This window comes from Melanaphis sacchari, unplaced genomic scaffold (assembly GCF_002803265.2).
Source record: "Melanaphis sacchari strain LSU unplaced genomic scaffold, SCAv2.0 Contig95_pilon_pilon, whole genome shotgun sequence".
NCBI lineage: Eukaryota > Metazoa > Arthropoda > Insecta > Hemiptera > Aphididae > Melanaphis > Melanaphis sacchari.
Window position 1 is genome coordinate 117,454 of NW_020271679.1, and position 72,089 is coordinate 189,542.

Here is a 72,089-nt window from a genome sequence, read left to right on the forward strand (position 1 = left end):
AAATTAGAAAGAAAAATTATTATTACTTTTTTTTTTAATTGAATATATGGAATGTCATGGGTTTTGATAAATGGGTACCAACAATTAAAAATGTAACAATACCTCTTTAAAAAGAATATTAAATTATTATTTTTAGATGAACTAAGTTATTTAATACAACTTTTGGAACTTTTATTCAAAAGCATATAGGTACCTTTCCAGTAATTACAAAAGTTACACTTGAATAAGTCTTGAAACTTGAGAAAATAATATTTTAACTAGCAACTCTTTTTATTCTTAATCTCAATTAATCGATACAAATATTGATTATTAAATTGTGTAAATTTGTTAATGATTACTAATAAATTTAAAAATAAAAATAAATATAATTAGATTATTTTAAATAAATTGTAAATAATTATAAATTTAATTTATCCTAATAAGAAAAATATCCATAAAACAATATTTTTGATTTGTTCTTTCTATTATGATTGAATTATGGATCTATTTGTGTATTTATAATCAATATTATTTTCAATATCTTATTAATAAACAGTTAATACTTTTATATAGAAATAAAAATGTTTGCTACAATTTTTAGATAACTCAATTATGCATTTAAACATCGGACATTTAACATAATTTATAGTACCTATTGTATAAACATACCTACTTTAAGGTAATGTTATACCATCATCTTTAAAATATGTTTGTTGAATATAAATAAACAATAGTACATTGATAAATAATAACATGATATGAATTATAATAAGTACCAGTACTAATACATTTTATGTTTCAAATAACATATTTTGTAATATTAATGTCTTTAGGTAATAAAATACTATAGTTAAAACTATAAACTTAAATACTTGAAGCTTTGATATTTATGTTATTAATTATTATTCATAGTTCATTGGTAGAACTGGTATACCTAAGTATAACTCAATCAAGTAAATTAATTTAATTTATCAATTATCACCAACAACTTTAATAAAGTTTAAAAGTGTTTACATGATTAACAGTGTTTAAATTATTAGAACTTCATATAGATATATTTTAAGAATATGAGTATAAGTACTTATACATACTGATACGTCATGGCATGTAAATATCGTTATAACTAGATATATAATCCTTTTCATCTAAAATATTAATTTTGTTTAATGTTTACAATTTGTAATATTTTTCTTGCTTATAAATTTTAAAACTCATAAAATATTAAATATTGGCAAAACTCCTAAATTAAAAATTATTATTGACTCATATACTAAGAAAAAGTATTATAAATTTAAAAATATAAAAAAGATAAATTTTTAAAATAAAATATTATATGTTTAGGTATAAATTATAGGCCATTTTACCTAATTTTGATACCTAAAATAATAAGAGAAAAATATAAGTACTTAATATTTCTATACTTTGAAAATGTAATTTATAGCCTATTTTTTTTCAATTAAAAAAACAAAATATATAAAATAAGTATATAGATAATTAAGTAAATGTAGCCTTATAACAGAGAGTGCATCTGATAGTAAGTATCAAACTAAGTAATAATTGAATTCACCAAAATAAAGAATTATAAATACAAACATAAACAATATCTAAAAGAGCTGTAAATTATGAATAAAATTTCTATGAATTCAGTTTTAAGTATTTAATTAATAAATATGAAAAAAAAAGATAATAACCCAATATAGGTAGATAACATCTTATGCCAAAAAAAATCAACTAGGTATATGCAAAAAAAAAAATGAATACATATATTCTTATAACATTAAATTTCAGATACCAACTATAGGTTATTACCAACAATTTTCCACTTTTCATTTGAAAATAACCTATCGTTAGTTTAATTATACTTTATATTTTAAGTTTATGAAAAATAGTTATTTCATGTAGCAGACAACCGCATAACACAAACATCTTTGTTACAGAATTAAGAATTATCAAAAAATTGATCTGAAATAAATTATTTTGATAACTATAATATTTGTATATCTAACTATAATATATACTAACTCTTTTTTGTTACAGGTGTTTGCTTATTTCATTATTCAAATAGTTATTGCTACAAAACCAAAATTATAACTTTAAAATGACAACCTCTATGAATGTATATTATATTAAAAATTAAAAAAAAACTTTTATTGATTTTATTAAATGTAAAAGGGTAACATTGAAACCAATTATGAGACATCCACCGCCTTTTTTATAAATAAATAATAGTTACAATAAGTAGTTATAATACATGTTGTTGATCAATAAATATTATGTTCTAATTACCTACCATTCATTTTCAAAACAACAGAGGTTATTAGATATTAAAATGTTAATTATTATTAATATAAGTTTAATTGATTATGTACTTATCTATATATTTTTTTGTATCACTGAATCACTTAAATTAATAGCAATATTAAATAAATTATAAAAAAAAAAAATAATGAAAATTTTAACTGTAAGTTATACCTAAATATTACACTAAATACCTATAAATGTGTTTTCAAATGTCTTTGAAGTATCGGTCTCTTTTTAAATGTATCCGATACATTCTTGACAAGTAAAAAAAAAGTTGGTAGATACATAACAAAAATTGCTCACCCAAAATTAATTTATTCAAGCAATGTAGTTTATTTTTAATATAACAATGAATCAGTTATATTGTTGAATAAAAATTATATTTGTGCTAAAAATATCTATATAATTATTACATAAGTTAACAGTATCAGAGACCAAGGTAATTAATATTAAGGTATTACACAATTTGAGAATAATACACATACAACCAATAAAATGATAAAAATTTCTACATTTATATTTTTTGAGTATTAAATTATATAACAGTTTAAATAAACTTATGTGGCATTTTAAAATCTTTTTTTTATACTCAACTAATTATAAGCTTTAAAGTTTTAACTTTAATTAGCAAGTACTACCTGTTATTATGATTCATTTAGATAATTTTCAAAAAATTTAATATCAGTATAAAAGTTGAAATACATATAATATTCATATTAGTATATTTATTTAGAGTTATTTTTTAAACCAAAAACAAAAACAAAAATAGACAGTAGAAGAGACTTTTTTTCATAAAGCTTTAGGTTAGGTAATATTAAAATTAATATTGACCTAAATGGTTTTCTTATAATACATTTTAGTAGTGTTTTAATTTGATATACTTCAATATCAAAACGCTAGATAAATTACAACAGTAATGAACATAATATTTATTCAAATCAAAATCTATATACCTACACATTATAAACATTAGGAAATTTATAGAAATCATACATGTGGCATTACTCATTCTATAATATTAGGTAATAAAGTAAGCAATGGCAATATTGTTTAAATTCTTGCAATGCATAAGCAACAATACTGATAGAAATCCAGTAAATAGTTAAATCTTTTAATATTTATTATTTATTATTTTATTATTAATGTATCTATTCTTTCACTTATCTTTAACTGTAGCAATTTAACTCGTACCTAACAAAAAAATATAATACCTATCTAATTGTAGAAATAAAAATATCTAATATTAAACCAAGTAGAAGTTATAATTGGATCTAACAATCAATTTATTTATATGAAATAGATATTAGGTATTTAAAAAAAATATATATTACCAAATTATAACACAATATAGAGTAAAATACATACCCAGAACTCTTGATCCTCTGAAATTTCACGTTGAATGAGTTCACTGAACGATAGCTTACAGTTGGCCACAAACAAGTCTTCAATAACAGCATCGTGGAACACTGTTAAGCCCAATCGGTGGGCATTGTGAACGTCTTGGGTGAAATACTCGTTCCAGACAGGATCATAGGTTTTGGGCACAGTGGATGACCGAAGCAGTATGTTATCGTCGACGTCAATACTGACGTATGCGTCCAGCAATGGATCTTCAGACTTCACAAAAGACATGTTCTTAAGACGGGTCTGCAGGTCAGTGGGCCGCAAGCCGGACGCCTCGCAGAGCTTGATGCGTATGGTTCCCGTAAATGTCTGGTCCATCGACACGGTAGAGCGGTCGCCATCATCTTTCTTCTCGACACCGATCATTGTGGCGGAAGTGTGGGTTCGGATTTCGGCAAGACAAATGGAGAGAAAAAAAATCTCAAAATCTCAACGACACCTTACCTCCTCAGGCGCAGCAGACCACGAACATATATTATACTTGAATATAATAATATTATAATATTGAATAATATTATTATTGCCGTGGAAATAAATGCATTGACGGGCAGCAAAATTTGGTAGGTATTACAACGCGAAGACGGTGTAAATTAATTCCAGTAATTTATTCATTTGTTTATTTATTAATTTTATGTTTCGTGTCTTCAGAACCGACCGATATATTAATTATAATTTATTACGACAGGACTGCAGTGGAAGGCGCGCGCTGTCCTTTTTTCGGCGGTAAACGACGCGAGAGAATAATTTAATATTTTTTTTAAAAAATATTATCGCGCGCGACATTCAACGGCGGCGGCGGCGGACGTAACGCACCATTGTATGCCGTCCGACTACTAACCGCGGCGGCCGCGTACGTAGACGTACGTCGACGGTCTCTCCGGAGCGGCGGCGGCGGCGGCGGCGGAGGTACAAAGAACGCGGCGACTGAATTGATAATAGCTCTGCTGCTGCTGCTCCGACCGTCCGACCGACATCAACCGCGGGCGCCCATTTTCGTAATGCTCCCGGTCACATCCTTTTTTTCCTTCTCACCGCACACACTCGCGCGTCACGGGCGCCGTCACCTATCGATGTTTGTAGCACTCCGTTTTCCGGTATTTCCCCGCCCGACCTCCACCGGATTACGTCGCGGTGCCGAGAGTGTAGTGCCCCGCCGACGCGACGGTCACAATCGACGGTTTCGATGCGTGTTCTCGATTTTCGACGACCTCCACCACCGCCGCCGCCGCCACCGCCATCACTCCCACCGCCTTCACGTACACTCCGCCCGCCGACGGGCAACGGCGGCGGCGGGGTCGCGCTATCGCCCGTCACGGCGGAACAATCGAAAATCGCGTACGGCGAGCTCGCGCGCGGTGGACGGGAGGGCGCCGAGACGTATTATCGGCGATAGTATCGATTCCGCGCGCTCACGCACGCACACGGCCGCAGCAGTAGTGACAACTGCCGTTCGGGGCGGCGCTCTAATTTGATAATGCGAACAGCTGAGTTTCGGCCGCGCCGCCGGTCCGACACCGCCGTCCACCGCCGTCGCCGCCGTACAAAGCACGGCACACGACGGTGCGGGCGTTCGGGCCGTCGTCGTCGTCGTCGTCTGTAACGGTGGCGGGCGCCACGCCGATTCGCGTCGCATGGCGCCAATTTCATTATGAACAGACGTTGCACAAAGACGCGTGTACCTATATTAATAATAATAGTAATAATAATAATGATGATGATGATGATGATAATAATAATAACAAAGTCGCCGCCTCGCACACGAGAGACGACACCCTTCGCGAAAAATTTGACGATCGGGTCTGTGCAAACAACTTAGCGGCGGCGACGGCGGCGACGACGACGACGACGACCGTGTTTGGATTGCGTAATATTTCTACGACCGTCCGAGATGACGCGGGCGTGTGTGTGTGTAGTGTGTACACAATAATGTGTATTGTGGGGGGTCGTCGCTACAATATTGTCATCTTAGCCTCGGAACTTGAAAAACAATTAGCGAAGACGCCGCGCTCGCAAAAGCCGAAAACATAACAGAAACCCGATCCCGCGACCGCCGATCTTCCGACCTTATGCGTATATATATATATATACACATTATATTAGATATATTAGATTTACGCTATACTTAGGTTAGACGGGCGAATGGCAATTTTATGCTACGCGGATCGTTAAAAATACAAATACTAACTATCTATATATAGTAAAACCCTTATATAAATATATATATATTATGGCGGTCGTCGGTCAGAACCTTATTATTATCATTATTATTATTATTATTATTATTATATTATATACTTAAGAACAAATTTCGGGGCTGTAGGAAATACGATCAAATGTGCAGTTCACTTAACTCAACCCGTTTCCTGTGTATATATAAATACTACATATATTATTATAAAATATATTTATGAAAGCATGCGATGTCATAAAACGATATATAAATATATTTTGTATACTTTAAAAATTACTTCTTCTATATTAAATACGTCTCATAATGTTATATTGTACGAGGAATTGGGGACGTGTGGTTTATATGTAGAGTCCAACGTCCGAAAATGCATTAAGGGCCCAACGTGGGTTTTAGAATATAAAACTCTACGAAGGAAAATGTTTCGTCCTCACACTCCCTCCGAATGTGATACGTACAATATTTTACTGCCACGATAGATTAAGGCCGAGTCAAACCTATGTTTAAGTTTGTGTTTCAATGGGCGCTAATGTAATATAATACTGGAAAATGAAACCGACGGGGACTTATGAGCTTTTCGAGTTTTTAAAAACTGTAGAAAGCTTACTACTTTTCTATACGACGTTTATATTGTAATCGAGTAGGAATACACAACATGAAACATCTCGTTATAAATTAATTACTAGATTATTAAATTAATACTTCAGTTCAACACTGCAAATTTATTAATCTAAGACTATACCTAATGACTGCACATAAATAATTAATATTAATTTATTTTTATATATCAAATATTTAGGTATACTCCAATAAATGTATAAAGTCTAGAAGCATACTTTCGAGAAGGAGGGCGAAGGTGTCATAACCCTTTCCTATTTTTTTGAATTATTCTTTTTCTATGGATTTCTTTTAATTTATTGTTAAAATATAAATTCATGATTTTAATACTTTTTTACACGGGATTTTTTTATTTCTTATAAAAGTAAAATTGATTGATACCGATAAAATATAAATATAATAAAGTATAATGAAAGCATATTTACTGCAATCACTGCGTGTTTTACTCAAAGATATTACTATAAGAAGTGCTAATACTATGGCTTTATAGGAATACCCTAAGAATTTCCTAAAAATAATGTTTTTATATCCTAAAAATTTAAAATAATGCATCTTAAATAGTTCATTTTTTTTTTATTTAAAAAACTATTTTTTATTAAATTTAAAAAAAGTTTTGCAGGACTGAACCATTTCAAGTCTTTTATGTAAACTTTTAATCTGTAAAAAGGAAATATTATTTTCATTTAATCTTTTGTCTTGTAATCGTCATGCGTTATAAAAAAGTACGATTAATAATATTCAATTAGAAAAAAACCTTTGTTAGCACGTTACAAATAAGTTAATTTTTTAATTAAAAATCTTAGAAAACGATTTAAAAAAAAAACAGATTTTAGTGTTAAATACATCTCAAAAACTTTAGAATGTTTTAAAAAATAAAAAATAACTTTAAACTTTAAAATAGACTAAAAATACAAAATAAAACTTTTTATTTTGATTCAAAAATACATAATACACGTACGTCGTACACGTTATAAGACAGCTAGCTTTAAAAAAAATTTCAAAGTTAGTTTATCGAAATCCCAGATCTAAAAATAATACATATAAATTCCTCTTAAACACGATTACTGACATATTTTGATTATAAACTTTTAATGTATAGTCTGAGAATAGTCAACAATTCATATTCTTAGCCACGACGCCATCATTATTCGAAAAATCCATTTTGATCCTTATTTTTCGTTTTTCATGTTTACAATATATTGCCGTGAATGGTTATAAACTTATTACTTAATTATAACTGTTATAGGTAATTGTATCATGAAAGTATTTTCATAACATTTTAGTATTTTAATATGCACGCTTCTTTTACACAGCATCAGAACATAGACGATAAATTCGTTTAATAAATTGGTAATTAATTTGACCAAGACAGTCAACTCTATTAAAGGTTAGCCTATGTATAGTATTCTCGTTTTCCGTTTATCGTCTAATGAGTAAAGAATAAAGACTGATATATTGCGTATATACGTATAGTCGAATTTGAGTAGCGGGCTTCTGTTGGCTGTGTCTCCAGGATATTTTTCACCCTTCAAATGGAATTGTACGTAGGTACATTCGTGGACTATGTAAATATAGTAATCGCCTGCAATTGGAGAGCAGGCCATTTTATTTTGAAAAATGTTAGCTCTCTCTGCACTTATACATATATATAAAAAAAAAAAAACATTCAATCAAATGTTCATTTATCTACCTAATATACTTTCGGAAATTGCAAAAATCATTTTGAAATAAAATCTCATTTTACTTGTAAAGTTGATTCTAAGACAGTATTAAATATCTATATGGATATTTTACTATTTTAGTTATAACGCACACATAGCTATATGAATATATCTATATTATACAAATTATTATGAATTATAATTTATTACACATCAATATTGGTTATCGAAGTAGCGCGTACCTATTTATAGATTATAGGTACCATCTTGCGCATATATAGTATTAATATAACTTACGACGTGAATATATTATTTTTTTTTTAAGTTCGTGTGGGTGGGTCGCCGCGCGCACGTTACCTAATTCACCTATTTATATTTGCGAGCAAACATAGATCACATTAGTATATACTCATGTATGTATATGTATAATGTATATATATATATATCGACGTCTTATTATATTGGCCCACCCGTGTCGTGCTCCAAATATTAGTATGTCACTGCAGCAGCTGCGTTGCGACAATATAATTGACCCAGCTTTACAGAATAACGCTATACCCTCGTCCATCACAACAGCAGGTCAATCAAGTTAATATAACGATTACCAAAATATGAATCACGTTTTTGCATATATATAAACTATAAATCGTATAATTATTATTGTAATTATAAGTACCTACTATAATATACACAGTATTAATGGGTATACGACGTACGTATAGGTAGGTATAAATTATAGCGTTGTACATGATAGTTGATAATGTTTTTTCGTACACACTGGTAATCGTAAAATTTTTAAATCATCTGTTTCGGTTTTAACTTTCAATCGATTAGGTACGCGTATTGGTAAAATGTGTACCTGCGTAAAAGTACTTACCTACACAGAAAATATAATATTTTGATAATTTGACGACCTGCGGTTTGCACATTACGGTCTACAGTCGTTTATACATTATAAATTATAATATATGAAGTGACTATTGCAGTTGGCAAATATTTTGACAGCGGAAACAACTGCCCGATAGACACTGAAGGGGGAAAGTAGATACTTAGTGCATAATCCAAATGATGGCACTGGTCTGGTATATAAATGATGATATATTTACAAAGGTGGACTTAGTTAATGGAAATATTAACCGAGTCAACGTTGAGAACGTTAAGTTATAAGTTAGTAATTACCAAATGATATAATGTTCGACTTTAAAACTTTAAAGTTATTATAGAAAAAAATATTAATTTAACTTATTTTAGAAAAAGGTTGCCACATTTATTTTTAATTACCGCCCACGGATTATACATCATTCAGTTAATTGTCTGTGTAACTTTCAATTTTCTTTAAAATAATTAACGATTTTGTTAAAAACTTAATTTTATTATTTTTATTTCTTGTTGCATACTTTAGAAGTGTAATGGTTTAATCAATTAATTTAAATTTTGACCGTCTACAAAATTATTGAATCAATAATTATTTTTTTGCTTATTTTTATTTATAATTATTGTCTATTATATTATTTAAGATTTTGTTTTTTATCGACTTTTAATTTTATAGCCATAGTAAGTGAAATTATAGATATGAATAAACATAGTTTTATCTAATAGAATACCTATTATTTTTAAAATTAATTGGAAAATTTTAGTTTATTAAAATGTATTATACTTATTTGATTAAGTTATTAGGTAAAGTAAGAAAATAACTGGTAAAGTTTATAAAATAATAATTTTTTATGTAGACTTATAAGCAGGGCTCAAAAGTTAAAGCATTAAAAAAGTTCATTTTTAGCGCTTTTATGTGCACTTAATAAAACATAAAAATAAGCATAAAAAATAGTACTAAAAATTGGTAAATATGCAAAATAAAATTGTAAACAACATTTTTTTAAAACTTTTTAATAATAGAAATTTTCATATTTTTTTTCATAGAATATAAATTAGAAATTATTGATTAGATCTGAAACTTACGTACGAAATTACACACGACAAATCCAATAATTGCAATACAATGTGTCTGACAAAATTTTTAAAAATAACCAAATTATTGGAAATAATAGAATAAATGATCTAATGTGATCGTTGATATTCGCATATTTGCATACTTTATTAAAGTTGTATCGTTTATTATATAGAAATATGTCTATAAAATAGCATAAGAAAATATAAATACTAAATATTCATTAATTAGCAAAATCAAATTTTTATATGACATTAGGAAAGTGTAAAACAAATTTGTACTTTACTTTCATTATTCGACGTGTATAACTAATAAAAAAATATATGCTCTACCTGCTTATAAGTACTTAATTATTATTATAAATAATACCTATAAACTTCAACAGAATAAAAAAAATTATGAAAATCAAAAATAATTCATCAAAGAAATATTACGTAATAATATTTAATTAATTCATATAAAAAAATAAATAAATAAATACAGAATTATTTACTAAATACTTTTAATGGTAGAAAATGATAACAATTAACAATAATATAGTCGTATATATAAATTAATAAATCACTTTTATTAGTAGATGTAACACAATTCAAATTATTTATATTTGTATGTACTTACACTTATAAAACTATAGTAATTCATGTTCTAATGTCTATTGTACTAATTTATATATCAAAATAAAATATTGTGTGCTGATTTATAAAATAAAATATAAGTTCTATAAAACACTTATCTATACACTTTATAGTATAAATTTTAAATTATAATATATATCAAGCTAAATGCGATGGGTATATTATAGTTACGTAACACAATTTAAATTTATAAGTACTCGTCAATAAACAAAAAAAAAAAAAATTGAAAATTAAAATAATTAATAGCCATCTTTATACTATAAAGCTATCATAATATGGTAATTTCTCAATATAAAACGACTTTTATATTATGTATATATACCTACACTTCATGTCTACAAAAGGAATAGCCCTGTCAAAGTTCACTTAATGCTTATTTTGTTACACCTCCACCTCGTACTCTTCTAATAACTTCCGTTTACCTACCAATACGGGGTAATTCGCCAAGCGTGTTACACACCCTTTATTCTTTAATAATATATTAATTACCTATTAAAATAATAATTTTTAAATACTTAAGTTTATTTTTTTATACCACTCAAATAGCGTCCTGTAGTTATATAAACTTTTTTTTTATTCAAATGAGCACCTTATACTTTTTTCTACCATAAATTGTTAATTAGATGATTTTATTGAAAATGTTGATGGGTTCTAAATTTATTTTTCGATACTAATGTCATGAATATAATTATGGTTTTATAAAAAATAATATAAAATAGATTCACAATTTAGTAAAATACCTATATACTTATTAAACTCAATTCATTTTTATAATTATACAATTTTAATCAATTTATCTTAAAAATGTACCTATACTATTAAAGTATTTACTATAATTAATAAAAATTTACTAGGTACTTAAGTCTACTAGTATCTACTATAGCTTAAAAATATTTATTATACAGCCAATATCCTTCATAATATATTCTAAACTTATTAGCTATTATCGATTAATAATAATAAATTAATTATCCTCAATAAGTACTTATATAAGATCCATAACTTTGAAACTATACTATTTTTAAAAATACATTTTCTTTGATGACTTACAAGGTAAACCATTTTTTTCGCATATAATAATAATAAAGTGTATAATACTATAAGATATACTTTTTAAGTTACCTAAGTATTACACCAAAAAATCTAAACTTAAATAAATATCACCAATAAAATTTAAAATGAAGATAAGCACGTTTGGTATATCACATTGTAGTATATACCTATAGTAATACTATATACTTACCTAGTTATCTAGCTATAAATCGAATAGTTGCATAATACGAAATAATCAATTCGTTATAAAGTTATGAGACTTCGAGTTCGAGACCTACATTCTAGTCGCATGTAAAGTATATACATATACAACGATATAATACGTTATAAATGGAGTATTCAGTACATACCTACAACGCAATTTACCAAAATATGTTTTAAATCTTAAATCCTAACGTGTTTATACAGCTAAAATATAACATTCCTAGTCTATAATTACATATAATGAGGTAGTTATAATATTTACAAAGCCCGTGGCAAAAAAAAACTATTAGACTATATGTTTTTTATGAATTCTTAAGATTAACCCTGTCTCCTTTAAAAATAATATTACATTTTTTTTTTCGTAACAGCAAAAAAATATTTTAAAATTAAATTAAAAATTAAAAAAGTGATTAAGGGAGTACCATCCTATGCTGTAAGTTTTAACTGGATCACTATATAGTGTAATTTTAATGGATGTGTTATATTTGAATTCAATGTTGTACCATTGTACAAGAAAAATGTTTCTGAAAAAAACGGTAAGTTAATCTATATCATTTTTCTCTAAATTTGTTTTATGAAATGTTTTTTGATATAGCTATTAAAGTTGTTTATTTTACAATTATTAGTATTACGGTAAGTTGATTTTATTTTTACCAAAAAATTGTATTTATTATATATTGTTAATAATTAATTATTATAATAATATATATTTAAGCCTATTAATTTTTAAGCCAATATCACCATACCATAAAATAGTGCGAATAAATTAATGATATCAAAAGGTATATGTAATTAATCTACATTTCTCAAAAATGTTGTTGCATAAAATAAAATTCATATTATACATATACGTAACACATACAAGTTTTGAGTTCCCTACAATAATGTTTTAGAATTACATAACAAAATAATTAACAACGTTATTCGTCGTTCAAATATGTAATTTCGTCCTAATTTGATCTTCAAAGAACTATAAAAATAATTATATTTGTATATTTTTTAGATTTTTTGTCATAACATTGATTATAGAAAGTTTATTCTATAATCAACGGTTATAGTATGAATTACTTATAAAGAGGAATCTTGTATTAAATTTCCAAACTTTAACTATAAAAATTGAATATTTTATAAATGTTTACTACAAATCTTTTTAGACATTTTTCAAGCGTTTTTATACCTACAGTAAGATATTTTATCAAAAATAGATAGGTGAAAAAAAATAATAATAAAATAAATTTAATATTTTCATACTTATAAATAGCTCAAAAAGTATTTTGAAAATTGTAGATAGTATAGTGATATAAATATTTGGAAAACAATTCAAGTATATTTAGTTATTTGTATTTTAATTTTACAAAACAAAACATGATTTTGTTGAAAACCATTTTTGCAGAAAATTCCTGTTTTCCTTAATTTGTTCATTTTTTCTTGATTATTTTGTAAAATACTGGAAATTTTTTATTTTAATCTCTCAAAGGCAGAAATTAAATTCAGTTTTCTATTATACATTATCTACAATTTTAGATATCGAAGGATTCATATACAAAAAAAAAAAAAAAATCATATCCTTGAATAATCAATAGTTAAATAAAAGCTCCGTTCGAATCCAAAACAATTAAAATTAAAACAATCAAAATAAATGAAATATTAACTATAATTTATAAGCATCATACACATTATATATTTGATATATTGTTATATCTATATATTATAAAGTGTCATTTCAAAAGTTACATTTTGAAATATTTTTAAAATTGCTTCTTTTTAACTTTTGTTTTCACAAATACATTTATTTTCTCAAAATCTATTTTCCAAGCTGTTTCTTGTTCAACCGAAAGGCGTAATAAAGCCACTAAGCCACTCATGCTCGTTAATCTCATTTTTTTCCTTTGGGTACCTTTATATATAATATTTATTGAATAATATAGATGAATATAGGCAGTGAAAACCTTAAATTCGAATAATTGTATTATAGTTTACTGTTTAGTAACATTAAATTACTTACTACGAGAAAATAATCGTAACAATTAAATGGATTAGTAATTGTTTTTTAAGAGTTTATTACTTAAATTACTTTGATTATATGTTCAATATGATGGACTTTGTAAATGAAGATACCAATGAGAGAATATTGTAAAATATATTATAATATTTTAATTCTTGCAAATTTAATCAATTATTGATAAAAAAAAAAAATAACAATAATTTTTTAAATAATATGATCGATGACTATAGTTATTTGTGTGTATACAGCCTATGGGGGGGGGGGATTTATCCACTTGATTACTCCCCGTAAATACGCCACTGATGGGCCCCTTGTCCAAGGACTTTTGTCCTTATCGTATCATTCGTATCGCCGCATTATGTTATGCGTCACTGTTAATACACATATATATTATTATATAGATAGTTTCAGTACAATATACGCACCTATACATCGAGGCCTATCGAGGCGGATAGTTTTTCCTGCCCTCAAATTATTTGAAGGGCGATGATGCACTATTTAGTTATATCGTGTATTATGTACTACTGCAGTGTGTACAATGTAATTATATAATTTATGAAGGGTTAACTAAGACGTCGCGCGCTGTCAAATTGCTTGCCAAAATACTCAGTGTTAATTGCTAAATAAATATTGTTTTTGTTTAAAGGGGAAAAAATATATTAGGCACTAATACAATAGCTGCATTATGTCTTACAAACATTTATTAAACACGATATCCTGTATATTATGTACATACAAAGTGACGTCATGTTTAAACGGTTTTAAAAGACTGTCAGATTTATAGCACTGCCGCGAAAATAAAAAGGATCTCGATAATATATAATATTACCGATGTTCACATCATATATTATTGCGGCGTGATCGATGATAAGTGCGGGTAACGCCAGAAATATAACTAAACATACAAAAGAATATAGTATAGCATCTTTAAGTGACCTACTGCACAATTTGCGAGTAAAAAAATGCACGGACGTTTGTTTTATACGTCTATGTTATTCAATTATTGTGACTTCATATTGTATAGGTCGCAATAATACAGTCACCGCTCTGCTTCAGTTAAATTATTATTTATTTGTGCATTGTACCTAAAAAAAAATCAAAAATTTCGTATTGCGCACTTATAGTATTTGCTAGGTATACTGCGGTTATATACAAATTGTGATTTTCCTCCTCAACATTACTTATTATTTCGTAACAATTTAATTAATCCGCATAAACATTGAACACAAATTTTGTCAAACTGTAGATTACTAAGGTCTTATCGAGAAAATTGATTACAATATTGTAGTCATAATTTTCATAAATCATACTGTAACAAGAATAATATTTTTTTTCTTTTTAAATCATTTAAAGAGCTGAGATTATCATTAAATTTTTATCAAAAAACACCACGAAACTATGTATTGGTTGGACAATTTTACCATGGTTTCTATTGTAGCGGTGTTTATAATAATTAAACCTGTGTATGACTGCGTTGGACGGATTAAATTCTGCAGATAGTAGTAGCATTGATTTTAAAAATTAATGTTTTTAATCTATGAAAGTAGATTTGTTTAATTTTACTAGAAGCAACGGCCGTCTAGATATTTTAAATGTGTAAAATAATTATTATTTAGGTTAATTGCATTTCGAAGAATAACGATACACCGGTATCTATAGTTTTACAGTCACACACTAAGTGAAAATATTCTATTTAATATTAACACGTAAGTACTAAGGCTACATTAAAAAGTTTTCACATTTCAATTTTTAATAGAAATTTTAATACGTTTGAGCAAAGTTTTTTCTCCGCAATTACAGAAATACCTGAGGCCTACCGATAGTTTGCATCTATATAATTCACTAACTTAAAGTATGGATATACCTACTACATCTATAGGTATAGGTATAATGTCACAAATATTATTGGTAAATTAAAAATTACTGCGCTACAAGGATTACAAAATATGTAAAAAAATAAATTGATAATATTTGTCAGTAGAACTTGGCGTTTTATCTAATATAATTTCTAAATCCTGTAAAAAGTGTTATTTTTAACAATGCTCTTTGGAAATTCGAATCACCTTCTGTACATGCATTTCGAACAGCAAATTTTGTACAGCTCTGCTCTAAAACACACTATTAAAAGGCACCGCTATCAGTTGTAAAACGATTATTCGGAAAGCAATTTAAATCGGAGTTTTCGCTTAGTAAGACGAATGCGTAGGTAGATATTTTTGGAACTTGTCGATTGGGACATCTGCGGGACATCGGTACACACATAATTTCAAACAAATAAGGAAAATCCAATAGAATAGTTATACGAATCATGTACCTACGTAGGTATGGTGTGTGGGGTACCCGCGTGACGTATGTGATCCCTGCTATTTTATTTATCCTATCCTACCCGCTCAATCATAAACGGATTAAAATAATTCGGAGCCCGGGTCATTCTAAATTATCCAATATAGACGCTAAACAAATTCTGTTACAGATAAGGTATTGCCATTTTATATTATGTACAAATAGTTTCATCCTGCATATTACCTTGTACTGGGACCTCCACCACGATAAACTGACTGTATTCGTAGCTATGTACATATTATATACACACGCACACGCACACACACACAAACACATTTATATATATATATTATAATAAACGTATTATAAAAAGGGTTTTATTTTTTTAGTCGTTCGTGTCTTATTACCTATACGATTTTTATTTGAATATATTATATTCTCAATTTGATTTCTATTCGGAAACTATAGAAAAGGTTGAATTCAGAGACTTCGGACCGGATATTGCGGATACTTTGTCATTTGCATAGTGTGTTTAAATAATATAAGGTATACACATTACATACCTTCGCACGAGAATAAAAGAATATCAAAGATTTTACGGTTTAGCCGTTTTAGTCATTCTCGTTTTTTGTTTTAAATAATCCTTTAATTTTATTTCCATACTAGAAATCATCGAGAAACGAGATTTAATGGCTATATTCAAAATGTATTACTTACTCACAAATATAAATACTGCAGTATTTAAGGTATTTAAAATTTTCAACCCGTGAACTACGGTGATCGTTCAAATATGTTTTCAATTTTTATAATAAATATCTTTATATAATACGATTATACATATTATACGAATACGTGGATTACTTTGGATAACTTTTTTGGTTTTTCGCTTATGACTTAAAAAACGATTCTCTGTAATACTCTTGTACACCTACCTACTTATTAAATATTATGTATTTTTTTATTTACATTCTCCTGACAATATCATCTGAACTTACTGTTAATTATATAATACAATGTTTTAATGACACGAATAAAATGTATTAAGTTGTATGTAAACTATATACAATAGGTATATTTCTACAATACAGTGGCGCAACAAGGCCAACTGAGGCCCTCTCTCCTAGTGTCATTTTTAATGAAGGGGCTTTGATTAAAGTTGTTTACGCCTATTCTTGTGAATAACATTTAAATAGGAAAAAATTAAGTTAAACCTTCTAATAAATTTCTATGTTTTTTTTTTAAAGTAAATTAGGAGAACTCAATGACTAATCATGACATTTCGCTTATTTTGCCTCACAAAGTTTCTTCTGCGGTGTTCATGTATTAAATTTTCATATAATATATAAAAACGTATTTGTTATAAAATGTTTGTGTGTTATCCTTATACGAGTATAGTGTATAGTGCATCAGAATTCAAACATTCAGAGTACCAAATTCAATACCAACCACCTAAATATAGTAGGTATAAATATTTTATTATAGCTTTTTTTCAGGCTTTATGATTCTTTTATTAATTAATTAATTATTATATAATATAATAATAAAATTGGGTCTTAGAATAATGATTAATGCTCGTCAATAAGTAGACGAAATCTTACCCGTTTAGACAATACCAAACCGTAATATTGGTATTACCTACAGCTTCAATTTAAAACAATGTGTTTATTTGTAACATACATTTTTCACATACTGTTTCTAATTAGCTTACTGAAATAGATCTGGAATATCAACATAGCTACTTACTCACAAAAACAAGTACAAATTATAACTTATGAAAACTACACTAATCATATACCTAGTTATATTTTATAAACGATATATTCAACATTTTATGTATTTATATTGTGCAATTATATATATAATATATTGTGAACTATATTTTTATTTTAGTAGTATTAAAAATTTTTCTTCACTTGAAAAAGTTTTTTTTTCTGGTTTTGGATTCGGTAAATATAGAAAACGTATACCTACCTGCTTTGTGAAATTGTATTCATAAGTACATCAAAATAGTATGATTTTGATGTTTGTTGGGAAATTTATCATCAAATACGGAAATAGACTATTTTAGTTGGCCCGGGGCCCCTGCAGTCTGTGGACCCAGGTGATCGACTGCACTCCCTCCCTCCAGTAGTTGCACCATTGCTTTAATTCTTTAATACATAAAATGATCTAACCAGATTTATGAGAAATTTATTATTATTTTTAAAATTTCGTGATATTTACTAATTATTAATATTTGTATTAAAGATGATGTTGGCGCACTTTTTGTTTTCTCTTTCTGGCCCACACGTAACATGGACAAAACGCATTTACACAGAATCATTTTTTTTTTGTTTTTGAGTAATCATAGAGTAAAAATATATTACAAAAATTGTAGAGCATAATATTATTGAGAGTTTAACATATCGGTTATATATTTTATTATTATTTGACTTTCAAAATAAAAAAAATATTATAAATTTAAATATTTAAAATTGTTTAAGACAATATTTATACAAATCAATTTGTCATACCTTCAGAAATATTTTTCTCTTTAATTTTTATTAAGGGCGATTTTACTCTAAAATGACTTAAAAAAATCAAAAAATGATTTTGAGAAAATGCGTTTTGTTTATAATATTAGGCGTGAGCCAGATAGAGAAAACAAATAGTGCGCTAACACCATCTTAACATCATTATTCAAAAATTTGTTGATGATATTTTTTTCAGTGACCTAAATCAATCATGCGAAAATGCTGTTCTATAGACAAATAAACGTATCAGTGACAAATAGAATACATTTAAACACATATTACAATTCCATTTGGTGTTTGATAATCGTTAGTCATTGGTCATCAATCATCATGAGTATTTTTAATAGGATAGGCAATATTGCAGTAGCTTAGGTCTCTAGGGCCACTCCTGAATTATTTTTTCTGTTTTCTCAAGGTAAGATAACGATTTTTGAAATTAATCCTCACAAAAATTAATGGATGAGGTCACATTAAACCATATTGGTTAGGTTATATTTGATATATATTTTATTTGAAACTGTTGTGCTGTTATTATTCTCACAGAATAAATTAGTAATTAGTGCTTACTACTGAGGATGTCTTATTATAAGAAAATATTAAATTATACTTAATAGAACAATATTATTTTACTAATTGTTTGCATGATGGGTATTGAAAATATTTTTAAAAAAATATTAAATAGTTTGATTTTAGACGCACGCTTATGTTAGTCATTATTGATTGTGGATGCTGATAATGTAATAATTTATCACAGACCTCTTATTATTTTTTGGGTTAATAGGTAGTCATTTTTTGTTCTATGTACTATATATTCTATTTAATAAAATATATATTTTTCTACATAAAATCAAAGTTAGACGCATCACTCTTTAAAAAAAAAAAAAAATAAATAATTATTCAAATTATATATTATGTTTAAATATTGGTAGACAATGGTAAAAAAATGTTGAAATTTATAATTCATAGAGGTTTAGACATCAATAACATAGTTTAATTTGTAAATCATAGTAAACATTGGCTATTTACCTCGAGTATTAAACAACAAAAATGTACAGAGCATAACAATATATTAATGTATACTAAATTGTCACAAGTGTCTCAGCTTAATAGAAATTTGATGTTCTAAGATTTAAATAAGTTAAAATCAGATAATATAGTTGAATGTTTATTCTTTCAGTTTGTTTTAGTTGACTTTTCATTTAAACCATAACTAATTGATATTCAGTAATGTAGTTATTAATATTTTTCCATGCATAATCAAATACAGTCATTTTAACTACAATAATAAGCTGACTTACATATTATACAGCAATTATTATTTGATTTGCATCAATTTTTATCGTTACACTGAAGTAAATAGCCGTAAGAAATAATAAACCAAAATTTAAAAAAAATCTATTCTATAAAACGAATAACAAAAACTGTATTACAAAATGAGTTTCTAAGTTTATATTATATAATATAAAGTATAGTTTCATAATGAATTAAGTCTCTATTTTTTATGATTGAATACAATTAAAATCAGAAGTTTTTATAAAATTAGATCAGAGAAGTCTTAAATCAGTAGTTTCAGATGATACACTAATACATCATAATATAGTATTTAAATCCTTATTATAATGTGAATAAAAAAAGTTTAATTTGACTGGAATTTGGCATTACAATAAAAAATGTATGTATAGTTAACAAAAATAATTTAAGTCTATTACATAGGTACTAAAGTTTACAAAATAAAGATATTATTCTGATTTGAGTACTAAAATTATCCTGTAGATATTCACTGGGTTTATTAATGTATTTAATTTTAACACGGAGCTTCATCTGAGCTTATACAAAATCAAGTAATAAACAGTTTAAAAATAATTGAGCATTACTATTTAAAAAGTTTGAACTTATTAAAACCCTTGTGGCAGCTTAGTAACTCCCAAAAAGGTATTGAAAGGTGAGCCCAAATATAATTTATCACCAATTATTTCAATATCACATATTCCAGTTACTTTTCCATCTAAAGAATGGTAACTTGATAATATTTCACCTTTTTCATTAACTTTTAAAATAGAAAGTCGATGTTTGCTCAGTGACTTAATGAATAATATGGATTCAAAATGGCCAACCTAAAAAAAAGTTAACATTCGTTTTTATCTTATGCATTTTTTTTTTTTTAACAATAAGGGTCTTAAAAAATACCATTCACATTGTATTGAATGTGATATATATACATATTTTTTTTATAAACATTGAAACAAATATTTAATGATGTAGATATTTTATTTAACTAACATTTTCATTTTCAATAATCAAAAGAACCACTGAATTAAATTAATTTATATTTAGATATATTGTTTGTTTCATATATAAATTATATTAGTTTGAATTTAACTAAATACCTAGGTAATTCAGTTATTTATTAACTTAGTTAAATAATTTGAAAGTATAAAATTATAAATTAAATATCAATAAATTTTTTATTTAAACCAAACAAAATTCGTCTGATTTAAGCTGAAACTGTGCATAAATATATTATTATGCATAATGTTTTATTTTATGTACTGATGATAAAACATATTTCAAAGCATTAATTTCATAAATATGAAACACGTATAAAGTACAAGATGTTATAAATTATAATAAATATATCTATTTAAATTATATTATATATTTACCCAATGCATAGCTTTTTTGCAATATAAATTAGGATAAAATGAATCGATCTTTAGCAATGTAAAATCAATTATTCCAAGAAATTTAGTAATCATCATTCTAATAGTTGGATATTCACCAATATTTTCGAGAATTGGAGTTCTTGTAAGAACTAATGGAATATAAAATGACCCTTTGCTATTTTTTTTAATATTATCTGGCATTCCTGACAAACCATCAATAAACACCTCACTTTTTCCTGCTTTAGGTCCTTTCAAATAATACCTAATAAACAAAATTAATTAATTTTTAAATAATATATGAGTATATAAAAAAATAATATTCACATACTTCAGAACACGATATCTTATACTTTCAGACACCAATATGAATGATTCATCATTTGATAATTCTATACCATTAGAAAATTGAAGATTTTTCATCAACACTGTATTTTTTTTAGTTTTTTGATCGTATTTCAATAATCTAAAAAAAAAAGATAGATATATTGTTTATTGCTTTATAAACATAATCATCTTTATGTAAAGTTTTTTTTTTAAATATCATTATTTATTTAGTAAGCAAATTATATTATCAACAAAATGGTATGTAATTTTGTACAGAAAAAATCAATGAATTTATAATATTTACATAGTTTGCAACACCAAGTTATTTTATAAATATCCAGCTACATAGTTAAGAAAAATATAATTTGCAAAACTGTTGCATAAGGCAATTTCAGAATTTCACAATACCTAATAATTTTAAGTTTATTGTTTCAACATTTTATTTAATTGTTTAATTTAACTAATAACTCAAATAAAATATAATGTGTTTGGTTATATTAATTAAGCTAGGTTTTTGTTAAAATACATGAAAAAAATTTTCACTAACCTTCCAGTTCCATCAACAAGCATTGTATAAACTCCATCATATAATTTATAGTTTATATCAGAATCTGTCCAGTATACAGTACCATCAGAAGCTACTACAACCGAATTTGGTAAATTAGGTCGTGCACCATCAATAACTTCATCCATTGAAACTAATTGCTCTTTTGCACCTATTATAAAAAAATAAAAACAAATATTGTATGTTTATTAATTATTTGGGTTTGAAACTTACTATATAATATGTTACACAGAAATAGTAATAAATAAAGTTAAAGAATTATTGCGTTAAAACTGTTAATAATATGTATCAAAAATAAGTGAAATATGCAATTAAAGTTTTTTGAAAAAGTATTTAAGTTACTATTATTTTTCATTTAGTATTCTCTAAACAAATATAATATTAATAAGAGGTAACAGTATTAATTTAGAAAATAGTAGTGATATATATAGAAATAATTAGATATTTTCCTAATTGTACCGTTCAGTTAATAATATTTTTATCTCATATTATGTGCTATGCAATGCCATAAAAACATAGCCTTGCTACAAATTTTACTATAGTTATATTAATTAACTCTTAATAATAATAATAAAAATAATAAAAAGTAAGCTATCAAAATGCCAAATGTATTTATTTAAATTAAAAAATTTAAATGTTTTGCTAAAAATAACAATTCAATTCCTAAATTTTTTAAAAAAATGTGTTTAGTAAAAGAAATGGCTAAATATGCAATATGTATTTTTGTATTTAAGTTTGTTGTCTCAAAAAAAAAAGTTTTTTTTTTTTTACTTTGAATATTCTATAAACATAATTAAAGAATATGCAGAGGCGATAAATCTTGAACCCTAATATACACAATCAATATACTTTTTATATAAGAGTATATAAAACTACGAGTTTTAAACATTTGTAAAATAATAATAACATATAGGATAGGTAGTTTAAGTATGGTTTGTCGTAAAAATTGGCATTAATTTTTCTGAAGTATTTATTTATCTTAATGAAATTTGTTCTTGGGGTTATAATTAATAAGTTAATGGGTTATGTCTAAAATCTTATTAATCATTAGCCATTAAACACCAAATAACTATGTCATAAATAAAAAGAAAATTAAGTAAAAGAGTACACTCATGAATAATATATAGGTATTGTTTATGAACTTTTGTACTATAAAAAGTTATGATCTAGTAATACAAAAATAGAAATTTATAAAATCAAATGTTATTTAGTATGAAAAATTTATTTAGGTTTTCATTCTTATTAAAATCACATATTTCTATATATTAAAATAATTTTTTTTGAAGAAGAAGAATAAAACAAAAATTATTTTTTCAGTAATTAACAGTAAAAAAAAAAAAAAAATAATAATAATATAAAACATACCGTATAGATTTGAATTTAAATTCACTTTAAAAATACCATAATAGGCATCAGCTACATATAAAAATCCTGATTTATCTATATTTAGGCCAAGTGGACGTCCACAGATATGTTCTTCGTGTAATCCATCTAATACAAATCAATAACATAATTAAATAGGCATTTATAGAATGATATAAGTTTAATATATACATTAGGTTTGTACAGAAATTATTATTAATATTTTAATATGATTTTGGTAAAAAAAATGTAATAATTTTATTTTCAATAAGTGATATTATCAGGCATTTATAAAAGAAGTTTACTCACCACATACTTTTCCAAATTTCACAACAGGAACTATTTCATCATTGACAATTTTAACAACATGGCCATAATGCAATGTTGTATACAAAGTATTGTTATAATACAATAGACCTTCAGGTCCTACGATTTGATCTTCAAAAAGTTTTGATATGCCTGATAACTTATCATTTAACGCTAACGGTCCTGTTAATGGTCTTTGTGGTGTGACACTATTAACAGTTTTAATAAATAACAATCATAAAAATAAATTAGTATGCCATGACATATTTTATCAATGTATTACAACTTGCCTATATTTTGTGAAAGTGACGTCCTGTGTCAAAGGCAGCAGGGTGAAGATGCCAATTAGTGTGGTTGAATAAAGACCTAATTTTAACATTAATTTTGCAAGTGTCTGGAAAACAAAATATATTTAAAATTTAAATAAAATAATAACTATTAATATTCACAAAATGAATGAACGACGACGGATAATGGTTGCACAGCTCATGGGTACCTTTGCAATACCGTTCAGTCGAACATAAGTGCCTACTTTGAAATTACCATATTTTGTTTCTTGTAGTGTCCTTGATAAAATGAAGTCGTTATTTGGAATTATTTTTGAGAAGTTTCCATCAAAGTAGCATCACCAACAGCGAAAATAGTGCAGTAGAAGTGGCGGTGTCTAATTAGATTATCGGACAAGATTTAAAAAAAAAAAAACCCTGATGTTTACGTTATATAATTCGTCAAAGTCGAACACAGGTCACAAAAGTTATGTATGATTAAAAATTATTAATTTCGGACTTTAGATTAGGTATTAGAATTGATTACACTCGATGGTACTAATCATCAAAGGCGCTCGGTAAACATTAAACGCGTCTCCGGTGCTCTGCTTCGTACTGTACGCTCGAACACTGTCTGACGGCAACTGTAGAATTTTGACGTTTGGACTATGTAATTAGGTACTAGCGATCGTAAAAAATAACACCAATATTAATAATAACCACTTCCACTTTCGTTTTCAAGCGTCTACCTACTCGAGGTGATGAAGTAAACCATTAACTATAGAAAACGTGTTCCGCCAGTCATTCATATATTACGTGGCATGGTCTAGCTAATGAAGTAATCGGTTTAAGATGATATCAGCCGGTTGAAATGATAGACATAGTCACACTTGGTGTACCTATACGACCGCGACATTGCGACAGCAAGTCGCCTTGTAGTTGTAGTTATAATATAGTTAACAATTGTCAATTATTATTACTTCTTTTTAAGCATTTGCCGCGAGAGAGCGAAAAAAGATAACTATTGCAGTAGATAACGACTGGTGATAGGAAAAAAAAAATCTGATAAGTGATAATAACCTGTTGAAATGGGTTTTAAAAAAAAATCTCCGTTTCTTAATCGACTGATGTGTTACCTACGTTTACGTAACAGCCGGAGGCAAAAAAAGTTGAAGTATAATGTGTGTATATATATAAATATAATCAATTATATTTCATAACGATTTAGGTACCTAGTTAAAACTTAAAACATATTACCTAAGAAGATACTAAACCGAATTATAAATCTACATTGCTAAAAATGACATATATATATATATATATACTACGATGATAAATAATATATAGAACCTGATAAATCAAATAAATTGTACTTAACGATTTTATAAGATGATTCCTAATGGATAAGCGATGAATGTTGTGTCTGTCATCACATTTTGGAACAGTAAAAATGCTTACATTTTCAATGTGAGGGTGGTTTCTAGTAGAAAATTGGATCTAATTGGTTTTGGTTCTTTAGACGGTCAAAAGTAAGAATTTTCAGTTGGTATTTCCTAAAATAACCATAGAATTGGTAATTTTATGACAAAACCTGTATTCCATAAAATCAGTTTTATTATTATTAGGTAGGTATTTTTTTTTGGTTTGTTTCATAAGCGAATAATCTAAGATTCTTTAAATTTTTACCAAATGAATAACAATATATATATATATATACAAATGCATCATTTTTTATAATTTATTATTGAAAAATGTTATTCATGTGACTTTATAACTTTTATTTACAATATGAATATTACTATACGCAATGGTATTTAAAAATATGTAGATAAATTTTATTTTAAATTATACTACATATTTATTCACTAAAAATTGATTTACATTGTTTTACTTTTAGTTGGTATTATTAATAACAATAATTGAATAATATAATATGGTATGAATATATTATATAATTAAAATAGTTAAATATTAATAATATAAAATATAAATGCAAAGTTAAAAAAAAAAAATTACTTCAATAGAAATATTAGAAGGAACTAATGGGTATCACTCAGCTGCAGAGCAGGTATCGAGTGGATCACTGTGATGGGTGTGTTAAATTTAAATTATTTGATAAAAAAGTAGATTGATAAAATTTTTTTCAAAAATAATTCATTTCTTTTATTATTAATATTTAATTATTATACTAATATATATTTATATCATATAATTTTAAATTTAATAACATTTTTTTTTTTGATAAAATATACTAAAAAAAAGATTTAAGGTATAAATTAATAATGTCATTGTAAATCATAAAAAATCCATAGCAAAATAGAGCATGTAAAAATATTGAGTTCTCACGTATATTTTTAAATTATAATTAAATAATTAACACTAATATTCATGGTTTAAATAAGTTATTTCGTCCAAACTTATAAAAATTATAAAAATTGATTGTTTTTATATAATTTTTTAGATTTTATGGTTTCAATATAAATTACTTACAACTTACAAGGAATTTGTATCAAATTTTCGAAATTTTGATATTGTAAAATAGTTTGCAATTGTTTGTGAATATCACAAATTTCGTCCAAATTCTAACTTTAAACGCACAAAAAATATTGAATTAATATATTTTTAATATTTTTAATTTTTATCAAGGTAAAAGAAAAAATTATGTTGAATGTTGTATTAAATTTTCAATAATTTTTATGAATTCAAACATGTTTTACTGAAAATTAAAAAAAAAAAAAACAAAAATCAAAATATTTCAAAAATTAAACCATTAATAGAAAATGAAAATATGAATACTTGGTGAAAATTTCAAGTTTCTGTTGTTATTAATTTTTAAATTATAACAAAATAAAGAAATTGATTTAGTGTAAAAATTTTAGTTTTTCCTAAATTTTTTTGTTTATTTTTTTCGTTTATAAAAAAGAAGTACTAAAAATGTCGATTCTTTAAAGTACAAATAAGATCCAATTCGCTATCCAAAACTACCCTCAACGTTAAAAATCGAAATTACCTGCAACTTATAGGGGGGTACTCATATAAAAAAATACAAAACATCATTGTAAAATCAATACGTTCATTATTCCGCTCAAAATCTAAAACATAATATGAAATATACTTATACAGTGATAAAAACTATTTAGTAATTAACGACAAAAGCTTTCAAAATTGTTTTTCTAAATTCAAAAGTTATAAGTACCTTATGAGTTATGACTAAAAAAGTATTAACGTTTGCGTGTATCCACAGTGGAACGGAGAAAAAAATAGGTTTTCAATTTATTTTATAAGAAATTATCAATTATTATTCGTCGACAGTTGACCGTATAGTAGCTGACAGCTCCGAGAAATATTAATAATGCCATCGTACGTGTAGTGTACCCATTACTCATGATATTATTATCATAAAGTCAAGTACCTACCAACGTGAAAAGGTAATAAAAAGGTCAATATGTAAAGTAGGTCTCGATTTTTCAGTCGATATACATTTGATATGTGGTTAATCTATATACTCTCATATTTCGGTATGATTTGGCTGAGTTTATAATGAAAAAAGTCAACCGTGGACCTTTTATCTCGCTTTCACACGCCAAAATCGTAAACAATATGTCCACTCGCAGTTATGTATAAGTACCTTTACTGTACATACATAATACATGTAATGTTTTAATTTTAAAGGTTCCTACGACAGATATTACACGGTATTGAGTTCAGGCGAAGTTCAAAGAACCGCTACAGAAATCATTGCGGTCTTAGTCTGGATTCAGATAATTATGCTGGCCTGACATTAATTGACTCGCAAAATAACCACCAGTGAATGCAGTTAATGGGCCTCTGGGTCGGGCTGTAAGCGCCTGTCGGTTCATATTTCGCTTATTTAAAAACAACTGTCAAAATATACTGATAAAGTAGACAACACAAATTTAAATGTTGAGATCCAAAACCTATCGTTGTGTTTGAGACATGGCCACATGGAAAACTATCAATAGAAATAATCGGGTAATACACTTGTTTTTTACGGTATTGTAGAAGACACCTACTATAATATTATGGCATGCTTCATTTTTATCGTGTACAATACACATTTATAGTGCAAGGCTTTTATTGTGTAGAATTGTAAAGAAAACATTATCAAATATTATGCAATTCAATAATTCGTTAAACAGATGTAATCCAATGATCTATTTATATTGTTATTGCGTGGGACAATAAATAAACCTAAGAAGTAAATATTTAATGTTTAATTATTATTAGATGTATAGGTCAATAAAATACATTGGTGTGCGCAGGAGCTCTGAATTTTTGAAAATTTCTTATTGATTATCCTACCTATAATTAACATTAACAATGATTAATACAGATAAGTACCTACCAATAATAGTTGGTTACTATACACACGTACTTGTAAGTACCTGTTTTTTATTCAGCTATCCATTCAGCAGTCTGATTTAAATATTAAAAATGAATTTGTATTCGCATTTGGTTCACCTTTTTACGAGGCCGTAGGGAAAAATAATCAGTGCTTTATGACTTCTTTTTTAATGTATTATTATCGATAAAAAAAGAATATTAAATATATTTTTTTAAATACATTTATTTTCAAGACATTTTATTTTTCCCAACAATCTTCACACATCCAGAGTGAATCAGATATTGCCGCTTTCATACGATTATATAATATTATTTATTTATGATATCACGTCGGACATCGTAATATTGTTTTTATTATTTTACCTCACGGGTCACAGTGATATAATCGAGGATAAAATTTGGAAGGGAGTTATAAATATGTATACATATTACATACCAAATAATAAAAAGACCTAATAAAAAATAATGGAAAATTAATAAAAGTAAGAGAGATTTTCATGTTTGTATAAACAGTAAAGTCGGATGTGTATAGCGTCCACTTGATGAAAATTATATGCACAATAAATCATTTAAGATTTACTCATGTTTGAACATTTCCAAAAATAATATTTAAAAAAAGTTATTATCTTTTAATTAATTTATTATAAAAAAATCGTAGAAAATGAACTATTTAAATTAAATAAATATATTTACCATTAAAATTTATTTTTATTTTCTTAGTACCTATAAATTTAAATAGAATAATAAAAAAAATAAAAATAAAAATATATTGATTAAAACCAGTTATTTCTGTTAAAACTGTATAATATGTTTAATCCTATTTAATTATACCTTGTATTAATATGTTCACTAAGAAACAGTGGTTCTTACACACATAGTGATAATTTTATTAAATAACATTGATTATTTCAAAATATAAAATCGTTTTTGAAAATATTTTCCATGCATATTTTCCAGTTGAAATAAAACAAAGCTTCAAAAAAAAAAAAATCATATATTTTATTTTTTTGATCGTTACAATTTTTTAAGTTTTTAAATGGCGTCATACATTTTTGATTTTATATTTCGAAATTAGTTATTTTTCGATCTATAAAAATACAATTTCAGACTATTAGTTTACTTTAGTTATAACTATTATAACTTATAAGTTATTTGTATATTTTAAAGTTTAGATGATACTTAGAATGGTACAACACTTTGCAGGGTAACCAAATAATTTCGCCATTCACGAGCCTGCATATCATTAAAATTAAATAAATATAATCAAAAATTTAACTCGATATAGTTGTTATCGTTTATTGTTCAATAATTATAGCTGGTAAACGCGTTAACATTATGTACTTTTTTATTAAACTTATTTTATAAAAGGCGGATTAACAATTTTTAAATGTTCACCTATATTAAAATGTGTACACAAGCATATAATTAAAAAAAAAAAAAACTAAAAAAAACATGGTAAATAATCGGTAATGTACTTTAGTAAATACCAATATATTGGTTTGTATGTTGGAATGTAAATTAATAATAATGAGTAAAATATATTCATAAAAACATGAAATAAATTATAGTAAATAAACTTTGAACATAATATTATAATATATATTTTTCACAAAATATAGCAGGTACATATTAGGTAAACAGGTGAAATCTCCTTTCGGTGATGTAAAATTAATTTATGGATATATATATATATATATAGTAGGTATAGTATGATTGTAATGTGATGACTTCTGACGATGTTAATATAATTATTGACATAGCTTTTGGTCAGATGTCTGGTAAATGATCGAAATGTTTTTGCGCCACTTTTAAAGGACGAGTCAAGTCAGGGCTTTGATTGTTGCTCGGTATCTGTGGAAATAGCGTTGAGGCGATGTTCACGTAATGTCCGTTCTGTGAAAATTCGAAGCGAAACAAACAATTAGGAAGTACCTATCAATATCCAACAGGCAATAGATTATAATAATAAAATATCCACTACTCGACTGTAGTAAATTTTATTACGATTTTCAGTTGAAAACGCTATTTTTTAAATGTATTGTTATTAAGTAGTAAAATTCAAAAAAGTAATAAGAATGTCAACATAATGTAATACATATTTATTGATAGAATTTGAGATACAAATTTTTGGCTCGTATCTATTTTTAATATAACTCGGCGGGACCGATGGGTAATATAATAGTAATAGTTTATTTTATTCATTGTTATTTGTTACGATAATTACTATTATAATTTACTTTATAATCGTTTCATCTTGTTTTTTTCCCATAATATAAACAAGAATACATTTTTGGTAAGATCAAAATATACTTATCAGTTACCTTTGATTTTTCTCGAAATGTTTTAAGTTTTTCAAACTCGTATAAATCTCCTTCCGGGTACTTGAACGAGAAATTATCGAAAAAAGGGTGCCGTAACAATTGATCACACGTCCATCGTCTTAATGGGTCTTTTTCTAAACACATCTAATTACAAAACAATATTAAAACACATTAAATGTATGATAAATTATTTATTTTTTCAATTTTTTTTTAGACAATTTATGTTAATGCAAGGGGAATTACATGACAATGGTTGATAATAATAAAAAACGACGATCGACGAATTTCATGAATAACAAAACGTTTTCACAAAATATGTTTAATAATTGTATAATTTTAATAATTTTAATTTAATAAGCTATGCCTTTAGAAATAATTTATTTTTATTTATATTCGTTAAAGTTCAGTGGCTCGGTTATATTAACTACGCTGACGCAGGGCCGGCACTACGAGTTGTGAATCTCGTATACGAATTATAACTGCGAGGTCCATTTTCCATATAATTGTTTGTGGGTTGTGGGCTGTGACCCATTTTTTCCACTTATCAGTTATCATTTTACATCCTTGTAAAATCTCATTTTAAATTATTTTGTGGTAAAACTTATTTTAAATAATAGGTGCTCTACTCTATTTAATGTTTTATAAAAATTGTTTTCATCAAATATTCATAAACATGCTATATATTATTAACAGTAAAATTAATTATATATATATAAATGCGATTATTATTTTTATCTATTACTTATAACTATAGTCTGAATTTGAATGTAAAATGCATTCGATTATTTTAGAGAATTCCTTAGAAATGCTTTTCAAGTACAAAATCAGTTACGTATATTATCATAGAATTGAAAACTTAAACTTTTATTTTGCATTCATAACAATTATTTTGATGTTTCAAAGTATCTTTTATCATTTTTAGTGCATACATCATATGAATTTTCAATTATAATTTAATTGGTAATTTAGAATGTTAACTCAAGACATTTTGTTCTGATAATTTATCTTTTTTTGATCGTTTTGTTTATGATTTTGTTATTGTTATATGGATATATAATGTCTCTATAATTATCTATAGTGCGAGAAACAGCTGTAGAGAGTGTATAATGTCATGTTACTCAAATAAACGTAGAGATGTTAAATTGAACATAATTACAGATTTTGGAATGTTAAAAATGAGTAATTAAGATTCAAAAGTGATGTTTTACGAATGGTCAACGCTTAAAATTATTGCTGAATTTTTTATTAACATTTTTCAGATTTTTTGTAATAAAATGAAAATTATTAATAAAAAAAAAAAAAACATATTTCTTGGTTTTTGAAAAATTGTTATATATTTTTATATGGAAAATTACAGCTAGTTCAATGTGTCTTTTTTAAATATTTGTATTTCTGAGGCGGTTTTTAATTATTTTGAGTTAATAAAAATGCCGAGTTTATTAATATTCTGCGTTAATACGATTTAAAGAGAAATTTCAGTGTTAGAAAATGCACTATAGCCTATAGGCTTTGGCTTAAAGAAAGTTAATGCTTGTATTATAATAGTATCTTTTTCAATTGCATTTAAAAATATTAACTGCTCTTCATATAATTCAGAAGTAACTATATTAAAAAAACAGTACCATCACCTAAATCGCTCTGGATTTTTTTTTTATCAGGCTTCTATTAGATATTGCTCAAAATTCACTAACGTTGTATAAAAAACCAAAATTCTAACCTCGTAACAAACTTTATTCTCGAAATTAGACTGATGTCCATTCAGATGGCTTGAGACTTAATTTAATAAGCACCATAAGGATATAAATTCACTCTGAAGTGCCTCCATTCACACAAGCTTTTTTAATGTCAATAAATAAATATAATCTATATACACTTATATTTATTGTAATACGCATATTTAGCATACATAGGTTGTAGAATTTTTGAAACAATAAAGAAAAAAAAGTTCTGTTTAATATATAGCAGTATGTTCTTAAATAATATTATTTGTTCGTATGTAATTTATAGTATAAATTTTAAATAAATGTCTGGTCTAAATATTCAAGACATGTTTACTATTTTGCGTTTCAAATATAAATTTTATCGAAATATTGTTATATTGAATATAGTTAATGTCTATTTTTGTTTTTGTGACCCACATTTACTTTGTCATATTTGAATATTTATGGACAAATTATCATACAAATGGTTGATGAATAAGGAAGGTTGTATAGAATCTTTTATGATAACAAACATAAAAGTGAAAACAGTCGATCAGTATTCAGTGGAAACCTAAAAATGCATCAATTTATGTGTCAATAATTCAATGTAGATACCACATTTTTTTTGTTTCATTTCTTAGTGAAAATGGTTTTATTGAATTTAAAAAAATATGTGGGTAAGTTTTTGACGACTAAATCTTTTAAATACAAATTTTCTACTAACTATTCATAATATAAATTATTATTATACGGATATTGCAGGAGTCAACAATTAATATTTTTAAAGAGCCACATAAAGAAACTAAAAATTTTTTGTGGGCCATCAACATTTTAAGTATATATATTTAGCATAATATTATAGGTATTATTTTAAAACTGAATGTAATGAGAAAATTACATAAACATTGATAAACATTAAGAACATAATTATAATTACAAATATTTGAAAAAAATAAAAATAAATTATAAATGCATTAAAAATAGAAAATTATTTAGTGATATTACAAATATTTTAAAAAATAATTCTTTGTCTGCGGGCCGCTATTTGGTGATCATTGGCATAGTGTATATAAAATATACATTTTGCATCGAATTTCACTAAATTATTTTAATAATTATTATATAAATTATATAAAATAGGACTTGGTTTTAGAATTAAACGTAGCACGAGTTACTAAAACTACTATAAGTACGTATCATAGAATTATAAACATCTATATAGTTATAATAATAGTATTTAAGTAAAAACATTAAAAATAAAATATTTTATAAGAAGTTATTATTAATTCAAATACTCATTAACATAGTTGTATTTGTCAGTGAATGTCTTAACTCATAACACATTTTCATTAACAGACGTTGTGAAGAAACACAAAACTTGGTTATATGGTGGGATTTTATACAAGTGTTACTTGGCTTAAATGTGATTGTTAAATCATTAAGTTATTTAAAAAAATATTGGTCATTTAAAATTTCTGATGTTAAAACTAAATTAAATTTTTAATGATCAAAAAAATTATTTCCATAAAAAATTAAAATTTTAATCATTATAATAATATATTATGTACTTAATATTATTATCTATTTGAGTTTGACTAAACGTCTTATAATATTTAATGTACTCGTAATTAAATATCGACATTGAATATTAAATTAATTTAAATATACTTACCTTTAAAAAGTCCAACAAATGTGGAATAGATAATGCTTGTTTAGGTAGTTTTTTTTCCAGTGGTTCAATAAGTTCTGGCTGTGGTAAACTCATACCTCGAAAAAATTCGTTCATTTTGAAAATGTGCATATGTCTTGCTATTAAGTCACCTAAAAATACAAATTAGATCTGTTAATTGGAAATTATAATTGTTATTATTTTATAGATATAAAAAAATATCTATGTTGGTTCGATTAATCTAAAAAGTTTGAGCCATTTTTCAAATGGCAATATAGTAACTCAAAATGATAAATTTTAACTAATGTTTAATAATATATTATACTAATTATAAAGAATATCGTATGATAAGTTTTGCGTTAAAAAAGAGTTTTTGAAAATTAAATTAAAATTTTTTTTATAAATTATCTTTTTGACATGAAATAGATTTACCTATATAAAATAAATTTCTTACTTTAGAAAATTTTCAAATATATATCTACTAGTCGACCCGTTACGGCTTCGCCCGTAATTGGTTGCTTATTTTGCTTTTGGACGATGATATGTAGAATTTTTATTCAAATTTAATTATTTAATGTAATCGACAAGTAAATATAAAAAACGGTTGATGAAAAGTATTAAAATGTTTCTAGCGGTATTAATGATAATTATATTTTTACTAAAAACAAATACAGATATAAAAGAAATGCTAATTAATCTGTTGATAAAGAATTTTATAAAACTTCTGAGTATATAACCTTTTTTGTTCTATCTCCTGCTAAAATCAAAATTGTAGATGATTCAGGTCCCCAACTACTATAATACAATACTTTTTCTCCCATCACTCTGATAAAAAAAAAAAAAAAAATAAAAAAAAATTAAAAATTGGGCGATGTGGTGACATTCAAGAAAGGATTTGGTACAAGTCTGTGAAAAAAAATTGTAAAAAAGTTCAATAGCGTCGTCAGAAAATTGGAGCATTTAAATACAATACACCCCTTTCAGACAAAGTAAATTAAAAATCAGGCTATACTAACACTTAAGAAGGTATTTGGAACAACTCTGTGAAAAAAAAAAAATGGAAAAAAGATAAATAGTGTTGTCACACAATGGGAACATAAAAAGGCTTGTTTTTGCAGACCTCGTAGAGAGGCTCCCAAAATTAACTTTGTTTTTTAATTTTTCAAGAACTTAATACTTATTTTTTATTAACAAAAGTAGTACTAAAACCTTCAGCAGACTGTTAGGTGTAACAGTAAAAATTGTCAACCAAATCGGTTCAGCAGTTTTCTCGGTTAGCGCGGTCGTAGAAAACCCCTTACAATTTTATATATTATAGAAGAGATAACGACTATAAAATTACATAAATTATAATTTACATTGATAATTTAAATTAAAAAAATCTTAGCTCAAAATAATTGATTAAAAACAATGACATTCATATTTAAATATGATATGAGTACAAAGTAATTGATAACACTAAGATCTATTTAAACTTGAAATAAATAAGAATTTAAAATTTTTAATAATTCTAAAAACTGCATCATAGAATTTTTCATAGAAATTTAATATTTGTTTTTAAATTTTTTAGATTAAGATTGGGAATGAACATACATATAAACATTTTATATTCAAATTTGGTTAATTGATGCAGTGACCTATAACATTTCCTTTTGTTTAAAATAATATAATGAATTATTGGTACTATTTAACTGGTGAACGATATTGAAAGGTTTGTACACACTACACACATTATCGACGTATAAACATCATAATATTATGGTCGCTAGTCATTAATATTCAAAGTTTGATGCAATAACAGGAATAAATATACATCATAATAGGATAGACTGGCTGCTTAATATAATTTTATTATTGTATAAATAATTTATCAAAAAAATGTAATAATATTATGTGACAGATTATGGTTATGCACTTTAAAATACTCATATACGTACACAAATAATATCAATATGCTAATGTCATTATGTACGATACACGATGCAATAGTAAAATAGGACGAAATATCTGTTTTGAATCATATAGTTAGATAAATTACATATTTATCGACGACTCACGTATCTCCTTCAAACAAAAACACCGTCATTGATAATGAAAATTAGCATTGTCGTTGCAATTTGTAATAATATATACATAACAGTAATAATAGTAACATACACCTAACTAAATACTTATCACTACCTTTCACGAAAATTAAGGGGAAATTGCTTATAGCGGAAATGTTTTCCGCGCCACTGACATGATAAATACATTACATTATTAAACTTTACAAACTATTAATACGAGATTGCGTTAGCTAGCAAATCTTTAAATCATAGATGTCTGAATAATTATATTCCATTAATAAATTCGATTAAAAAACCTATGATTGTTATGAGTTGTAATGATAAATGTTTTATGAAGATGATTTTGCAAAACAATAACCGTTACACTTATTAACAGATTTTAAATACATTGTTTAGTATGCTGTACGCAATTAGCCCTACAGCTATAGCCTATAAATGCTTATATTTAATAAAATGTTAGTTGGTACTTATTTATAGCAATTTTAATATTACCGAATTGTCAAGTATAATATGTAAATGAGTGAAGTTCTGTAGAAGTTTGGAATTAGTTTTTCTGTGTTTTCATGTGCAATTTTAATAACATGTATAATTTTACCATGACGTGGGATTTCAAAATAAATACACTCAAATGTTTCAAAAATTTAGTCGGTAGATCTAGATAAAAATATTTTTAAAATAAGTAATTTTAATAAATACTTCCATACTTATACAAAATAAGTATTCAATTATTCAAAACCATATAATGTCTTAGAAATTAGAATGCATAAAGCAAATCAATGTGCCTAATATAATTCGTAAAATATTTTGAATATTATGCTGCGGTATATCATAACACAACGCAAAGAATTAAATTAAACATTTACAGGAAAAAAGTTTCCACACATATAAATTTCAGCCATAAAATTTAATGCATCAATATTGAAAAGTTCTATGAATACTTAAAACTTCCATGCACAAGTTCTGTATTATGTATTATATATACGAGTATATAATATATACGTATAATAATATTATATGTATATTGTCCTATTTAAAAACATTCATTGATCTGGAAAATGATGAATTGAATTTGCAGTATTTTTTTTATAATTTTCATTAAAACACAAATTCAGGGGCTTATTAAAAGTTATCCTAGTGTTTACAATGAATATAATATATTTAAATATAAAGCTTTAACTATTATACTTAAAAAGCACACTAAACGAAAACTTTTTCCAATATTATTTTATTTTGTTTTTAATAAATAAATGGTAATTAAGTTATTTTACCTAAAGTAGATCTTATTAAGTACAGTTGGTCAACGTCAGATTTTCCTGGCCACAAAGCTTCTCCTCTTATAAGTTCCGCGCCAACGCAACCTGTAAAAAATTATTAAGTGCTCATACCTATTTTAAAAACCATCAATACTACGTTATACTAACTTTTATGAATATATTATATTATTTGAGGCACTTAGGACTAAAATTAAAGTTGTCTAAATTTAATTTGCATTTAATCAGTATTGACTTATTATGATATATTTTGTTGCAAATTATATAATAATATATTAAAAATCTTTAAAAAAAACCATAAATGTCTATACATAAATTAAATTTAAATATTCTTAAAGGTACATTAACAATTACCTTTTAATATTTTTCTTTCTGAAAAAAGGTTAGTAAAATAAATTTTTGTTTTCTATATTATACCTATTTAATATTGCTGCTATTGCAAGTTAAAATTACTTTTTCAAAAACATTGATCACATAAAATATTTGAATAATTAAATTTATTGATTATCTAATAATATAGAGTGTTAGTACACATTATTTCATTTAGTATTTACCAATTGCCCAAACATCAACTGAAGGACCATATAATGTATCACCTACTAATAATTCAGGAGATCTATACCATCTGGTAGCCACATAGTCAGTATAATTTTCTCCGGGATCTGTAAAACAATTTTTTTTTTAAATAATAAATGTAATAATTAATAACTGAGTTATAAGTATTAATTTAACGATAAATAATTCAATTACATATGTATCAGCATTTTTTTTTTTTTTTTTTAGAACTAATTTAAATAATTATAGAAAAATTTGTAAAAAAAAAAATAAAACCACAAAAATTATGTTTAATTGACATATTGTATTCAATTTATTAGGATCGATTTATTGAAATTAAATAAAAAGTATTTTACTAATAATAAATTTGTGAAAAAAAACCATTTATTTTAATTAGATACCTATGTCATCGAAGTTTTAAATAATAATTTACTACTAGGTATGTATAATTCGATTAAAACCTATCTATTTCAATCGTTTAAAACATATAATATGATATAATATAATAATATAATATTATACTGACTCATTAATCTTGCAAATCCAAAGTCACAAAGTTTCACCACCCCTTGGGAAGTGAGTAATATATTTTCCGGTTTTATATCTCTGTGTATACAATTGTGTCGATGGCAGTATGCAACGGCTTGTAACGTCTGCCAAATAATTTGTTTGGTAAATATTTCTGGACAGCCATACGGATGTCTTTCGAGCTCATGGAGTACTGTGTGCTCACAAAACTCAAATACCAAATGAAGTTTTCGTTTACGTCGGAATACTTCGAGCAAATTCACCAGATTTGGATGTTTTAATGTCTAAAATATTCATAGTTTTTTTATTTTTATCAATGTAATAAGCTTTAAAAAATAATAACTATTGGTTTCACGATGAAAAATATAATTATACTTGGTATATTAAAATTATAATATGATAATAATTCATTTTAATGTAAAATTATTAGATAAATTTATTACATTTTTTTTATGATAGAGAAGTATACAAATAATATTAATTTTTTATGTTACGTTAACTTAACCTTCGAAAAATAAGCATATCATCTAAACTTTAATAATAAAATATGTATAAATGATTATATTATTATTACTCATAAGTCATATTTTACCTATATTTACGGATAAAACGATATTTTCGAAATTACGTAGGCAATAAAACATTCTTTTAAAATTAAAAATCTGCGTTTATTTAAATTTTTTATATATAGATTGAAGAGCAAATCTATTACCATAATAATGACTCGATTAGGAAGTAGGGACTACCATTATGATTTAAATTCTGAAAATTATTGGTTATTTCTGAGGTTTGTTAAAAGAACAACAAACTCATTATACAAGTATATATGCAATACTTTTAATGTGTTTTATTTTAAATGACCTAAAAGAAATATTAGGTAAAATGAAGTAATTGATATCGAAACAAAATAAAACAAAAATAGAACTTAAATTGCTATGATAAAAACATATAATGTACCTATAGATGTAGATGTAGATTTGCGGTTATGTGCTTCATGTAATTTTAATTTTTTTTCTTAAAATTCCGGAATAAAATATTTTAAGACTTACCTTTAGCATGCGTATTTCACGTAGAGCAATTTTTCGAATTAATGGATCGTCCTCAGATTCAACAAATTTTTTTATTGCTACTATGTGACCATTTTCTCGATTCCGGCATTTAAAAACCATTCCGTAACTCCCTTCACCCAATTTGCCCAGACGCTCGTAGCGTTCCATCAATTTCAACTTGGAGCTGGATCCATGTCTGAAAAGTGAAAAATTTGTGTATTTAATTGAAAATTCTAGAAATAAATTTTAAAATACCAATTGAAAATGATTATTTATTTCATAATTAAAGTAATAAAACAATTTATTAAAAAACATTTTAAGCTAACTTTCTTAAATGTTTATTCATAATAAATACCAGTCATAATGAATGTCTACATAAATTAATATGTCTTTTATTATCTATTTTTTATGTCTGACATAAACACTGATTGAATAGCGGTGTAATTATTTTGTTTAAAATTATTCTATTGAATTCTTATATATAATTCATATTGATATAAATTAGGTATTATAAAATAAAATAATTAAAAAAATTTTAAAGCTTAAGGTACTACATTTTTTCCAAAATGTATATACTTTTAGTTTTAATTAAATTATTGATAATATTCCAAACATTTGCTAGACACATTAAAAAAAAAAAAAAAATGCATTTTACAGGTACTCATTACTTTTGAATTAAAATAATTACAAATTAAAAAGAAATATTTTATTAAAAATTAAAAGTTATGAAGGTAATGTAAATTTTCTGTGAAATATTAAATTTAAATAACTATATAGGTACGTTTTAACTAATAAAGTAATTTATAAATAATATTTTATTTTTGATAAGTTGTTTTGGTAAATTTTAATTAGTTTTAATATAAATCTCATGAATTATTTAATATCATATCATAATATAGATAAAGTATTTAGGTATATATTGTAGTAAATATTTTTAAAATTAAAAACCTATACAAAATAAATGTCCTCGACACAATTCGAGAAAATTTAAACTTAAATAGGTACCTATGTCTACAAATTTTTTATTTCTACAAATATCTTTAAAACAATTTATGTTTATTTATACCTTAATTAAAAATACTAAACATTATATAAAAATGAATTTTGTTATTTTTCAATGCATAATAATTATGAATGAAATATTCATAGATTTGATCAATTTAGTGTTAAAATATTTATGCTGTATGTGTGTGTTCTATAATACGAAATTTAAAACTGTTATTATCTATTGTATTTGTAAGTCTACCATACAGACACTATGTTACGTAAAATATTTATAATTACTTAACTAACATTACAATTTTGTACATTACCTATACATGGAAAATTTGATAATGTCCTCATTTATCTACTTTATTAGTAAAAGTATTGAAAAAAGATTTTTACCTTCGTGGAAGCAGCGGCAAATTATTACCATACAGCCACAGACTTTTATCGGGCAAACATTCGCCCATATATAAGTAAAAGTTACGACTCCAACAGCAACAGCAACTTCACAACAAAAGGCTGAATCAATATTATTGATTGTTAGGTCACTGTGGTTTGTTGTTATTTCGGTAAAGTAGTTGTTACGTTGAATAAATTATTAGTAGGTACACATAATCAATTACTAAAATTGTACTATATACAGTGCAGTCTTAACTTGCATTCATAATATAATCCTTTACAAATGATAATCTGATACATTTAAAATAATTTTGGTACATTCAATTTACACCTTTAAAAATATTTGAGTACTTTTACATCAATTTAATTAACTTTATTATATATTTTAATATTTATATAAGTAATATGTATATAATGTATATATCAATCAAACTGATAGATATCTTAATATTTAATAATAATTAATAAGTATTAGTAAAGAATAATTTAAACTAATTTATCATATTATTATAATAGATGATAAAATATTAATTATGCACAGACGCACGGTCTTATTACCCGTTTAATATGTTAAATATACGCGCATAATATTGTATACACAACATTATAATTTAAAATATAAGATATAAGCCGTAATTCATTAGTATATAGATTAATTTAGAGCCATTTCTTGACGCCCAAGACCAAAAAATCCAATTTAAAAATTAATTGTGAATCTCAGCAACATTTGAGAGCATTACCTAATTAGGTTATACATTTATTTGGAAAACAAAAATAAATATTAAATTCTTAGGTAATTTTTTTCTTTAAATGGATATCTTTAGACGAAAATGTTCGATCAAAAGAATATAACTATTATGAGTGCACGACCAAAAAATTACAACCATAATATTTTAGCTCAAATAATAAGTATCTGCAACTAAATCAATTATTTTTTTATACGTACCTACTTCAAAAATATTTTTTATTCTTGCAATGTTGTAAAATAGCAAAATGTGCTAGGAATACAAATATCTTAACACCCACACCTACCAAATACAAATTTAAAAATACGCTATAATAATAACTATATCATTATATATAAAACCTATATGTTGCCACCTATGGTCATGTGTGTAATTCGCACAATTTCTATGGAATGGGGGGGGGAGCAGTATTAAATTTCAATATAACCACTGACTACATAATATTCTAGCTAAATATAATATATAATATATATTATAAATTTATTAAATAATTAATAAAGATACTTATATGTAAATACTCAATTTCCTAATGATAAAATTTAATAAAGCATCTCCTATGAAAACATTCTACTTAGATATTACTTCATGTTTATAGGGTGGTTTACCAAATATGCTCAACCATATTTTTTATAAGTGTTAACATTTAAAAATTTGATGAGAATCGTATAATCAAATTGTATTTTAGTATTAAATTTATAAAATAATGTTTTTTTTTTTTTATATATTTAAGATTTCAAAATTAAATAAAAAACTCCTCAAAGTTTTTCTACCTATAATAATAAAAATTTTATCGGAAAATCAATTACATTTTCTAAGAGTATTTTAAATTAAAATTTTTATGACAATAATGCGTATTTACCCGCAAAATAACTTTTTTCCCTCAAATAATTTTTAATATTTTGTTGTAATTCAAAAACAAATAATTAAATCAACCAATCTACAATTGTTGAAATTTTCATTGAATGTTTATTTAATCATTTTTTATTTACGATAGTATTTTTAAAATATTTTGACTATTTTTAAGTTATTTATAGAAATTAAAAATGTTAAATTTTTATATCTTAAGCTTAGAAATGTAAAACAAAGTTGCTCATTAGTAATTTATACTGAAACTAAAAACCTCAAACAAATATATATGCATAATTATTTTATAGACGTTTAAATTTCAAAATTGGATGAAATTACATAGGAATTTAATCTTGAACATCAATATTAATTATTTTGTTATAATTTAAAAACTTTTTTCGTTGGTATATAGAAATTGTACGTGTATTATTATATTTCATACATATTATGACATTTTTCAATACAAGTTTTAAGCAAACATTAATTCAATTACCATATGTGTATATCACTAATAGTAAAATTGATTAACTTAATAGCAATTTTAAAAATCATTACATGAAATAAACTTAATGATATACTGATATATAATATTATATAGACCAATAGACTTTAAACGTATAAATTTCTCGTTTTTTATATATTATGATAAATCATTGAATTTAAAATTAACATAATAACACATCTATCACAGTGATACCTATTGTACAGCAGAGTGATACCCACTTACCAATTATTTTTTTTTATATTTATAATAATAAGATAAAATTACTGTTTATAAAAATTTCCGGTGAAACCGAAAAGCACAAATCGTCGATTTTTTTTCAATAGATTAAAAGCTCAAATTAATTTTGCGTTTTTGTACCTTAGTAGTAGAATAAAGACGCAAAAATAAATATTGAACCAGTTACACAATAAGTTTCATTTTTAAATTATTAATTTTAATTAAATTAATTATTATTAATAATAAATTATAATTCAAAAATATATCAACAGTGATTGAGTTCAGTTGAAGTTTAGTAAAATCGTATATTTTATCGTAACGAATTACGACAAAAATTGATAATTATTTAAGGTAACTATATACAATATATACAATATAAACTTATATTTAACTCATATAAAATACACTTTATTTTTATAAAATTTATTCGCGCTTATGGTTTGTTAAAAAGGTATTTTTATTTTTTTTGCTTATGGAATATTTACTTTTGCGCTTTTGGGTTGCGTTTGGGTCATATTTTGCGCTTATGGGTTACAGTCAACATTTTAATCACTTAATTATATATTTTAAAGGTTAATGATTCAAAATTATAACTTTTAATTGCTTTAAAAATTTTATAATTTATTTTAAATAATATATTCATGTTCATTTTTAAAGGTTTTATGTGAATATACTTTTAATCTTAATTCAAAAAAATATGGTTATAGTGTTATTATTTTGCTTAATCATTTTCATTGAATAGATTACCTATCCAAAAATATCATATTTTAGATAATCAGATGTAATAAACTGATCTAAATTATTTTTTAAGTCTTGATTTATTAAGTAATTTTATTTTTAATAATAAAAAATTAGTTTCCTCATACACGAAATGTTTATATTTTTTTGATTCACATTTATCACATAATAATAAACGCAATGTTAAATTTCAATTATCGATGTTTTGTAATTATTTCAGTAATTATATAACCCGCGACAATATTTTAATTATTAGTAAATTAATATTGTTTTTTAATCGTAAATTCTAAGAGCAGAAAGACGAAAATTTAGACACAGTACTTAATACATGACTCGATAATTTGACTTTTTTGTGGAAAAAAAAACGCAGGTAGGTACATTCTGATGACAAAAATGGTTTTTTCCTGAAAATACCCATTCTCACAGACTTAATTAAATAAATATAAAAGTAAGAAAAATAAATGAATATTAAAAGAAAAAAATGTTCAAGAAAGTCAATATATAACCCGATACAAATATTGATATACATGAAATCGCATGAACATCTTAAATAATCAATTCTTTACATTAGTAAAGAAGTCGCTCGACAAATTATTGAACGACAGAAACAAAATAATGATATAAACTTAAAACCAAAAAAAAAAAACAAACAAATAAAATTGATCTACCATTAAACATGTGCGTAATATTATCAGGTCATAAATTTTGTTGTTTATTATAAGTTATGACTAATGAAAATTGTATATTGTTACAATAATAATTGAACTATTAATTAGCAGATAAAACTTTTAAAATTTGTCCAAATATTTTTTATCGTTTAAACGTAATACATGGCTTTGTCTCAAGCTACGAAATATCAGTGTATATTATTATAATAAATATACTCATTGTACGTGCCAGTAATTAAAGTGCAACTGCATCATTGAAGTCGCCTTTTAGCGACAAAATATTATACTTGTACGTATCGGCAATTAGGAATGAAATGTATCTTGGAGGTCGTTATTCTACAATAACAAATATCAAAACAACTTCAAGGATACCTGAAAAATGTAAGGCCGTGGGCTATCTAACAAGGAACTGATTTCATTTATAAAGGAGCCTAGAGAGCACTGCAATGGCGGATGTACCATAGCCGTTAAAACCTGAGCATTTTCAGTCATTTAGCCACTATTTTACGCTTGTTTCGACATATACTTAATAAAATAACATATTGTTCATTGTTATATTTTCTACTACTTCATTATCTAAATTACTTAATATCTGATTGCAGAAAATACACACGCAATAGTTTATATAAATCAAAAAGTGAAACGATTTTTGTTCCACTTGTACGTTTTAATGAAATTAAAAATAGAAGAGCTTTACTTTAAAATATTTAAACTTTCAATCGAATTTTTTACTAAAAATAATAAAAAAAATTTATGAAAATCCAGATTTAGAAACCGTAACTGACTTTTAAAATGATGCAATTAATGCATTAAATAGTGTGTTTTGACTCGTAATACCTAAACTTTGGTTTTATCCATTTAAAACAAAATATTTGAAAAAAAATTTAGTCTTGGTCTCTTTTCAAGGTAATTTAATGATTAAGAATTTAATTTATTAGCGAAGCAACTACGTTCCTTGTCATTTTTATCAACTTGTATAATTCATATGCAATTATTTTTTTTTACGATTTAAAATTTAATTTAATAATAGTTTCTAAACGGAGTAACAATAATGTATTGATTTTACAATGATGATGTGTATTTTTTGTGTTAAACATTATTTTTGTTTAAATAATAAATACCCAATGTTGTCAACATTTGAATATCGATTGAGCCAAACGCTGAAAAATATGAATCTAACTTTTTATATACTAAACTTTTTTCTTTTTACTATAATAAAAACTCGTAGTAAGAAATCTCGTTCAAGTCTTTTATGAACTTTTCTAATAATATTTCAAATGTTCATAGTTTTAAAGGATTTTGTCAACATTTTTACTTCAAACACTTATAAATAGTTTTTTGTATGATTATGTACTTTTGAGTTAAAAACACAATAATTATAAATTTTAAAATAATATTTTTACTCACAAAAATGTTTTCAGGTATTAATGATATCATAAAATAAAAACGGAAAAGCAGATATTGTTTTATTTATTGTATATAAGTTTCGTTTCTCGAAAAAAAGAACTATTTGAGTCAGTGTTGTAATAAGCGGAGGGAGTTAGGAGGTTGTAACCCCGACCTTCAAAAATTGATCAATAATAAAAAATGGCAAGTATTTAATAGGTACTATTATTAATATCAAATGTGTAATAAAAGACATTAGGTAATTTAGAATACAAAAGTACTCACTTTTCTCCTCTTAAATAAAAACAGTAAACATTTTCGATTTTCTTGATTCGGGTTACAGACACACAAATAGTTAAAAGACAAATTTTAAACATAATATAGAATAAAATAATTTAAATATTTACTGCGTAGAAGCTTTTTTATTTTATAATAAATATTACTAACCAATATAAAAAATTTTCTAGTCATGAATGTACGTTCATGTGTTTAAAAATTAGACGTATTTTAATTTTAATTTTTTTTTTTCGTTTGTTACCGTATTTTATATTATAATTCAGTAATTACACAAAAATAATATTTATGGCATGGGACTTCAAAAATAGGACGTGTCATCCTGACTAACATCCTTTAAACCATATAGGCTCCAACTTCATTGGAGCGATGGAAGCAATCATCTCTTATTATTACATTATTAAAAATATATTCAGTTTATTGGTTTAAGTTTATTAGTTAACTAGTTATGTCCATGTTTGGTTGTTACCATACTTAGGTAGGTACTTACTTTAAAATATTAATTGTATCATATCTCATTACTCATTACCAGGTTGTGGATTTCTATGCAATCGCATATTTTTTTTCTTTTTCACTTTTTTTGATTTTTGTTAGCTATCTTTACGAATTATAATAATTTGAATCTAATGGTGAAATTTTGTGATTCTGATTGAGCCCACATTGAGAAAGCTCGAAAACGTTATCCATTCCCAATAAACTATTCTTGTGGGCTAAATTAAGAAGTTGAGCTGGAAAAAACAAGTTTAGGTACAGTTGATTAAATGAAACAAAATGATTTGGTACTTTGATTTTAATAGTCAGTTAAAAAAATAAATGAATATGGTAATGCATTTGTTTTTTGTGATGTAAAATGGCTCATAGATACAATACAAAATACCATTAAAAATAGAAGATAATTTTATTTACTTAATATGACTCGTAGAAGTATAAGAAGTTTTATATTACCTCGAGCATATAATATGTAAGACACTGAATAGGTTAAACCGTAAAAGTGGTTATAATAATATACATATTCGTACAAATGGACATAAATCAATTATAATTATATCTTAAATACTTATAATTTATAGGATACTTTATGCTTATAATTATTCAAATTTTAGATTATTAAATTAACTATTTGTAAAAAAAACAATCATTCACTTTTAATTTTAAATGGCTTAAAAATGTTTTTTTTCCCTGTAAATTCGTGTTAAAACGTTAAAAGACTTGAGCTCTTTTGCACTAACACCGTTCATATATTATATACTGGTTGGACTACTATAAATTACTAATATTATATTAGCCCCATAATAATAGTATAATTCTAGAGAAATAATATTCTTACCTTCAAATTTTATAATTGGTCAATTCGTTGTGACTTTAAAAGCAACACTAAAATCAGTAAGACGAATTATTCTGAACGAAAAATTTGCTTTTTTTTGTCACGGGAACAAGACAATACATTACAGTAGGTACCTACAGTGACGTTCTCCAATAATTACTTTATTCAATTAATTTTCTCCGATTAAAAATATAATAATTATATTAATCGTGACGTCCAAGATTTACCTTTAACACCTTTAGTACCTACCAAGGTACCTACCGTCAGACTTAGTCTAGTCAGAGCATAATATTCTGAGATATTGTGTAGGATTTCGCGGCGTTACGTGCGTTATCACTGATAACTTTTACCGAATCATTCTACGATATTAAAGTTTTACAAGAAAAGTCAAGACTCCGCGGACTCTCCGTGGTTAGGTCGAAATCACTGTAATCTGCTCGTACAGCATTAAAATCTTGACCGAAATCGAAATAATAATAAAATTATTATTATTATTATTATTATTGTGCATGGATTAATGATAAAATTACTATTATTATTGTGCACGGATAATAACATTACGAATTACGATCACAAAATAAATACTCGGAGTTGAGACATCTGCTCTATCTTCATGGTTACAATCGCGGTTACAGCATTATTGTTATTATCAGTTATCACTTAGTTATCAGTAAGTTTGTTAATATTATTATTATAATATTATGTTTTTTACACTGTAACGTTTTTTTTTTTATTAATTATTAATAATTACACAGTTTATTACTGAATCGTAAAAGCGTTTTAACTTTAAAATATCCAGACTCTATCGAGCAATCCTACAGTGAGCAGTAAATGAAATGAGATCACGTGTAATGTAGTCGTGTAACTGTTTGGCCTGACCACATCAAACGGCATTATATCGAATAATTGCGTTCACCTACCAGCCACTTTAGGTACTTACATCATTTAATATAATTAATTTATCAGTCGATAGGTATTCATTAAGTGTCGTGTATTTTACACATCATCAATTTTAGTATGTTACTACTGATTTTTCTAATTTACTGTTGTATTTCAATTATTTCAATCCATACATTTTGTTTAATAATTTACCTATAGAAGTGTCGATTGATTTTGTTATTTGCATTTTATTATTATTTTTGAAACAAAAGTCATACCTATTTGTGTTCCTTACCATATAATTTTAACCAGTTGTAAAAAGGTTTATTAATTATGTACTAATCCAGTGCTGTAAATGTCACTTCATTTGTGATGACGCAGAAGAACGCTTTCATAACATCCTTATTTTATTACAAGCAATAAACCTTTCAACTAATTTTCATAGAATAAGATAAACATTATTTAATATTTTTCTTAAAACTATTTTCATAATGCATTAGTCTTATGTTAATATTACAATATGTGAGTAAATTATATTGTATTTATGTAATTAATACTGCTTTTGACTATATTAAATCTTAACTTTTGGGTGTAGGGCATATTATTGTAGATGTTTTGGTAGTAAAGGATAATAATTATACTCCACAAGATGTCTAATGTAGTAGTGCACATGCAATTTTGCCTAAGAAAATGTATGCCACTCTATTTACTTACTGTTAAGTATATTATAAAAAAATATTTTCATACAAATTAATTAACTTATGAAAAATAATTTCCTAACTTAAATGTTAAGAATAGAAAAAATAAATATGTTAAATATTTATTTTCAATTTGAAATACCTATGTAGATACTATTCTATATACATTACATATATTTGTAGAGGCTGCCTATGACAAATAACTATTGTTATTGTTTTGATGATCAGTAATTTGTAGATGATTATTATTATATTTTGCACTGTTAATGATATAAATTAGTATCTTAACTCATAGTAATGTCATTTTTTAAGTATTAAACTAAAATATATAATTGTTTTATAGTCTGTTATTTTCAAAAAAATAATATTATGTTTTTAATACAATTTAAATGTATAGGAGAGTATGTTAATAAATATTAGGTAACTAAATAGATTAAAATTTAAAGTTTTATTTAAAAAAAATGTTATATACCTAATTTTACAATTGTATAATATGAAAAGTTTTTGAATTAATTTTATACTTTTAGTTTTAATAATAAAAAAAAATTGACCTATTATCAAATTTAAATCATAGAATATTACCTGTTTAAGATATGATTTAGCTTTATTGATATTTAAATTTTAAAGCGAGTAATATCTATTTAGAAGTCATACCTAAAATAATATGCTTATTTTTAAATTTGATTAAACATAGTTCAGTTTAATCTAATATTAAAGCTAATAGTATAAAATTAGTTTAAGTCTTAGTGAAAGAATGCAGATATGTCATTTAAATGAATAAAAGTGAATGTGTCAGGAATGAAAGTTTCTTTATCTTTAAATTTCTTGTGTATAAATAAATATTTATCAATTTTACAATTTTAGTTTAATAACTCATTTTCTAAATTCTTAAGTATCTACTGATTTAATCATACCATCTAATACATTATAACTTATAATTTATTAAGCAAGTATAATAATTTGTTAATGATTTCTTTATTTTTCAGACAAAATGGAGATCTGTGTTGATAGTGTGGAATCTGCTATTAATGCGTTTAATGGAGGAGCTCATAGATTAGAGTTATGCAGTGCATTGAGTGAAGGAGGATTAACACCATCGCTAGGACTTTTAAAAACCTTGAAAACCATTGTTTCAATTCCTATTTTTGTTATGCTTCGACCAAAGTGTGGTTATGATTTCCAATATTCAGATTTAGACATTAGAGTTATTCTTAAAGATTGTACTTTATTCAAAGAGGCTGGAGCTGATGGATTTGTATTTGGTGCTCTTACATCAACTGGCGATATTGATATTGCTACGTGTGCTTCAGTAATTTTAACAGCTCAGCCATTACCTGTTACATTTCATCGTGCATTTGACGTAGCTACGCAAAATCCAATAAAAATGGTACAAAAAATAGCTGATTTGGGTTTTAAACGTTTACTAACTAGTGGTAGAAGTCCTGTAGCATTTGATGGAAGATGCTTAATTAAAATTTTGATCGAAACAATGAAAGATCGTCTTATTATAATCCCTGGAGCTGGTATTCAAGTTGAAAATCTAAAAGAAATCTTGGTCACTACATTAGCACAAGAATTTCACGCATCAGCAAAGGTTTTGAAACCATATTCAAGTAGAAATAATACAAAATTGTATTCAATTTTTAAAGAAGACCCCATTTATATCACAGACTGTGATACTGTAAAAAAATTACTTAATATTTATAAAAATAATTTAAAATTAGAATGATAAACAAGATAAATGTACCATAAATAATTTTTTATCTAATTCATTTATTATATAATATACTTAGTACTTACTCTATAGTATACTAAATTTAAATATTTATTTTTAATGATGTTAAATTTCATATTTGTGCTAATTTTGAGATAATAATTATGAAATACAATTATGTTCAATGCTCAATCAAAATCATAATTTTTTCTATTTTTATTTTGTTAAACTATTATAAATTTAAAAAAATACTAATAAAAAATAGTAATTTCTATGGTTCGGATTTATATGCAATACAAATCTATAAAATATGCAGATTCATTTTATAAATATACAAAAGCAAAGTTATTTTTTCTACAAATTAATAAACTATACGATCATAAATGTTACACAACCTAAATACATGTATAAAAAAAGTACTTAATAAAAATATGCAAAATAAAATTACTTTTGTGAAATTGAGTTTAAAAGTATTATACTATTTATATTATATTATTATGTGATGAGTACCAGCATGAGATTATAAAAACCGATTTCAAGTTTTTGAATTGAAAACTTTTATGATAATCTTGAAGCATACTTTTGTAATTGGAAAAACTTCTTTCCATGTTACAAGATACAATTGGACATTGGTGAATATTTACAATTAAATAAATCTTTAACTGATAGTTCATCATTTTTGTCACATTTCATTACCTTGCCATCGATTATATTATCAATATTTTGATAAAACATTTGTAAGTTTAAATCTAGCAAAGTCTATTCCTAACACTCCTTCTTTGAACTTATTTTTATATTTTCTATGAGAAATAGGTTATCTCATAAAGTAACTTTTAATTTCTCTAATTTGTTATTGTATCTGCTTAACACTAAAAATATGTTATAATAAGATGAGCTCCTTTTTTAAACTTTTTGTCATTAAATAAAGTACATGCATTTTCAATACACATTGTTTTTTTTGGTCAAAAGCGTTAATAAGTAATAATACATTTTACTTTTTTAAAATATTTCCCATAATTATTCAAAATAGTACAAATAAAATAAGTTAAAAATGTTTAAAAAATTAAATAAAAAAATTGTATAAGTTTGTATAAAATAAATTTACTCTAAAACAGACATTTCATTTTCTCCAAGATGTTATTTTTTTTCAATTTTATAATTATCAGTATTTTAGTAGTAAAATCACACTACTACACTATTATCATATTATATATGGTTCATATAAATTAATACATGTTAATTGCATTTTTATGTAAATACCTTAGTAATTGTTGAGGACAATAAATTGATAAGATATTATCATATAACACTTTATTTAGATGTACTATTATTTGTCAACTGAAATTATGTAAAAATATATTACAATTGCCTATATTAGACTGTTTAACAGACATCACTCATCAGTCAAATTACATTTTAAGCTAAACATTGTTTTAAAATAAAGATTAAAACTATTGCTCTACATTTCACTAAAATACAAAACATGTATCAAAGTTCATAAACCTTTAAATTAACTATTTTTTCTATTTATGCTTAGAATGACTTACACAAATAATGTTGATACCAAACTTATCAATTATTTAATGATAAAAATATCAAACAATTACGTCTGATGTTAATTCTTTAACTTATAAAGATGTAAAGTTGATCAAAATAAATTTATTCAATGCTCAAGCATTTAGTTAGGGAACAAAACTCAGAAAATTACAAAATTACAAAATGTACGTATGAATTGCAAGCAAAAAAAAAAAATAATATTCTGTTAGACTATGTGCGGGAATTATCTTACAAATTTTACCAGTTTCTTAATTCACAATATTTTTAATTATACATTTTTAATCAAACACATTTTTGCAAAACAAATATTTTTAACTATACCAATATTAATACAATTAGGTATATTGCTAATCTTAAGTCTAAAAAACGGGAAGAAAAAATATTGGTTTTACAAAAAATTTCTTGGATGTACCTAATTTAAATATGAATAAAAAATATTTAAGCGTATCTATACGTATATGTGTACACAATATTACCCGGGCCTCAATTAATCTAAGGTATTTTTAGCTCAAAAGTTAATCACATTAATTAGTATGATACAAATATATTTTATTATATTAATTAAATGTTAATAATGTTTTCGGAAAAAAAAATAAATCAACTTCCCATAGTAATAAAAGTAAAATGTATAAATAACTTTAATAGCTTTACCAAAAAACATGAAACCTTATGAGATATACCAATACTTATAGAGTGTAGATGGACAAGCCGTCTCTGCTCAGAATCATTATTCGTTTATAATTAATACATTAATAATATACATTAATATTATACATATTATTCATTATTTACCACGATGTATCACTGAATTAAAATTTGACATCCCAATTACAGTGACCTTCGACATCTAAGACAAGTGTGTCTACCTTTTTTTTTTTTATTTATGTATATTTCTAAATAATTAAAGTGAATACACTGATTAATAATTGACTAGGTAACAAATAAACTATTTTTTATTTGTAAAGGTATATCTTGAGTCTTCAAATTCATCATTAACTAGCATGTAAACGTTACCTGTGTATACATAAACAATTATAATCAAAATAATAATATGTAAGTATGTTATTTACCGAAGGGCAAGGGTATATTTTTACTGCTCATTATATCATAAAAAATCCGCTTAATTTTAACTTTATTTTAGACAACATAAAACGCTGATATTAGATGAGATGATTATAACTTGAAATATTTACCACATTCATCTTTATAACTGTTATTAACATTTTCTATAAATATAATTGTAAATTTTAAATTAATTTTCAAGCATTTATAATTTTTTTAGGATAATTATTACTTATTTACCTACACACAAATATCTAAACGCACTGTAAAAAATCTAAAACATTTTAAATGTTACATTTTTTAAGTGATATTTTATTATTATTGTAATCATAGCTCATAGGTATTCGTTAAACGTATGCATAGGTGAAAAAAAAAGCAATGATATACTATTACCTGATTACTTGAAAAATTGTTTCATAAAAATAGGTATATAATTAGTACCTAAGGCCCGGAACTATTGATGCATTTGTATCTTTTTTTCTAATGCGTTTATACGAGGCTTGTGCTAACAGAAATGTGACTTGTGTTATAAAAAATCAATGAAACCATTTTTATTTTACATTTTTTTTGCATTTCTGGTAATGCTTGGTTATACGGTCATTTTTTACTAATTTTGATGCATTTTTGTAGATATATTTGCAATTTTTACATTTTTTTCTTCATATGATTATGACAAAACTAAATAGGTATTTGAAAAATCTAATGTATTGTGCAGCTCAATCCTTCAATTATTTTTCTAAAAATATCGACTTATTTTTTTATAATTATTTTGTATAACTGACACTATTTCTTATTCCCGTATTAAAATTTAATTTAGGTCCTGTAGTCTGTAAAAAAACATATTTTATGTATAAAAATATTAACATTGTTTAAATCTAGAGGAATAAAATTCAAAAAACGACGACTTATTATTAAAAAACGTAATTTTTAAAAATGTTATGTTATTTTTTTGATATTTTTAGTGTAATTTTATAAGTTATTTTTTGATGTTTATATGGTCATTTTAATTCTTTTTTTGAGTGCATTTTTTCAAAAATTTTTAGATTATCAAGTTCCGGTTCCTATTAATAATTAGTAACTAAAATTTTGCCATTAACAGCAAGTAGGTATACATTATATACATAATGAGTATTCCATAATTGAATAAGTATTACTGTAATGCACTAATGCCAAAAACGATGTGTCAATTTTGGATTTTATATAATATTTCATTATACTTGGAAAATGATTATTAGCTGCATATATTAATTATCACTCTAGTAATAAAATTAATATTAAAACGTTTAAAAGCTCAGTTTAATTATTTATACTTATAAAGTATAAATTATATATAGGTTACGATATAATATTATTTGAGCGAGTCAGATTTGACTGTAGAACAATCCGCTTACCTACATAATTTGGAATGGATATCCCATCAGTGCTTGTTTGGTGTTTTTTTTGTGAGATTTAAAAAGTTGAAAGTTGAGTCAGTCACCATTTTTAGAAAACTGAACTAAAATTAGGTATGTTACACGATGTAATTCGATTGAATTGTATTTCAGTCCATAGGAAAATCGGCAATAGAATTTAAATCAATATTCTATTTGGGTGTATTGGGCATGCTATAGAAGAATAAATTTATGCAATTAATGCACCGAATGAAAAATTAGTTGATAATGTCAATAAGTTGTATTAAATAATATAATTATATTATTAAATCAATCACATAAAAAACAGCAAAGCGATAAATTGCCTAGATTAAATATACCAGTATTTTTATATGTTTGTGATAAGTGTAGGTGCTGTATACATAATTCATACATATCATATCTAAATACATACTACATACGTATAAAATACATAACAAGTAATAACATACTATAACGATTTTTTGTACTTTATAGTTATCACTATTATAAAAATTATTTAGATAAAATAAAATGCCACATCTCATATATCAGTTAAATTGGACAAAAGAACTGAAAAAATCTATGTTTTAGATGGCTGATTCGGGGTTTGCTTTACTTACATCAAATTCTCAAATGGATTAGTGTATGACTTGAAACAGATAACAACCAAGTTTAAAGTCATCAAATAAGCTTATGTGCTAGTATTGTGGATTAAAGAAACTGTAAACTTGGCTATAATGTAGAACATAGATATCAGTAGGTACTTTGATAGATTGACTTTTTTTGTTAAATGTTTTTTAACTTGACTTGTTTTTTAACAGTTAGATTTTTGATGGCAATACTTATTACTTACATTATAATCATTAAATTTACATTTTACAATCATATTAAATATATGTAGCTTATTCTATACAGTTTATTTAAATGATCTTAAATTTTTATACATTTAATCAAAAGGGATGTATTTCCATAATATTTACGAGCATTATAAACAAAAAATTAGAAGTTATATATATTTTGTATAAAAAATGAAAACTTTCTATTGGGTATTAATACCAAATATTATCTAGACTAATATCAGTAATTTCAATTAGCCAAGCCATCAGGAATTTAAATTTCATGATTTATTATTTAATTCAAATTTAATATTTCAACTAACGAAACCTATTAATAACTGATAAGTAATAACGATTATGTAAACTCATGCCTTTACCAAACTGTAGGGCGTATTTTTAAATTTTTGTATGTAATTAAAAAAAAAATATTACGTAAATTATGTACTTTTATACTTTTGGGGTAGTAATTGATCACACAAAATGAAAGTGATTGATCCAACATCATTTAAATCATTGTGTCAGTCTCCTTATATGTGTTAAAATATCGTTAAATGGTTTTGTGGACTTATTCTAAAGTTATTACAGGTATGGACAAATATTTAATAAGAATTTTATTAATTATCATAGTATAGTTTACTTGATTAATTAAAGAAAGAAATATCTACCATTTTCTGCACTAGTTTCTAAAAACTTTAACACAATATTATGGATTAATATTTCATAATTATTTTAATTAAAACGTATTTTATAAGAGATAAACGAGGAACTAATATCTACCTGTTTTTGAATTATATAATAAAAATGTGTTACAATAATAAATTAATATTTTGTATGTAAAAATAGCACAGATAATAAAAATCATTTTAGAATTTTCGATTTTATTTCAATTTTTTATTGAGTAGAAGTAATTTATAAAGATGTTGCATTTTATAGTTTTTATTTTCGTAAAAAACTCTACTCAAGGTTAAATCATGTCTTAATTGTGTGTAAAAACATCACACTAATTATCACTTTATAAAATATATCAAAAAAATGGTCTTACACCAATGGATAAAATGGCTTATTAGTTATTAGCCAAATGTCTAATTATTTGTTTATAACGAACCATATCAAATTAAAAAAAATGTATTTATTTAATAAGCAATTTAATGAACATTTTACGTATTACATAACAGTCAAGAGTAATGAAACATTATACTTTAACATCATATTATATTGGATTTTTTATTGAAATATTATGGTTTTTTTTCTTTCAATAATTAGATTGAATTTAAATCTTTTTTATATATATATATATATTTTAAATCAAACAACTTTTTATTTGAAATGTTTATAATCGTAGTAGGTTACAAAATTATATTGATGTAAACAATTTTTAAATATTTTATCAATATTCAATTATTTTTTAATATAATATGTATTAATTTGTTTAATATAGTTATATATCATAATTTATAATGCCTTAACCGGCTTAACCTATCGTCTTAAAGGAACGTAGAATATTTAAAATATTAAACACTTTGAAAAATAAAAATATATTGACATTTTAGATTATTGTTTTGGACAGATAAAAAAACACAGTTGAAAAGTTTGGTAATTACAACTTGAAATATATATCGTAGGTATTTTAACTGATATTTTTCATCATCAGAATTACATTAAGTTCGATAATATACCTATAGCATATTATATTTAACGATCATTTATTTATTTATTAAAAGTACAGGCTGGTAGCCCAATATTTACATAACAACATATGTAAATAATTGCAATACGTATGTCATAAACAATTCTTTAGTAAACAATTATTATTATTGTCTTTTTTTAAACGTTTATAATATTTATTACATAACTATATGATAATATGATATGATTTAACACAAATTATTTAAATTAAACACCTTCATACCTATAAGACTATAAATAGGAGATTTGTCTACACTGTATTGTTGATAAATAAATGTCATGACGATAAGTAAAATTATGGCGTTAAACTTAAATGACATTGAAACCATTGTTTTCGTGAAAACTGTTGTGAACAACAGATATATTATCTATATAACTTCTCACGAACTTTTGGTGACTCAGTAGATAAAAATATAGAGTACGAAAACTACTGATTACTTTATGCCTTTTTGTTTGTTCAACTGTACTTTTAAACGAATGTATAGTTACCAGCAGTGATGAAACGCCTTTATCACAATTTTTTTTTCGATTTTATGAAGTGTAAATATCATATACACGCAATTTAAAGAAATAAGCTTTCATTTTTACGGTCCAGTAAGTCGATTTCAAAATTATATTAATTACCAATCAGCAAGACGAATCACTAAATTATTGGGCAATAAATCTTTTCGATGACTTATCGCTGTAATCAACACTGCCGACTCAATAGTTAATGCTTGTTCCAAGTTTTTGATACACACTGTAAATTGCATTCCTTCGGTGCTAGTATTGTTTTAGTAATAAATTAAGTAACTTAATTTAATATAATATCTATTATTGTTTTGGGGTGATAATAATGACCAAACTCAATAATATATAACGTGTTACCTACATTATGTAATTCTAAAAAAGTCTAAGAAAAACTTACATATTTCATAATTAATAAAATTCAATGAGAAGAAGTTTAGTGGGTCAGTTGTAGTTTTAATTACATCTTACGTTGGTTTTCTGCTTTGAGTAATCTATTATATATTGTGAATATATTACATGATTAAAAAAAAAAAAAAATTATATTATTAACTAAACTTAAGTACTGAAAGTTTATAATTTAAATACATTTAGGCAGTTAAGTAAAAAATATAGTTAATTATAAAATATCAAACTTTATCTAATAATGACAAAAAAAGGTTAGAATATATTATATGACGCAGAAGTGGGCAAGTTAATGAAAATATTTAACTCAAGTTAAGTTAAGTTAAAAGAGCATATAAAATCGATAAGTTAGAAGTTAACCGTTAATAAATTATAATTTTAACTCGATAAGTTAAAATTTAATATAGAAAAAAAACATTAACTTAACTCAGTTCAAAAAAAGTTAATTTATTTATTTTTTTTTAATTAGTATGTAAATCACATAAAGAATGACTATGTATAACTTCCTAAATTACAAAAAAAAAAACAATTTTATATTTAAATTTTATTTTAATTGTATATTGTAAAGTATAAATACACTTTTACGTTACATGATATTATATTGTTTACTAATTTAAACTATATACATCTCAAATTGATAATTCAACAAATATTATTTTTTATTTTACATAATATAGAAATTTATTGAAGGTCATAAACACATCAAAACAATACAATTTTTAATTCATAATTTTACTAAAAGTTTCTAATATCAACTCAAAAAGCTATGTTATTTCAATTGTCAATTAAACTCCTTAAGTTCATAAGTTAATTAGAAAATAAACTAACTAGTTAAGTTAATGCCCCCATCTTTGATACGATGTATAATAATAATACATATTGTATTGTGTATTTATGTGCAAATATGATGTAATTATTGTCTTAAAATAATCGATTATAATCTAAAACGGTGAATTATTTTTAACAGCCGACTCAACTAGCCAAGGTACACAAGTAAAGTTATATAATTACCGATGTTGCTTACTCTGTACAAAATGTTAACCAATAATTGTAATATATTAATTTTATAGTCAAATGATTTTAGCATACGAGGTGGATAATATTGGTTTTTCTAGAATTATTACGTGTTATGATAACTGAAATACATATCATATTAGGTATAATATATATAATATAAATAAATTCTCCGCATACAATGAAGTTCATATATCAAATTATTTATGGGAAAAATGAAAAAGTTTAAAGAAACTAACACGATACTTTCGTAATCAATACAATTATTTAACGAGTAGATATTATTTAGCAGGCGATCCTTAGCAGTTGGTGGGTCAGTAGAACGATAAAAGCATAACTGACATCGTCCCTGTTGGTTTGCGATTATTACAATATAATTTATTACGATGTATTATGAAACAAGATTTGAAAAACAATTTTTCAATTTATAAATTGAATCTTGTTTTGGAAACACAATTAGGCAGGGTTGATCTAAACAATAATAATAATAATAATAATAATAATAATAATAATAACAATGAATTATATATATTCATTATTATTTGGTAAAATAATAGATTTTTTTTGTAAATAAAATCTATAAATTGTACAGTGTATACGTTACAGTGAAAGTGTTAAATCAGTTAGTCTATGAAATAATTAGGTAATTTATAAAATAACTAAAGCTTGTAGGTAATGTATATAATTTATATTACTTGAACTAGTTATTTTATACATTCCCTGGCATCACTTCGCTAATGTATTAAATTGTAAATAACAAAAAAATCATGATAAATAAATATAGTTCTAACATTTTCAAAAATTTAATATAACATATTAAATCAGATAAGATTGACGTCCTTTTTGTCGGTGACCGCAATGTATGTTTGGAAAAACAGGCAAAAAGAATGAAAGATTATCAAATACTAAATTTGCGGTTGCTAATATTGGTTCTACGGTGCGTATCAAAATTTCCGATGTTGATAGAGGAAGTGGTGATCCTCGTTTAATTATTACAGTTGTTGTAAAATTAACTGACGATGGGTTTTATCAACTGGGATCCAATGATGGTAAAATAAATTCAAATAATACAAGTTATTTTTTATTTATTTGATACCTACCTACACATTATAATTACAGGATTGATAAACAAATATATACTTTCGATCCCAGTTCACAGTATGTTCAGAAAATTTGTGAGACAATTGAAAATTGAAAATTTTAATGTATTTTATACTTTAACAGATATCAAACTGAAATTGTATAGAATAACTAGATATTCTATGAAATAACTAGTTAAAGTACAATTTTCATGTATTATTTCATACTTTAGTTAACATTCGTAGGTAATTCATGAACTGCCTAGTTATTTCATAAAATAACGGAATTCAACACTTTAGCTGTCACATATACATTGTGGCTAAAAAAAATTGATATACTCCGCTGGAAACAAATTTTTTCTATCGTTCGAAAATTAGAAATAACAATATTATATTCGTGGCAACAATATGGACTCTATATCATACAATTACGAAAATTATAATTTATTTTAAGACTAGGGCATAAAATCGTTTGTATCACGTTTGGTGTATTTAATGCCTATTTATTTAATCATAATTTACATAATATATACATACAATCACGATAGCTACAGCCTACAAGATAAAATATTGAAATTATTTTATTTTTTTTTTATAGGTAACACGTCTCATTAATCGAATGGTACCGACAAAACTTCATCAACTTCGTATGCTAAAAAATAATAATAATAATATCAAGCTAGATGACTGGCTGATATTCAAAATAAATAGGCACCTGGTCAATTTAATCAAGTCTTGAATATAGTTATAAATATTTCAAGTTATAAACTTTAAAAGTGTTTCGAATAAGTTTATCGTACAACGCGTGTTAACCAATTTAATTAAATTTATTATTTTATACTCGTATCTGTGATTTATGTCTTATTTTTCTTTTACCCAAAGTAACACTTTTAAAATCAATAAATAAATATCATTTTGAATTGTACGCAAAGATATTTTAAATACCTAAATTTATAACTAATAATTATGTACGATTTAATATATTTATTCATTTTACATTAGAAATTCACCCTACAATGTGACTATTTCTAAATAATATAAATCAAGATATTACATTAAATTGATAGGAGTTGATGAACCTTAGATCTTTTTTGTTTTATTGGTTGATTATTACCTATTATTATTAATATTTTTAATGTATTTACTTCTTATAGTAATAGTATCTGCCATCTGAATCAATATTAATTGATCTAAACAGATATCATAAACAAAAGATAAAAAGTCATAACTTTTTTGATCAAGAAAATATATTTTTAATACAATACACTATACATTTTTGAGAATTTAACTGTAAAAATTGAATTTTAAACCAGTAATTACGTACCTAGTCATATGTAATTATTTTCTTAGCGTGTCCACTATGAGTGTTTGGAAAACTTAACCGATAAATGGCTGCGTTGTATTTCGTACTTAACGTTCAAAAAGTTTCTTTTTACGTTGCTTAATCGGTTTTTGTTTCTTTAGAACACTGTTTATCGGCAGTTCCTTTTGACGATTTTACTAAGTGCTGTACTATGTTGTTATTGTCATTGGCTTATAGGTATTCGATTTAATTAGTTTATTCGATTGATTTCTACTATGTATCTATTGCGGCAAACCCAAGTATTTTTATCGACCTTCTGTAAATATTGAAATTCAAATTTAATTACGTAACGTATTAAAAATATACTATTCTAATAATGTGCAAATAAAAGAATAAGAAGTATGTAAGTATTACGGCTGTAGCCTATAATTATGTAGGTATAATTAATATGTTTTTGAATTATAAAAATACTACATATATTTAATTAAAATGAATAATTTAACTTATAATTAATAATAATTAATAATTTAAAAATGAAATTTATAGCGTAAAGGGTACAGGATTTATTTTTGCAAAATGAATTTGTGCTTTTGGTTTATCGAAAAAAAATCAACGACTTACGCTTTTGGGTTTCACCGAGTATTACTGCTAAACAGAGGCTAGGATTTGATTAATTAGACCTAGGTCTGGAGGATTCTACCCTACATTGGCTGGTGGGTGGTGTAATAACGAGAAAAGAGAAGGAAATAAAATATAAGAATATAAGTTTAAATTATAGTATAAAGACAGATACAAGGGACACACGCCTTGGATGTAAGTCTGGGTCACTGGATCTGTGGGACATCTCTCTGGACTTATAAGTGCTGGAGAATATATTTATCTATCAGATATTAATATCAAATTTATGTGTTTTCGCGTTATTACTTTCCACCTGTTCTTCAGAGGGTTCTCGAGGTCATGTATTATAGAATATAGTCAAGTAAATCGGGATACAAAAATTGATGTGCAAAATATTATAATAATAATAATGTTTAGTAGGTATATTATAATCAAGGTTCGGGACTTATAGCACTTAAAATCATTAAGCTATTAAAATAAGCGCTTAAAAACATCATTATAAGCACTTAAATAAGTATTTAAAAAACATAAATTTCACCAAAAATATTAAATAACAAAAAAACTTTCTTTTTACATGATAAAGTAGGTACTAGACATATTCATAACTGTGCTAAAAATAATTTAATTAAAGATTATAAAAAATATCAAGAAAAAAAATGATTAGGACAACTTTCTAACTAAAATATCGAAAAAATAAATAAATCTTTTTACTATAAAAAAAATCAAACTTAACTTTTGAGACATTTTGTTTTATTATTATTTATTCTATCATAAACAAAATTGCAGTAAAAAATCATAAAAAGCAAAAAAAAAAACTGGTCAAAAAATCAAAAATAATTAGAAAAACTGGAAATAATCAAATTTTTAAAAAATCGTTAGTAAAAAAGCACTTTTAAATTTCATAATTGAACGTATTGTAACATGATATACATTTTAAGTTAATCCATAAAAACAAGCAAATGCTTTAAGCCCCGAGATTTGATTATAATCATACATATCTTACCTGACTCGCAGCAATGAATGCGATGTGCTAGTTAGGAATTAAGGTAACACCAATAGTAACAATTCAACACTTGAATCAGAATAAAAACAACACTGGTTTAGCCTTTGAAAAAAAGAGAAGTCCAGTTTTCGTTCGCAGAGTTTGGTGTTGGGATGTTGCTAATGTGATTGGTGTGCCTGCACTTAACGGTTTGGATGGTGTTCATGCACTGGATAGTTTGACTGGTGCTCGTGCACTGATGAGAGAAGACGACCTGGTCAAGCCAGTCAGAGTCGCAGGTGGATCCATCAAAGGTTTCCGCGTTTTCTAAAGAAATTGGTTTTCTCCTAGGCGACAGAGACCCTCAGTGGGTCATCCCTTGTCTCTGGCGGCACATGAAATAGATCACACGTTTTGCGGCACATTGTCACAAACTACGTGTGAGTTCCTACGTCACCATAATATAATATAAGTCGTTTCTTTCATCAGTGGTGAAAGATGTTTATGGGGTTTTAGCGGTTATCTGCGTGCAACAACTTGACCGTTATTATATTTATTTGAGTTTTATGGCTATATGATATACAATGATGTGTGAGCCTATCATTACAGTGAATACAATAATCGCCTTCGATTTACGAGTATTGCATTATTTTAAAACAATCGATTTGATGAGGAGGAGGCCAAATACTACTTGTAAATGTATGAGTACTCCTCAGTCGGTAGGTATATCAGAAAATATAGACGTTCAGTTTTTTATCAATAATTATAGCCAGCAAAACAATACCAATAAATATTTTCCAATGCGTTTTTGTTTTAAAACTTTTAAAAAATATTACGATTTCGTCTTAATATTGTACAATAAAATTATAATAGTTTTTATTTATTATAAGAACCAAGTTCAGAGTAAATTTCGAGGTATAGCGGTTTATGTTCAATATCAAGCTATGAATACTAGAGGGCGTGAGCTTATTTATAGCGTAGATAAACATTATAATCTTAAAAAATAAGATTCCGCCTGTGCGGCCATACATAATAATTAAATTTGTGTAACAGACGAGTTATTTTCGTTTATCCGACGATAATAATTAGTAGTTACTTATTCCAGAACTATTTGTTGTTTTTTTTTTGTTTTGATAAATCATAATACTCATGGTGGAGTAGAACAGGAGTCGCGTCTCCTTTACACGCAATCTGCGGTTTTTCGAAATACCTATGTATCAATATCGAGAGTTGAGATTCGTAAAGTATAAATTACTCGACGCTAATTAAATAGATAAGATTTTTTACTTTTGCGTGTTATTATTGTATCTATTTAAATAATATGCCATTGTAACGTAGTGGTCGGGGGAACATATTGTTACGATATTATAGTTATCCAGAGAAAGTTTTCTATCACTTATGGATACATTTTTTGTAGTTGGAGTTAGAGCACTGTATACGAAGTTTTTATCAATAATAAGACGCGTTTGGTCAATAAATCTATAGTAATTAATTAATTTTAAATAATACTTTCCTGGAAGTTGGCTGTTAATAAGTAAACCAGTCGAACTGACTCCGAGTGTCATTTTCGGACGACTTGTCAAAAAGTGTTTAATTTGTATATTAAATATTTTGTATTGATCAATCATATAGTGTTTTCGTTGTTTAATAGGTTATTCGCTATATATATATATAGCGAATAACGAATGTTACATTATATTTGTATTAAAAATAACAACATTTAATGGAATGCATAATTATAATAATATAATATGTATGAATAAAATAAAATCTAAATTCAAGACTTAATTTTTGATGAAATTGTTTAGTGAAATTATGTCATTTTGTTGATTATGGCACATTTATTTATTTTTTTTTTTATGTATATAAATTATATTTATCAAAAAAACAATTTTCATGAATTTCTAGCAACTCAATAATTTAAAAATTGTCGAGATTTTACGAATTGTTTCAAAATTTTAAATTTAAACGCTTTTAAAAAAAGGTCGTGACTATAGATATTCGATATTTTTTTTATTGGTATTCCTATGAATAATCTATAAATAGCGGAAAAGAGTCAATAAATATTTTTTAAATTATACTACGTGTAGAAAATGCTAATATAAACATTCCGTGTGAATGTCAACACCATTTAAGATGATTTGTTTTTGTGTTATATTTAAAGGTATTTATTATGTAATAAATATAATTTATAAACTACCGCGGAATATGTCACATAAAATAAATAGAAATCGTTATAAGCAATTTAACCGATTAATTGGTCAAGTACATCTATAATGATCAACAAGTCAACAAAATTAAACTGCAAAAGTTCTCTCTCGTTCCACACAAGTCTTGGTCGACCGCAGAACAAGAGATGGCAATTTCACATTAATAAATGTTTCGGTAAATTGTATCTACATTTACGTAATTTATTCTTTTTATAGCTAATTGTATATAATGTTTTTTGCTTAATAAATTTATTATGAACTCAATATTTTTGTATTTAATAAGCTTACCATCGTGCCACGCCTTCTCTTAAGTACCTATTTGGTATGTTAAAACATGTACGAGTATGATTTATATTGCATTACATGAACTTGACATTATTTGAGCTCCTTTGTATTCTATTAAGTAGAAAAATAAAATATGTCAATGTACACATTTGCATCGACTTTAAGCAGACAGACAATATAATTACATAATAGTAGACAGAACAATAATATTCCGACTTGGTGGGATAGACTAGTACGGCTGAAAGAATTAATGCGTTAGTGACGCCGGTTCAAAGAAGTGTGATTGTTGTTGATTTGATTACTATTGTTAATTATTTATTATTATACCATCATGATAATCTGGCAATTAAACAAATAAAATAATATAATATTGATTATAACTAAGGACCGTATTTATATGCACAAAAATCCTCAAAATATGCTTTTAAAAATGCTATAATATTCTACAAAATATGCATTGTTTATTATTAAATACGCGTTAAAAATGAATCGAAAATATTTTATTTAAAACTATGTAAAAAAGAAGAAATGATTAATTAAGTATTAAAAAAAAGTGTAAAAATGTTTTAAAAATATAAAAAAGTATTTAGTCATCTTCGCCATTAAACATTCTTTATCTTCAATCTATAAAATATAAGCCCACATTAATAAAAACTTTAAACAAAAATCGACCTATATTGATGTATTATAATATATTGTTGGATTATGAGTATGTCATCTTATTTCTTATTTTTGGCAATAACGACCGGTCATGATTTTATTGATATTATGTGGCTGTGAATGTGAAAATAAGACGAAAAGCAAATATTATATGCGCTATAAATAATAATGTGCACTATAAAACTATTTATATGCATTAAGTATGCATTTAACCGGTAAAACCGTTGAAATATGTAAAATATTCAAAATACAATTAATGTTATTTTAATAAAAATCATCTAAATCGGGAAAAATTTTCATTAGATGTTAAAAATCTTATTCTAATACATATAATATTCGGTGTACACGAATTGCGTCCTGAAATCCATTTTCCACATTATTTGTGTCCTGATAACATTTACCTATCGAGTACACGAATTGCGTCCCAGTGATATTTATCGACTACACGAATTGCGTCCCAACACGATATTTATCGAGTACACGAGTTGCGTTCCAACGTAAAAACATAGTTTTTCTGCAGACTTAAGACAGTCAAAAGCGCATTATAAATATCGGCAGGTTAAAAATATGGTTTTTTGTCGTTTTTTTTCGCAATTAGAAGTAGGTATGTAAATTAAATTAGTGTTAAAAATTAAATTAATATTTAAGAAATTATAAAACGCAAAAACATAATTTTCTTTCCCGTATACAAACTAAAAGTATAATCTGCTTAAAAGTTACCTAACCATTTGAAATAGAACTGGAAAAAAAATATAATTATAAAATAGTCGTATGATGGATAAAGTCGGACGCAACTCGTGTAGTTATTAAGATAAAACCGGATGCAATTCGTGTACATTCTTATCGATTATAATATTATGTATTTGCATATAAATACGGTCCCCAAATGTATAACTCTAATATTGTTCATCGATCGCCGTGGGACGAATCGATAGATTTAAATTCAAAATCGTATTGTTTAATGTTTATAACATTGATACATGTCATGGTTAATTCAGCTGTACACATGCACAATATCGCGCATTGATATGGATTTGTATTGAACGTCGCGGGTAATGCACAATATGATGTTATGTGCTGTAGTGCTTCACGAAATGCGGCCTGTTAAAATGATGAAAATCATAATTTTATTCATAATAGTATACTATTAAGTATTAGGTATACCTGCTCACCAGTGACGCCACAACTAGGGGGATGCAAAAGGGTCTTTAGCATCCTCTGGTTCAAATTAAGCACCCTTCATTTTTCTTTAACATCTAACTGTTATTGTTTTAGTGAAATACAATGGATCTGTGAGGCATTGACAGTTTTAGCACCCCACGTTTTAGAGGTGTAGTTGCGCCTATGCTGCACGCACATTTTCTCAACGCGCTTTGATCGACCAATTCCAACAAACATATTGCATTATAACGTCATTTATTAATATCCAGAAAATTATTAGCTACCGATATAATATATAAGAGCTAATACTTAGGTATAGGTATAATATATTGCGTACACAGATAAAGCCCTATTAGTATTACAAAGATTATGTTCCGTAATTTCACAAGCATCTATAGATGAATACAATAAAATAATAATAATAAAAAAAAAAAATACAAATCACAAAGTCTTACAACAATTTACAATAAACATCATTTTTCACTTCCACAAACACCACAATACATTATAATATTATAAAATAATACAATTTTTTCCAACTTAAAAAACATACATATTTACGTATAGGAATAGGTATACCCTCCTCAGCGTATTATTAAAACAATAAAATACAACAATAGTGTATAATAACGTTTTTACAATCACAGAAAAATTAATTGTCATGATTTGAACTTACTTAAGTATAATATTTTTTATTTGAGTGGTTATCGGTATCATAATAAATCATGGATCGAATAATAATAATAATAATATAGTATGTAAGCTATAAATAATTAAAATATGTATTACATAATGATTCAACCTACATATTATTATGTCATACTATAGATTCAATTAAATTCAAATCAAATATTTTTAAAAGTCGTGTCAATTACATATTATAAATAATAATAATATTTTAGAATATACCTAGTAATGTTTGTATTTATACATTTATAGAAAATATATTTATTACGTTTAAAGACGAAAAGGACAATTGTATTTAAGGCTATAATAATTATTTTATTTGTTATCTATATCAATACGTATATAATATTTTTAATTTTTAAATATAATAATATATTATCACGAGGAATGGTAAAATTCAAATGTGTGTTTTTCAATTGAAGTGATTTTAAGTTTTATCAAGAGCAGTATCTGATTTACGTATATACTATTTACGTAATTGAACAATTATTATTATTTTTTTTCAAACTATAGTGGTAGGTATTGTATGTAGCAATTGTTTTATTTAATTTCTTGCATGATTTTTTTTTTTATTTACGAAATAAAATATAATTTTAAAATATTTTATCACTTAAAACACTACTAAAACGACGAAAAAGGCTTTTCCCTGCTAGTGATTAGGACCCTTTCTAATTAAAAATAATATTGTTTTTGTAGTAAAACTGTATTCCATACTCGACAGCTTTGTAAACATTGTTAAACCTAATAACTGTTAGGAATTTTATAACTCAAATAAACGTTTAACCTTTAAATTCAGTGCTCGAGTTAAGGACGTAGGTGGAAAAAAGTCTTTTACTATTGTATGTTTTATATAATTTGATACTATGCCTATTAATCATATCTGTGTTAAAATTACTTAAATTGCTGCAATGATACTATGTTATTTTTTTAACATAAATTATTTTTGCTATTGTTATTCCCCAAATAAGATATTTAAATTCAATTTGACGAATTAAACGACTATTACTGTTATTAAGGTACAGCTATGGAATATAATACTACAATGAGTAGTTAACTATTTAATTAATTACAATTGTAATTATTTTTTTAAAGATTGATGATTGTTGGTATGAGTGGTAGGACTGTGCTAAGTTAGGTTGAGCTCCATCATTCACAGAGACGTTAATTTTTACAAGTTTAGAGAATACTGAAGTACCTCTTTTTATATTTCCAATTCGAGCACTGCCTTTAATTAAAATATCCATTATGTTGCATGCTAATTTCTCAATTAACTATAAATCTACTTTGTTATAATACTTTAGTTAGTGATCGAAATCGAAGTTAAGATAAATTGTTAAGATATTTGAATGGATATGTTGAATGATATGATAAAACAGTGGTAGGTACGTAAATAATATGTATAGTTTATTGGGTTTAGTAATTGTAATATTATGAATACAATTTTCAGCGAATATAATTACTTTCAATAAATGGGAAGTTCATAAATACGTGTCAATGGTTTAAAATACACAAAATCGATTTTTAGAGGTAGGGAATTCTCAACAGATTTTTAAATTTAAATTTTGATTTCAATGACGTATTGTTATCATAATTTATTTTAATTGACAAAGTTAATTATTGGATGATAATAAGCTTACGTAAAGGTAAAAATGATATGTCAAATAATAACACAAGTTTAAAGTAATATTAATAGTTTTATTTTAAGTTTAAGGTGTGTAATTTGTTTTAATAATTTTAATTTCGTAAAGGTATAAAGTGTATCACATTTTAGAAAATTAAACGAAGAAAAAATTTGTTTTTATTTAATAAAATTTTTATATCTTTCTTATTTCCAAACCTAAAAGTATTATTTTTTTTAGTTATGGTAGAAACCTTTAATAATGACACCGGTTACAATGACAAATCGAGCGAAATGACTTTAATTTGAAGGTTTCGGGAATAACTCCTATATTATATGTACCTACTAATTTGTATCGATTATTATGACGTCTGTATTATGACTGTATAGATGTTATGCCAGTTATTGTTGGTTAAATCGGAGAAATATTTTATCTTTAATATTTGTATTATATTTATCGAAGGTAATAAAACAACCGATAATACTAATTATATCGAAGAAGAATAAGAATAAATATGTTTGTCAAATATAGATGATTATGTTAAAAATTGATAATGATGTGCTAAATACAGAGTCATTAAGTAATCAAGAGATTTAATTTAATTCAATATACTAAAAAAAAAAAAAAAATGTGAGTGAAAATGGCAAAAAAATTCGTTACTTTTAAATTTAAATTAATATATCAATTTTATTTACGAATCATAGGTACATAATTTATATATACCTATAATATTTTCATAAAATCGTCGGTCATAACGAAAAATACTAAAAATTGAATGCATTTAGTAAATTATTATTGAAACATTTAAAGCGTTAATTTTTAGGAAAAAACTTCGTAAAGTATTATTTTCTTTTAAACAATTTGGTTTAGAACTTCGTACATTTAAATACCTAATGAAGTAAAAACAACTTTTAGAGATTAATGCATTATTATTATTATGAAATGTTTAGTAATATTTTGTTCTTTCAAAGCAACTTAGAGTTTAAAAATAACATTGAAGCGAAATAATTGAAATGAATTGAGTAAAATGAATATATTATAATAATATTAAAAATTATCTGCTCGGAATAACTACCACGTTATTGAATAACTTTTGAATTGAAATATATATATATATATATTAATAATTATTTTGTGATATTATAAATAGAGTTATTTTAAGTATATTATACTAAAAGTTTAGCTAGAAATTACGACTCTTAAATTATTAGAAACTAACAAACTGGTATTTTCTTCTTGTGTTAAGAAATTTTATGCGTTTCAAGTATACTTTAAGTATTACACGTTTTAAAAGCTCAGTGATGTTGAATAGTAAAGGTTAAAATTAAAGTATTTTTGAAGTTCATTAATATTTAATAAGCTTTTTATAAAGGAATATTCTAAAAAGTTTTAAAATAATGTAAAGAATATTTTATAATATATATATAAGCAAATTAACTTAAACCATAATATAGTATTTAAGTAGACCAACATAATAAAATTTATATTTATGATAAAAGAACAAATATTATTTAGAACATCAATAACCAATGTCTACTTATGTAGCACACTTATTTAGCATTTATATTATTATGTAATGTATAATAATGTAAAATATAACTACATATTTTTTTGAATCAATATTTTAGGAAGTTTCATAATATTATTGTCTCGGTTTCCAATATTAGGAATATTAAATTGTCTAATGTTTTTTTACACGTATATTTTTAGTTATTGTCCATTTCTGTGTACATAATAATGCTTAATGCTAAAAAACAATGATAAAATTAACAATAAAATAAAACATAATCTTGTCCTCATAATATGTCGTACAAAACAATTTTCA

General features: G+C 25.1%; 3 protein-coding genes across 8 annotated transcripts; 1 reads left to right on the forward strand and 2 right to left on the reverse strand.

The window, feature by feature from the left end:
- Positions 1–20,464: 20,464 nt before the first annotated feature.
- LOC112603104 (adipocyte plasma membrane-associated protein-like) lies at positions 20,465–25,254 on the reverse strand. 2 transcript variants are annotated; one of them, XM_025351526.1, is made up of 9 exons: positions 25,032–25,254; positions 24,556–24,959; positions 24,303–24,406; positions 24,016–24,221; positions 23,710–23,835; positions 22,327–22,495; positions 21,784–21,918; positions 21,456–21,717; positions 20,465–20,906 (listed from the first exon to the last, which is right to left on the reverse strand). In XM_025351526.1, the coding sequence occupies exons 2-9, from the start codon at positions 24,556–24,558 to the stop codon at positions 20,688–20,690; spliced, it is 1,224 nt and encodes a 407-aa protein (XP_025207311.1). In that variant the 5' UTR covers positions 24,559–24,959; positions 25,032–25,254; the 3' UTR covers positions 20,465–20,687. The 2 variants fall into 2 exon arrangements, with proteins under 2 accessions (XP_025207311.1, XP_025207312.1); XM_025351527.1 differs by having other exon boundaries at positions 25,028–25,254.
- A 4,994-nt stretch (positions 25,255–30,248) lies between these two features.
- LOC112603107 (cyclin-dependent kinase-like 4) lies at positions 30,249–48,038 on the reverse strand. 4 transcript variants are annotated; one of them, XM_025351535.1, is made up of 9 exons: positions 47,915–48,038; positions 47,117–47,315; positions 39,803–39,998; positions 38,752–39,037; positions 38,225–38,332; positions 37,668–37,757; positions 34,337–34,485; positions 30,965–31,108; positions 30,249–30,536 (listed from the first exon to the last, which is right to left on the reverse strand). In XM_025351535.1, exons 3-9 carry the CDS (start codon positions 39,968–39,970, stop codon positions 30,411–30,413), a joined length of 1,071 nt encoding a protein of 356 aa, XP_025207320.1. In that variant the 5' UTR covers positions 39,971–39,998; positions 47,117–47,315; positions 47,915–48,038; the 3' UTR covers positions 30,249–30,410. The 4 variants fall into 4 exon arrangements, with proteins under 4 accessions (XP_025207320.1, XP_025207318.1, XP_025207317.1 ...); XM_025351533.1 differs by lacking the exon at positions 47,915–48,038 and having other exon boundaries at positions 47,078–47,338; XM_025351532.1 differs by lacking the exons at positions 47,117–47,315; positions 47,915–48,038 and adding an exon at positions 41,189–41,443.
- Positions 33,226–51,230, forward strand: LOC112603108 (copper homeostasis protein cutC homolog). 2 transcript variants are annotated; one of them, XM_025351536.1, is made up of 2 exons: positions 33,226–33,341; positions 50,475–51,230. In XM_025351536.1, the coding sequence occupies exons 1-2, from the start codon at positions 33,311–33,313 to the stop codon at positions 51,215–51,217; spliced, it is 774 nt and encodes a 257-aa protein (XP_025207321.1). In that variant the 5' UTR covers positions 33,226–33,310; the 3' UTR covers positions 51,218–51,230. The 2 variants fall into 2 exon arrangements, with proteins under 2 accessions (XP_025207321.1, XP_025207322.1); XM_025351537.1 differs by lacking the exon at positions 33,226–33,341 and adding an exon at positions 48,612–48,843.
- Positions 51,231–72,089: the final 20,859 nt, after the last annotated feature.

Coding starts and splice junctions, on each gene's coding strand:
- LOC112603104 (XM_025351526.1), bottom strand. Junction 23,836..24,015: donor GAAATTTGGAAAAGTATGTG/GTGAGTAAACTT, acceptor GATTTGTATTAG/ATGGATTACACGAAGAACAT. Junction 22,496..23,709: donor TTTAAATTCAAATCTATACG/GTATGTTTTATA, acceptor TTTTTATAATAG/GTGCAAAAGAGCAATTAGTT.
- LOC112603108 (XM_025351536.1), top strand. CDS start 33,311: ATGGTTTTATTGAATTTAAAAAAATATGTGG. Junction 33,342..50,474: donor GAATTTAAAAAAATATGTGG/GTAAGTTTTTGA, acceptor TTTATTTTTCAG/ACAAAATGGAGATCTGTGTT.
- LOC112603107 (XM_025351532.1), bottom strand. CDS start 41,256: ATGGGCGAATGTTTGCCCGATAAAAGTCTGTGGCTGTATGGTAATAAT. Junction 39,038..39,802: donor GTGAAATACGCATGCTAAAG/GTAAGTCTTAAA, acceptor TGAATATTTTAG/ACATTAAAACATCCAAATCT. Junction 34,486..37,667: donor CTTAATAAGATCTACTTTAG/GTAAAATAACTT, acceptor TTGTATTTTTAG/GTGACTTAATAGCAAGACAT.